Source organism: Nannobrachium achirus (genome assembly GCF_963921795.1).
Source record: "Nannobrachium achirus genome assembly, chromosome: 17".
In the NCBI taxonomy this organism is placed as follows: domain Eukaryota; kingdom Metazoa; phylum Chordata; class Actinopteri; order Myctophiformes; family Myctophidae; genus Nannobrachium; species Nannobrachium achirus.
The window spans coordinates 41,180,903-41,241,850 of NC_137824.1; the positions used below are offsets into that span (position 1 = coordinate 41,180,903).

Below are 60,948 nucleotides of genomic sequence, written 5' to 3' on the forward strand. Positions count from 1 at the left end.
CCTCGCGACGCGAGGCGTTGTGCTTTACCAAAAGACGTACACATTTGAAACTTGGAGATACAAGGTTTCTGCCCGACAGTGACAATATTTAGGTGATTATGTTGCGAGGAAAACGTCGAGATAATAGCCATTTTGGTTAGAACTGACTGAAAATAACGTTTTACTTCAAGTTTAAAATGATACTAAATATTTTTTCAAGTGTCCAAATACATTTCAAATATTATCAAATTATCTCGCGGCACCCCTGGAGTGCCGTCGCGGCACCCCAGGGTGCCCCGTCACCCACTTTGAAAACCCCTGGTTTACATCCATGTCAGAATCATATGGTATCCTATATTGAAGACCGTGCTTTGTGAAGTCGTTCCGGAGATATTGCGTTCACAATGTTGGGACGGATGGACGGACAACGTGAAAACATGCTGGCACAGCTTACTGCCGGCGGAGGCAGAAGAACTATGGGTGACCGAGCCTTTGCAGTTGTAGCCCACAGTCTATAGAATCGTCTTCCCCTGGCGATAGAAAAATGCATATTCAGTGGATTCTTTTTAAAAACTGTTAAAAAACTCACTCTTTTCCACTAGCACTTTATCTTGTAAACATGTGTTTTTTCTTCTTTGCAGTTTTTTTTTATCTGTCTATTTCGTATGGGGTTTTACTTTTTTTATTTCCTACATTACTGTTATTCTGTTACAGTTATTCTTGCAACTCTTATTTTATCTTACTTTACATTACCGACAGTATCTAGTCAGACCACAGAGGAATGCATCATGACTAGGGATGGGACAATATGAAAATGTCATATCACGATTATTGTAACCAAAGAAATCGCGATAATCAAAATCCATTATCCTGGGGTGGAACATTTGCCAAAAAATAGCCGATCTACAAGCTCACAACGCGTCGCAATGCGATGCGTTGTGAGCTTGCAGATCGGCTATTTTTTGGCAAAGATATTTGATAGAGAGTGGAAAAAAGACCATCGAGTACATATTATAAAAGTACCTTTTACCAATTATAGAGGGTTTAAGTGGTACCGGATATGCAGCTCGGCAAATAAAAGGTGAATTGATCCCAGTGCATGACGGAGGACGATATCAGGATAAATTAAATCTCCACGATACGATTATTGTGAGTGTTTTTTTTTTTCACGATAAACGATAATATCGCTTATCGTCCCATCCCTACTCATGACAAACAACAGGCTCAATAATGACTCAATCAGCATTGTACCATTTCATTGCTGTTGTCTGGTAGTGTAAGTGAGGTCAGTCAGGTGACCACACCTCAGCTGGCAGTCTGGGTAATTGACACTGCTTTAACGATTTCATCAAATATCAAACTCTTGCGCTTACGCATGCGGTTCCTCCCTCACAGCACCGCTGAGGACTTGAGCTCCCTTTGTTGCAACAACGTAATTTTCCCCGTAATGAACCTTACGGAGTGGCTGACCCAGCAGAAACAAAGGCTCTCCTGGATTTACACCGCAAGTCCAGTGTGTCTCAGGGACGTAATGTTGCTGTACAGTTACTTACTTGGCTCTCTATTAGCTGCATGAAAACACACCATCTTCATTTTGTTTAAATGTCATAGTCTAGGCATAGGCTACACAGAGCTGGATTTTTCATATATCCAGTTTTTTCAGATATCCACATAGAAAAATATCTAGGTCCACACGACAAAGATATCTAGGTCTAAAATAAGCTGAGTCCCCAGACCTCCACTAGGGGGACAAGCACACACACAGTAAAGTCTTAAGAGATATCCGGGTACCATGTCTACACAGATCCAGTGAATCGGATATTTTTCAATGTCTTCACTTATTTATCCGGTTTAAAAAATATCCAGCTTCGCGGCCGAAATATCCAGCTTCATCTGGCTGCAAGCCCCAACAGCACAAAAAATGTCTAGCATGATGTCTAGCTTCAGAAATATCCAGCTCCGTGTAGCCGGCACCTTACATGAGAAATAGATAAATGGTTCCTTTCAGGTGGCGCGGTGGTAAAGTCCCTGCCTCCCACCATGTAGGTTTTGGGTTCAAATCCGGGTTTGTCAGGTGTCTGTGCGGACACAGTTTGCCCGCGTGCGGGGGAGGGTGATATTTGTAACTGCAGGTATTCCTACAGGCTGGGGCAGCAGGGAGTGTAGAGCGGGAGCCTTGAGGAGTAGGACAAAGGCCCTATGTTCTCCCGGTGGGGGCTCCTCACTGGCAGATGAGTCAGTAGGATACAACAGCAGTGACAACACGAGTGTGGGCAGGAATTAATTGGCATAATGACTAAATTGGGAAGAAAAGTGGGTAAAAAATAATTGACTACCCTAAATTCAAATAATAATAACTATGAAGACGCCTCAGGGCGACCTCGGCCTAAAGGGCGAGGTCGCGCCAATTCTCGGCCATCTGGTGATGTATATCGGACCAGTTACCCATATATGGAGACCCCTGGTACCCATATACTGTATGGAGATCCATGTACTGTATATGGAGATATGCTGTGAGAGCCCAAACATGCTTACTCAGTTATTCGTTATGTGAAAGTCCTATGATGTCTATGACATCTGACATCATACCCTTGTATGCCCATACATGGAGATCCCTGTCTGTAGAACCAGCCACAAAGATATGGGCTGTCTTGGACAAATATGGATTCTGTTAGTGTGCTATGTGGCCGATGTGGCCTCCCAGTCCTGTTAGATATGGGCTTAATATTGATGACATCAGGGAACTCCATATATGGGCATAAAATGGATTATGTTAGTGTGACATCACAGTGAAGCCAGATAATATTGTTTTTGTCTTAGGAATGTGATTAAAAAAAACCAATAAATGTTATTGAACTCTCCACGGCATGAGTAATCAATAGGAAAAAAAGTCATTTTGGGGGTGAACTATTCCTTTAAATTAAACTGCCCTTTTGGCTGGGGATGGCTTGGAACACCTTCAGAGACCCTTTCAGGGTCCCCGGGCCCCAATCTGAAAACCACTGAGTACCCAACCGGAGAAGCTAATTTGTTCTTTCTTCTATGAAAAAACAACAACAACAACAACAACAACAACCCATTGACATTGGGAGCGCCTCGAATGCAACAACATTTATTAGTGCCATTGAGTGAATGAGTTCAAGCAGCACTTAAAAATGCCAGGAACACAGTATGCTGCAGACATACAAGCAGCTAAAACAGTGCGTTTCAAACTAATGCTCTTCCTCGGGCAGCTTTCTTCTATGCACATCTTAAACATTAATGACATAGTGTGAGCCATAGAAGCCGTTCGTCTCTAAATGGACTTTGTTGCTGTAGGAGGGACGGGTCGCGCTACAGTACATGCAGTGGCAGACAGTCGCAAGTATATTTACTTGAGTTAGTATTAGTACTTTACTTGCATTAGTACTTTTTGATACTTATGGCACCCCATGCCACATTTTAAAGTCAGCTGTTGCATTTTTGACTCCACTACATTTCGAGGAAGGGGAAAGGGTACATTATGAACTGAACTAACCACTAGTATTAAGTATTTGAGCTTAGCCAGACTGATCGAAGGTGGAGGCTGGGGTGGAGGAGGTGGCTAGCAGCGAGTGTCCGATACTTTGGAAACCAAGCATAGATAGAGAAAGCAAGCCATATTTAAAGGAGCCTTCCCTACCGAGTGAGAGCTTTGATTGGAGTATGACGTGAGATGGAATGATCAGCAGATATGTGAATGAGGAATAGGAAAAGAGCTGACTGACAACTGACTACAGCTGGGCGGGGCAAGACTCTTGCGTCCTGCATAAACTGAAGCTGAAGTTTCAATACCTGATGATTATGTTGTAGGGCATGGGTCTTCAACAGGAGGTCCGGGACCCCTAGGGGGTCCTCAGAGTTGCTACAGGGGGTCCTCCAAATCTTTGAGTGATAGAAACTTTTGTTTCTCTTCTGATAACTTTAGCCAAAAATAGCAAATCTACAAGCTCACAATGCCTTGCGCGTTCTCCACACTCAAGTAGAAAGTATAAATTTGAAAAGCAACTTTTACTTGTACTGTACAGTAGTTGAGTAATATTTTGACCAGGAGGAGTATCTATACATTTTTTCCACCGCTGGCAATAGGTTGTTTAACCACATTGGTGGTGTGGTGACTGGGGGCCCCAGGGTTCTATACTTGCACCCTCATTTTCTCCCTCTACTCCTAATCTCCTTGCCAAAAATACCAATGCACTCTATGTAGGTATAAATACTATATGGTTGGCTGTGTCATGTGTCGACATAATAATAATGTAGAATGCAGAATGACAATCCAGTCTATTTTATCGTATCGTATAGTATGTTGTATAGCATATCCTACAGCCACACACACACACACACACACACACACACACACACACACACACACACACACGCACAAGCACACGCACACACACTCCTTATACTAGGATCCAGATGGTTGAAAAACAAGGAATCATACAAGCCACACATAAATAGAGAGAGAGAGAGAGAGAGAGAGAGAGAGAGAGAGAGAGAGAGAGAGAGAGAGAGAGAGAGAGAGAGAGAGAGAGAGAGAGAGTATTTCTCACAATAACAAGCGCTGTGTTGTGAGCTTCTTTTTTTCTTCTTCGGTGGGTCTGTTTACCTTGTCTCAGTCCTCTGGGGTAATTTAGGGAGAGGAAAAGAGACAGAGAGACAGACAGAGAGAGCACTGGGAAACTAAAACTAGCAAATAACCGTCAGGAGGCAGCCTGTCTCCTTCAATGTTAGGTGTTTGTGCTGACAAACACACACAAAGACACATACGCACACCGATATACCAGCACACATACAGTATGTTTTACTGTGTCTCCATCTCTCCCTCTCTCCCTCTCTCTCTCTCTCTCTCTCTCTCTCTCTCTCTCTCTCTCTCTCTCTCAACCTCTTTTTCGACCTGTCCTCCATCTCTCACTCCTAGTATCTCGGGGAAATCGCGCTCTTTCGAACGACCATCATTTCGACCGGAGGGTTAGCGACTCACTCCACGGAGGTTAGGGTTAGGGTGAGGGTTAGAGTCGGGTGTCGAAAAGATGACATGTAGTAACAGCGACACACTCCCAGTATCTCCATATCTCTCTCTCTTTGTCTTGTGTCTTTCTGTCTTCCTCTACCTATTTCCCCCTCTCTCTCTTGCGCACCTTCTCTCTACGATTCTTTTTCTTTCCCCCCGCTCTGCCCCTCTCTCATTCTTTCTCCCTTTTCATTTCTTTCTCCCTCTGACTCCCCAGTCCTTCTCCTCTGTGTCTCCCCTCTGTCTTTCTCCATCTCCTTTTCTTGCCTCTTCCACACAGTCCCAGAGATCTGTGGCTCAAAGCTCCGAGGTCATACAGTCAGCGCCGGCCGGCGTTTCAGGCTTTCTTCCAGTTGTTTGGCACCGGGCACTTAACAATGCACCTTCAAACTATAGCATCAGTGAAAATATCTCACTGCCATCCATCACCTGTCGCTGGATCTGGGAGCAGGTTCCCACCGTCCCAACACCCTGACCTTAACCATCAAGAGGATGAGAAAATACCAGGCCAAGGTCAGCGGTTGGGTCAAGGCGTGTGTGCCAGCGGCTGGGTTCTACGGTGTGTATGTGCCCCGTGGAGGTGACATTGGAAGTCTTGGGTTTATTCCTCCTGTCCACAGCGAGACACCCGGGGTCAATGTTTACTGTCAACCAGCCGTGAGCTTGGCTGGACACTGATTCGCTCTGTCATCTGTGGTTCATTCTAGTTTATTGGGGGACAAGCAGAGGGGAATGAAATCACATGTAAACACACACAGACACAGAGAGAGACACAGAGAGAGACACATATCGTGCGAGTGCGTGCGTGCGGAGCCAGAGTGGATATACTGCAGGGGCCAGGCCAGGTCAAACAAGGCCAGGCCAAGCCAGGTCAGGTCAGGGTTGAGCGACGGTCCAAAAGACCAAGGCACTCGAGACACGCTGACTGCCCCAGCTACAACAAACATATGAGGCCTCTGTGATTCTGCTCTCTCTCTCTCTCACTGCATCGGTCACTCTGCCTCGCCACAACACCCTCCCAGGTCCTTGTAAACCCCCAAGAACCTGCGTGTCCCTTTCCCTCACACACACACACACACACACACACACACACACACACACACACACACACACACACACACACACACACACACACACACACACACACACACACACACACACACACACACACACACAGAACACTCACACCTCTGTCTCAGTCCGAGGAGACACCCTTCACATATGGACCATAATGCTCCTCTCTCTCTCGCTCTCAGACAGATCCAGCTGTGCTGGGCCAACACCAATATGCATAAAGATCCCTCAGACGCCGCAAATCAATGCCATTTGAATGGAACGGCTCTGTGGCCACAACACAGACATACGGCTCGCATATAAACATATACATCCCTGCAGCTCACTCGGGGAGCCAATGAAAATGTATAAACTGACTCCGTGTTTACGATTCTGTCCAGTCGAATACACCACAAGTCCCAATGCAATGAGAAGAATCTGTTTGTGCTCATATCTTTCATTCTCGTTTTTATTAGAACTTTAATAGAAATTCTATACTGGGACAACAGCACAGCTGCAGTGGCCTTGTGGTTAGTGTCCACCCTGAGATTGGGAGGTCAGGATTTAATCCCTGGCAGAGTTTGATACAGTAGTGATCGCAGACCATGCATCTAGATATGAAAAGCAACATGCAGAAGGAAAAAGGGCTCGGTGTGGAATTTATCTAAGCAGGGGAATTCATTCTTTGCATTTGACCCTTCTTAACCACTAAGCATGGCTGCCCTGCTGATCTAAAAAATCCCAATGCAATGCCATGCGATGGATTGTGACCTTGTAGATTGGTGAACAGCGAATGCTCACCTACTTTGGCTAAATGTTCGACACTTTGACATAAAGTCACCAGGACTTGTCACTTCCCAGACAGCCACTCTACCTCCTGAGCCATTGTCACCCATGTGCATTCACACAATGCATTGGAGTTACTAGGGCCCAAGGTGGAGGGGCCTTAATTCTTTTATACTTTAGCTATTGAAAAATAGCAGATATACAAGCTCACAGCACGGCACCGAGTGCCTTAGAAGGATTTGAAATATTCAAAGACTTTTCACGATTTTTCAGAAATAGCAGATCTACAAGCTCGCAGGCAGCGCGGCACTCAGCTTGTATATCTGCTATTTTTCAATAGTTAACGCACAAAATAATGCATGATAATGCATTCCCAGTCTAAATGGGTTAAACTGCCTCCCCCTATGAAGAACATTCATGCGGGGGCCCGCAGTGAATCCTTGTTCCCAGGGCCCAGAGTTTGGTGCGACACCCCTGAGCCTAGTCTCCGGTTTGCCCTCCTGTTGGTTCTTTTGATCCACTGTTGGGCTCCCTTGATGACTCACTAACAGTAGAAGAAATTAAACACTTCACACTGACGACCCGCTATTCCTTCTCCTCCTCCTCATCACTATCACCATCGTCTCCTTCTCCCTCCCTCCCTCCTCTCCTCTCCCTGAGGGCCCTGGCTTCTTCAGTAGATAAGGAGAAAATCTGTTCAATATCACTCGACTCTTTCTCTCTCTCCCTCTCTCTTCATTCCTTTTCTTCTCTTCTCTTCTTCTTTTTTTTCCTTTCTCGGGTGGTGTGTTTAATCCCAGCCTTGCGGTGAATGTAAGTCAGAGATGTAATTCCATTGTAAAACAATCTCTTCCGAGAGCCCCCCCACCATATCTTACTCCCCCCCCCCTCCCCCTCCCCCCAAGGCCCCCATGCATATTCATCGGATATCAAAAACAAAAGGCGCGCTGCGCTTCGTCGTGTGCCCGCAACTGAGCGTCATTCAAATCCTTTACCCCCCCTTTGCTTCAGGCGGATTAGACGCGTGTTAAACAAATCTCAGACGCACAAATCCTGCATGAGCACCAAACATACTTACAGTATAGACATTCAATCAGAGCGCTGGAGTTTATAGTTTCTTACGAGTCAGGAGAAAGTGCTTTGTCTTGCATGCAGACGTGCAGGCATCTCGCCAACTCCCAGAGTTTGGTACAGTAGTAATCGCAGACCATGCATCTAGAGGGTGCGTAGAGTTTTTCCGATGTCTCATCGCCCCGACGTTGCGCTCGTCCGACTTTCCCCAATACTAACCCGATCTCTAACCCTAACCCTACGTATAGCCACCTAGTCTGAGACGTTGGACTTTTATAATTCTCCGGCATCTAGAGCAGTGCTTCTCAACCTTTTCAGGCCACAACCCCCAAAATAATCAGATTTTAACTGGGGGCCCCCCACCTTGACGAGCACTAAGAGTTGAGGAATTACGTTTTGTACAACACGGTTCTATTGTGAAAATAGCAGATCTACATGCTCACAACACCTCGCAAAACGCGAGGCGATCTGCTATTTTCACAATTTCTGCCTCTAATGTTTGACAATTCAGCCAATGTTTAATGTGTCATTTTAGAGGTATTAAAAAGTCCTCAAATTGTCACTTCAGAAATAAAGTCTTCAATCAATCAAAAACGTGTCGCTTCCCAGACAACCACTCTATCTCCTCCTGAGCCATTGTCATATCCATGTGCATTCACACAATGCATTGCCCCTCCCTGGACAGAGTGTGAGATGATAGGAGCCAGCCGTACAGAACCTGGCCCGGTGTATGAGCTGCATGGTCCCCAGGTCCCGCCGCAGTTTTTCTGGGTTCTGTCCAGGCGGCAGTGGCACAAGGCTCCAGGTTCCAGGCCCCAGGCTCCAGGCCCAGACAGATGTAAACACGGACTGACCACATACATGGGCCCAGTGCCAGCCTGCCCTCACCTCATACAAACATCCAAGGAGGCCAGACTCTGTGCCAGCAGACAGACTGAGCCGGGTCTGCAAGGGGGAGAGGGAAGATGAGTGGAGGAGGTACACGGTAAAGTCCTGACTGGTAATTTGAGAGAGACATTATGGGTCCAATGTTACACAGAGTTCATTCGCCACTCAGGATTTTACATTAGGGGATAATAGATAAATAAGGCAATCATTTGTTTGAGAAATAACAAGGGCATTAGGGAAAGGGAAGGGAGCATTTACTGGTCACCGGGGGGAATTACTTTTCTACATTTACCCAGCAAATGGCTCAGATCTGATCTCACAGGCAGAGCCCATGGTGGGAGCTGTTATGGGCAAAGTGTCTTTCAGGGACACTTTGACCCTGGGTGAGTTGGTGGTCAAACCGACTAACCCTATGATTTATAAATGGCCTCACTACCCACCCCACCACAAAGACTTAAGGTTGCGTCGTTAGGCTGCATATTGCAATTGTAGGCCTGCTATTCTTCATGGTTGTTCATTGTGGCGCTCGTCAGTGGCGGCAGCCGCGGCACGTGCTCAGCTAACGTCTTCTCAATGCCTGTTTGAATAATGCGTCAGGACAAATATGGGTCAAAATGAAACATCCAACATGGTGGATCCTGCTTGCTTGTTCTCCTTTCATTCTTTTTAATTTCTCTTGCTCTTTCTTCTTTTCAAAGCACAGCTCAGTGGGGCTGTGAGTCTCTGTGCCACGGCGGTGCACTGCACTGCACGCACGTGTGTGTGTGTGTGTGTGTGTGTGTGTGTGTGTGTGTGTGTGTGTGTGTGTGTGTGTGTGTGCGTGTGCGTGTGCGTGTGCGTGTGTGCATGGTGAGATGAGACGTGACAAGTTCCTTCATCCCTCCCCTCAGACGACACATTCCAGAACCTTCCACCACTCGCTCCGCGTGACGCGCTTTTCATCTTTTCTTCCACCCGTTCCTCGCTTCCTTCATCTTCTGCTTTTTCCTCGTCGCTCTCTCCTCGCTCTCACAGGTGGAAGAAAGGCTCGGGGAGGAATGAAAGGGACCAGATTGTAATTAGACAGGGAGTTTGAGACAAAAGCGGAGCGATAACGAAGGGAAGCAACGATAACACATGTAGCACAAAGCCTTAATCTTAGAGAGCACATGGAGGCATCTCTCCCTTCCTCTCCTTCTGCCGAGGAGGGGTGGAGGGGTGGAGGGAAGGTGGAGGTATACGGTGATCAGACGTCCCAGTTTGGCCCAGATTGTCCCGGTTTCCTGCTGGCTGTCACGAGTCCCAACAAATATCTCCAAAACATTAAAATGGCCCGGGTTTTCAACATTCACAATACCAAGATGTACCGGTTTTCACCACAATTCATTTGTGAAAAGTTTTGAAAATGGCCAATTTACAAGCACAAAATATGCCGCACACTGTATGTGCTTATAAACCGTCTATTTGATCTATTATTTAACTAGGATTTAAGAGGGTAACAGTCTTGGTTTGGCATTTTTTTAATATGGCCAACATAAGGTGGAGGAGGTGTGGACTGATAGAGGGATTGAGGAATAGAAGGGTGGAAAGTTGGAGATTTGGAGGAGTGGAAGGGTGGGGGTGTAGATAGAAGGTTGGAGAGTTGTCCAAACAGAATCAAACTGATACTTTGTTGTACTTTAGTACAAATACTGTGAATAAACACGAAAGCAGATAAGACTCTGTTCTAACACAGAGAAGTTCTGCTCTCGTCGATGTGAACCCGACCGGAAAAACAAAATATCAAGCTCATCATTACCCTAATATTCTCCTCTACTTTTGCTTGCTGTGTCTCTCTGCTTGACCAAAAGTAATGGCTGAGCGCTTCTCAAACTCGTTCCATCCCTCCCTCCGGTGTAGGCTTGCTTTCTGCATGTGGATTCTGTCTATTTGCTTATTTTTGTCGCCTCTCAGCTCCCGTGACACGCAGCTCACCTCAGGGTCCTTGGGCGATAAGACCGGCTCTGAGACTTCAGTTTCCCTGCCACTGCTGTGAAACTCCATTCAGATGATGAAACTGCGGTGCAGCTGTGTCTGTGGCTCACGGTGGGATGCTGGTGTCTATGTGGCTCTCTGCTAGGCTGAGGCATTTTCTCGCTGATGAAAGAGCCAGTAAATGTGTGTCTTTAGCCGCGGCCCATATATCTTCACACACTGAGAAGCCGTTGTGTGAATGTCATCTGCCTGTGCGCGTGTGTGCATGTGTGCATGTGTGCGTGCGTGTGTTACTGTACTATACTTGCGAGGACAAAACATTGTTGGATGACAATTTTACGAATTTTTAATCCTAACCCTAAAGCCTGAGTTCTACTTGTTGCATGACAACCAGACCCCTAAACCTAACCTAATTCTAACTTCCCGAATCTTTTCCTAAGTGCCCATAATCTAGAAGCGCTCATGAAAAGAAAAAGAGAAATCACACCCCGTTTGAGGTGATCGGTGCCTTTTATGAGTTCATTTCATCAAACGTCCTGCAAAGCTTGCATGGCTAATGCCCAGCTTTGGGAGGGACATACATACAGACAAAGAAAAGAGAGAACATTGTCACAATGTCTATTTCTCAATTTCTACTATACTAATGAGGACGTTTGGCAATGTACTGTAAGTAGTATAGTAAAACAGTTGGGTAGTACACATGCACACGCACACGCGCACACACACACACGCACACACACACACACACACACACACACACAGAAAAAACATGGGGGAGGCGCACACTTGCACAGTGCACAAACACACAAAAGCAGAGAGAGAAAGGGAGACAGAATGTATACATGATGCACTGCCATGTATGCATGTTTGCACTCACTGGAGTGAGGAATCAGGTTAGCCAGTTTGCACAAAGATGTCAGACTATATCTAAGTGTCCCCGGTCCAAATGACAGACAGGTGTCAGAAAGAACTTTTTTTCCACACAGCCTGCCATGGAGTTTGGATCCTGTGACTCACAGATAGACTGAGAATAATTCAGTGGGATCTTGCAGGAGAAGATACAGCCTGATTTATACTTCGCGATGGGTGTTGAGCACAAAACAAAGTTCGGATCTACAAGCTCACGGTGCATTGCAAGTGCGACGCGTTCCGAGCTTGCAGATCGTCTGTTTTCGGTTTGCACGACACCCACGCGAGGTTAAGTATAACTCCGGCTTAACCTGGCAGAGCACAGTTCCACAGACTCTTCCCTGAGGTGATGCAAGACTTTAGACAAATGTCTTGTTTGTTCACCACTGAATGGCCATCTTTCAAAGGGCTGTATGCCAGCACACGCATGCACGCGCGCACACACACACACACACACACACACACACACACACACACACACACACACACACACACACACACACACACACACACACACACACACACACACACACACACACACACACACACACACACACACACACACACACACACACACAGAGCAACAGATCATTTTTCTCCCTTGCGAAAAAGGTAGTGAGAATATTACAAACCAAAATCATAACGCGTTGCCGCAGGCCAGAGGTTGCATGAGGAGAACAGAGGCAGCTGTGTAACAGAATTACCATCTGACAGACAGGAATGCAGAGAGACAGACAGACAGACAGACAGACAGACAGACAGACAGACAGACAGACAGACAGACAGACAGACAGACAAGATAGACATGTAGACAGATGGATGGAGGGAGGGACAAAGTATAGGTATAATAGGTGTATCAACAAAACAGCTGAAAAATACTAAAATACTGTGAAACTTGTGTGTGTGTGTGTGTGTGTGTGTGCGCGCGCGTGCGTGCGTGCGTGCATGCATATTTGAGAGAGAGAAAGAGAGAGAGATGTTGAGTTTGTGCTGAAGAGAGAGGGTGAGAGAGAGACAGAGAGAGAGTTGAGCACCTCATCCTCCATTACATTAATAACAGCCGCTAATCCCCTGATGTGATTACCCCTCCCTCTCTCTCTCCCTCCCTCCCTCCAGCCCCCACTGGCTTCTCTCCCCCTCTCTCTCTCCATCATTCGTCTCTCGTTCTTTCCCCCCATCGGTATACAGAACCAGCCACTTGTCTCCAGTGGCTGCATGAGCTCAGCTGGGCCAATCCCCTGAACAGATCCAAGACTTCCACCGCGTTCCACTGCCAGGATCATGGACTAGTGCCAGTCTCCATACTGGCCCAAGTTGCCTCTGGGCAGGTGCATAGAAAACACAAATCACTGGTGTTCTTTATGTTCTCGTGTGTAACCAGATTAAGACCCATGCTCCCCCCCGTTTCAAAGCGCGGACTCTTAACGCGGCTTGAATGAGAGGTGACGCGTGATACAAATCATACGAGATGCCAGCTTTGGATGTTCAAACGTTTATGAAAAAAATAAAAAATATATCTGCTTTAAGGATTAGGGTGTGTGTGAAAGGGAAGTAACAAGCGTGTCAGTTTAGCTATTTCTGTCCTCAATGACTTGCTGCCAAATGAATTTCTTCCCCCACCGTTTGACAAACTAGCTACATCAGTATAAAGGCTACAGTATAGTGTGTTTCTATGGAAACTTAGACCTGGGAGATGGTTAGAATTTACCACTGTGTAAAGATCTGCTCGAAAACAGCACATAAGACGAAAACACTTTGAAACTGGGTGAGGTTCACATGCTGCACACTTTTCTGTAGCATCTAAAGCTTCTTTTTTAATCTGCCGCATGTCTTGTTGTTAACCAACAAGGACCGATGGGAATCGCTGTTGAGATGATTTCTTCTTGAAATAATATTACAGTCATACGATAAATGTTCAGAAAGGTTTCGAGGTTCAAGTTTACTGTTTCGACTTGTGAAGAATGAAGCTCAGCTATTGTGTTAGTAAGTTGAGCAGAAGAATTGAAGAATAGTTTCATGAACTTGAACTCCATGAACAGTGTCATGTTTGGAACTGTTAATATAGACCAAACACAGAGTCATTCACACAGGCACAGATGCATTAATGCAGGGGTCTTCAACAGGGTGTACGCCTGTACGGGAACCCTAGGGGGTCCTCAGAGTTACTACAGGGGGTCCTCTAAATCGTTGTGTGATAGTAACCTTTTTTCTCCTTTTTTATATTAACCACTTGAACCCTAGCGTCCATATTCGGAGAACTTTAGATAAAAATAGCAGATCGAAAAAAGCTTGTAGATCAGCAATTTACAGCAAAGAGCTCTGGTGTAGAGGGGGAAAAGAGCAGACTAAGTAAAGAGTGAAAGGTCAAGTTTTATAATATTGACGGTTCAAGTGCTTAAATATCTGAAAACAAAAACAATTGACATGAATCCAAAATACTGATGTTTGTGCTGTCAAAAGATGGAACTATATGGAATCTATTAACATGTTGTGGGGGGTCCTTGCTCCATTCCTTAACTAAGTGGTCCTTGGACTGAAAATGTTGAAGACCCCTGCATTAATGTATATTCTTACTAGTCCATACCCACATGCAAACAACACAGTCTAGCGTGTACACATGCACGTATGCACGCGCGGTCGCGCACGCACACACACACACACACACACACACACACACACACACACACACACACACATGCATGTCCCTCTGAGTAGCGACAGCACAGGAGAATGTTCTACTCGGTTTAGTCTGACTTGGTGATGTCTCCATGGTAACTGTTATGTCTGACCTTCAATCATGTGTACTGCCTTCCATCTGGCTCAGGTTGGCTAATCACATCAACACACACACACACACACACACACACACACACACACACACACACACACACACACACACACACACACACACACACACACACACACACACACACACACACACACACACACACACACACACACACACACACACACACACACACACACACACACACACACACACACACACACACACCTAATTACTCAAGAACAAATAAGTACATTTGTTTCATGTTTTGTATATTGTTTCTGCTTTGGCAACTTCATTGCAGCTTGCTTGGACACATTTTTCGACAAAATTGGGTCTGCCTTGCACACTGTACAGGTGCCTTAACTGATAATTACTAACATATATATTTTTGTTTTACTCTTGCCCACTGAGTAACACATGCCTCTGCTGTCTCAAGATGACATTTCCCCTTTGAATTGCCCCTTTCTTTTTTCTTTTTTCAGTTTTCAAGCAGTTTGCCTCATATATATATCAAGACTTGAATCAATTAGAGTTTCTTTCATCATATAAAAAGATCTTCAACACTGCGTGCCTTTAACAACCCCCAACCCCCACCCCACCCCACCCCACCCGGGTCTTTCTTGTTCATTTTGCCTTCAATACACTCATCTGCTCCGCCGCTCTGAAGTTCATACAGACCTCCAGATCGGGGCCTACATCTGGCAACTCCTTGGGTCCAGGGACATGCATCCGTTGCAGGGCAGTGAGGCCTGGGGACCAGCCCCTCCTGCGGAGCTTAAGTCTTTGGTGTGTGTGTGTGTGTGTGTGTGTGTGTGTGTGTGTGTGTGTGTGTGTGTGTGTGTGTGTGTGTGTGTGTGTGTGTGTGTGTGCACGTTACAGTACAGAGCCCTCCACTTCCTGAGCGCTGCTGCCTTGATGTGGGTGCAGTCATACCACATGATTTATTACAGCACTAACTCCGTCCCCGCCACTAATACTGCCATTATTATGAGCGTACATCCAAACCCAACCCACCCCTCCTTCTTCCTCCTACCATCACCCACCTGCAGTCTGAAGCCTTTACCGGGGCCACAGCTGATGGAGCTCCATGCAGAGCGAACACACAGGGGAGCGCTGTGTTGTGTGGTTTGGGTGGAAGATGTTTAAAAAAAAAAGAGAGAGAGAGAGGCCCCCGGGAGCCGTTTTGTGAACGAGGAGACGGAAGTTTTTTCGGGGGGTTACGGCCAGGGCACAGAAACCCCAACTGTTTGTGTTTGACTCCTTGTCTTCCGTGCTCGTGTTGTTGACCGGTAGTTTGTTTCCCTGTCGGGTTCAGGTCCGGGGAGGTTGAGGAGGGGACTGCGGGTATTGGTTTATGACCGTGTGGTCAATCAAAGCGCCCTCATCAAAGTCACCCCCTTCCCCTAACCATCCCTCCCTCTATTCTTCTGTTTATTTAACAGCCAGGCAGAGTAATCAGCGGGGCCTGTACGGAAGGAGGGCGGGATCGGAGAGATGGAGATAGATCTGTGGAAGTGGAAAGGCTCCGGTGTGTTTGGTGCATTCGATACGATTTCTTTCATCTCTGGGACCCCAATCTACAGCAGTTTTTATTGGACTCTTGAGAGTGTACGAATAGACCCCATTCGTACAACCTCAGACTAGTTACAGACTCACACAAAAGGTCCATTTGACCCCTGGTTGTTCCCGGAACGGACGGCGAGAAACGGTGGTCTCATCGGAACCGAAGCCAGGGTGAGGGGGTGGTGGAAGGCGAGGGTGGGGACAGGAGTGGAAGTTAGGGGACCAAAGATGAGAGGAAGAGCGAGTCCGGAGAGGAGGGATGTGGTCGAGTACTGTTTAAAAGCCACTGTCACGGGACAACACACAGGCTTTGTGTGTGTCGGAAGCATCCGGGTTCGCAAACAAACAATCAAACGCTGTTTATGCCACTGTGGACGGTTAAGTCCATCGTTCCCAGGAAAGATGACACTGTCGTGTGAGAACACGCTATATGCAGTCTGTGCTCCAGGCTACTGAGACCTTCAAGAAACTACTGCTTCGGTGGCTGCACTTAAAATAAACGACACGAGCTGAATAACTGGACGAACAACATACTGTAACCCAAGCAGAAAAGAAAACTCACACTCTTTCTATCACAGATCAAACTGTAAACATCTACGGTATGTGTCCACTGATCTATGCCGTGCCATGCACGCAGTCCCAGTCTGGGGGTTACTGTGTGCTTCCCCATTAGTAGAGGGGACCCTTGCCTCCAGCTGCCTCAAAGCGCAACAGAGGTATCACATCTCCTCCTCTCCCTCGTTAATTAGGACAATTAAGAGATTTACAGGACAGATGGATGGAAATCCAGCTGGCTGTGCAGCCTTCCCCCAGAGGAATGTTTCTGATGGTGTGTGGGGCTGCCTGAGTGTGAGAGCCTTACATCAACCCACATCGTGGGACTCTGGCTCCCTCTTGTGGCTGCTGAAGGATGTTGGTCAATGGATGTGATCAGAGATAGGAAGCCAAGCTTTTGGTCCAGACAGTGACTGGACTCTTAGCTGGCAGCAACCGTTTTATAAAGCTCTATGACGGCGACATGTCTGAAAAGCTAATAATCACTCAAATATAGGTCAATATATGACACAGCAAAGAAATAAAAAACAAGGTTTCTATAATCATAAAGAAAGAAAGAAAGAAAGAAAGAAAGAAATAAAGAAAGAAAGAAAGAGGGTAATAATGGCCACAAGGAATAGGCCTACAGGAGGAGTCATGAACCTATATCAGCCACCCTGTCACAGATCACAACAGCAGCCACAACACAGCGGACATACTACAGATCCACATTTGATGGCTATTATGTCAAAGCCTGAAATCTCTAGCTTGAACGTAAAAGGAAATATAGCAAGCAAACTCACACATTACATAGGATAACTGAAGTGAGTGACCAAGAGCCACATAACACTGTTCCCTGCTACAACTCACTACCTTCAACCAGGGACGTGCTGGCCACTGGGAAAACTCCCGAACGGCTGGTTCATTCCCGGCCGGTCCAGGCCGGCCATTAGGAAAAAAATACAAATAAAATGTCGGCCTTTTTGTTCCATTTTGGGGGCTGGGTGGCCAACAAAGTAAATCGTCACTGTCGGGCAGAAACTCCAAGTTTCAAATTTGTACTTTTTTTTCGCAAAGCGAAAAAGCCCTGCTTCATCATACAAGGCTGTTGCACAAAAGTAGTGAAAACAGCAGATCTACAAGCACACAACGCCTCGCGGTGCGAGGCGTTGTGTGCTTGTAGATCGGCTGTTTTCAGTAGTTTAAATCATTTTTTAAATGATAAATAAAAAAACAAACGGTTTTGGACATACAAGGTTTCCACCCGACAATAACGAAATATAACTCATGTAATTGGCCCACTGGCTTGTCACTTGTCATGATCTGAAATGGCAAATCTTTGAGTAGCAGCAATGAGGGCCTCTCCAACTCTTTTTCCCGGGCTGAATCAAGGGCCCAACACGTCCCTGCCTTCAACCATAACCTACCATTCTACTACCATACAAACTGTAGATCAGCATCAGCATTCAATTCTAGAGCCAGAAACACCGAACATGTTGGGCCCAAAATGACAGCAACAACACATCGTACTTGCAGCAGCAGCAGCAGCAACAAACATACAAAAAGATTCCTACCTTGAGCAGTCTTCTACTTGTGTAAGTGACGGCCAGGGTCAAACTTGACCACCAAGGCTCTTGTACCTTCTTTCTTGTATCATCATCAGATGTCCAGTTCAATGTTGTGCAGCCAAGTATAGGTACAGTAGGTTGGGAGGAACACCATAAACAAGCCTTGAGTGAAAGAAAGGGAGAAAGAAGAGAAATAAAAGAAAGAAAGAAAGAAAGAAAGAAAGAAAGAAAGAAAGAAAGAAAGAAAGAAAATAAATGCTGTACATGTATAATTTACAATGTCACAACAACTCACTACCTTCAACAGTAGACAAAACATTCACAGCCTTACATAGGCTACATTATGTATGCTGTAACCTGTCACAACACAGCCTAGAAGTATAGTATGTATGTATGTTATACACTGGCACAACATACCATACATAATATTCCAGAGCCAGGTGCAGTAACTGAACATGATTCATTGCCATACAGTCAATGAGGCTAAAAAGTAAGTTGAGTTAAAAAGTAGGCCTACTCAACTATTTGTAATTAGCATTTCCAATTGCTTCTACCTAATTATATAATGACGCAACAAACTCTACATTGATTTCTCATCAAATATGTGGAATACAATTTAGAATTTTCACAATTTATGTTTTCATTAGTGTAAATTGTGTCTAATTACTGCTATAATGGTAGAACTGCACTTACAAAATAAAATTACAATGCCTACACACACGCACACGCACGCACACGCACGCGCGCACACACACACACACACACACACACACACACACACACACACACACACACACACACACACACACACACACACACACACACACACACACACACACACACACACACTAAACAATTGGAAATGTAGGCTACCAAAGCAGTTTGTCACGAGTCTTTCAACAGTCACGTACTCAGCTTCTACTCAACTTCCATGACGTGGGACTTTACCTTTTACAAGTTCTTTATTCACTCGTTTACTTCCAAACATAACACCGAGCCTAAAGGAGAGCTCTTTCCTTTAGTGTTTGTTTACAACAGGTGTGTGGGAAAGGGGGCGGGGCAACTGGAGGATTTTAAAGAACCCGCGTGAATCCTGCTTAGGGAGTGTCTACTTTCTAGGGAGTATCTGACAATATAGCACACTTTAATGAATAACAAAGAGAAAGACTTTATTTGAATTATATAGGCTAATGTTTGTTCAATTGTACCAAAGAAAGAGAATACAGTCAAAGTGAAATAAGACAAAATAAGCCATATTATCACATTTCAGGCAAGTCAACGTAACAGTAGGTCTGCTATTGCATTATGTTAGATGCTCTGTATTTTCTTTCAACAGGATATTTGTGCATTATATTTATGTGTGTAGGCTTGTAACTTGTAAGTGTAGCAGTAGCGTCTCAAAGCCTCTGTCTGCCTTTATGATGTCTGTGTTATACATATGTACATATGTATGTACAGTAGGCTATGTCTTTATTTATATAACAATTTACATGGAATGACATCACTTCAACCTAGTTGTTGGCATAGACAAATATATTATTTAATTTTCATGGTCAGATTATTAGAATCCAACATCCCCCCTAGTGGAGTAGGCCTGACACAAGTAGAGTGTTCTGTAATGCATATTGTTGTCTCCACCAGCCGAAGGCATGGGGGAGAGTATGTTTTCCCCTTCGTCCGTCCGTCCGTCCGTCCGTCCGTCCGTCCGTCCGTGCGTCCGCGTCCGTGCGTGCGTACGTCCGTGCCTCCGTGCGTCCTCGTTTTAAATGATTTTCAAATGTGCATTCTTGGAATGGAAATGTTTGAGTTTTATATACATACATATATGATATAAAATTGCAATGAGAATCTGCTGAAATCAAACATTAACATTGTGTTTGATTTGTTATCGTTAGCAAATTATTATTACCACTAGAGGTCTTCACGGGTCCAATTGTAACTACCCGAACCCAAAAGGACCCGGGGAAAATGGAGCCGGACCCATTTGGACCCGTCTATAATTTGGAATTTCAGAACCGTTACCCGTCTCGCCCCGAAACGTGACGGACCCGGTCCGACGGCCCCGTACTATTAATAGGCAAATTAGATCCGATACCCGTGCAGAACGAGAGGTCCGAGACCCGAACCTGTGGCCCCGAAATGAGGGAATACCAACGTTATTATTAAGAGTTGTATGAGACTTCTTTCTTACCTAAACGTCGCCATGGTAATGGTTGCAGCTGCTGCTGCTGCTGCTGTCAGCGCGGCGCTGCGTCTCGTCACAACATGATCTTTTCCCAGACCAGTAAGTCAATCAATGTGGACAGTTTGTAAATACAAATAAATCCATGTCTTCTTTATTCCTTCTTCTTTGGCTAGCCAATGATGCTAATGCTATCATTTTCTGTCGCATGTTGTTGATAATAGTCTGCTTTGAAGTTTCCATTATGCTTTGCAGAGCATGACAAAACGCGATGACAACTCCATTGTGATTGTGAACCACAAACCAACACGTTACGTTAATATCTTTGATAATAATAATATAACTGCCCCAGACACGGCAGACAGTGTCCTCCTCCTGAGGCTGAGTTTCTAAACAACTTTATTTCACTATCTAGGCTTAAGATTACCTGCTGTATCATTTAGGGCCATCTTGTGGCGAAATCGTTGTAGTGCACTTGTATGCATCTTTTTTCAATCTCGGCTGACTCGGTTCCCCTCGGGTATCAGGAACCGGCGATTTCACTATCAAATACCCAGGACCCGTGACATACGGCGGCGGCTCCGACCCGGCCCCGACCTCACTGCGCATAAACGGCCCCGTTACCCGGCTCGGGGCGGGGCGGACCCCGGGTAATTTCGGATCTCGGGCAGGTCCGAAGACCTCTAATTACCACAACTGACAACTGAGAAAGCTTTAATTGATAAAAAACATCTTTGCATTACAGCCTTAAGGCCCATTCTCACTGGGCCAGATAAACAGATAAAACAATAATTATCTGTCTCCATTCAAGTGGATGGTAAAATACAGATAAAAAATATTATGTGACAGATATTTTTTTGATATTTTTTATCTGTATCACTATCTTACCCATCCACTTGAATAGAGACAGATATTTTTTATCTGTTCATCTGAACCAGTGGGAATGCATGGTCTTTTTCAAACCTCTGTTGAATCAATTATTACCCTGAGGCTTGGGAGCATTGCTACTTTCCTTGCTACACTACAGTATGCTCAAATATTGCGGGTCAAATGCTAGAGTCAAATTTTTAAACGGCATGGTATAAAAGAATGTTGTCTCTTTCTCTGGACAGTAATATTAAGCCGACCCCTCTCACAATCTATTTGAAGAACATCATCTTTTGCCATCAAACAGACGTAAGGGGCTTTTCCACTGTGGGTTTGAGTGCGATACGGTTCAGGAAGAAATGTTCATTTTGATCACAGAAAGTAAAGCGGTAACGGGCCCCTTTACACCAGCAATTATAACGGCGTTACTGAATGGGAAAGTAGTTACCGAGAAAGTAGTTTCGTTAACGCCGTTACTCCCAACACTGCTCATTTCCATGTGATTACATTACCTATTTACTCTGCAGACGCCCTGATTCCAAGCCACTCAAATGGCTTTTACACATGAACCACAGATCCAGCTGGAGGCTGAACGCAGCCTGCTTTTAACAGCTTCTCTCTGGGGGACAGAACTAGAGAGGCTCCCAGAGGGAAGGGAATTCACAGAGCCCCACACAGCCATATGTACTGTAGGCCTACTGTATATGTACATCCACACACAAGAAGGGAGGAAGGGCAGACAGGCATATAGGCCTATACAGACACACACATACAGTAGATCATACATGGGCAACTGGCAGCCCAGGGGCCACATGCGGCCCCAACCTTCACTTAATTCTGTCTATATTCGTAGCTTAATGACTAGTAGTATTGAAATATATTTATTTCATGTCCAATGTAGGTATTTGTATTTAGGTTCATAAAGTTAACATGAGTATATAACTGCTTTTGAAATTAAATCAAAATTTTACATTTCAGGATTCCAATTAAAAAATAACAAAAAATAATTCAGGATTCCTATTCAAAAGAAACAAAAATAGCCGATCTACAAGCTCAAAACTTGAGCTTGTAGATCTATATGAGATATACTAGAAAGTGACAAAGTAGGACGTAGCAATATGCAATGTGGCCCTCTGGAGTGAAGGTGGAAATATAGTGGCCCTCGCAATCATCAAAGTTGCCCTCCCCTGCAGTAGATAGATTAGATTAATAAATAGATAGATATGGATTATACAAATCCATCTAAAAAAAATGCAGCAGATGCCATAGCACCCCAAATCATCCCACAGGAGTGACTGAACATGACTCCCTTGTCCCTTTGTGTGTCAAACTGTTAAATCAGAGTCTGGGTTCTAAGTAGGCCTCAGTATTCTTGTGTAGACTATATGATTAAATAGAGAACCCTCCAGCCACATTATCACATAATAATGTCTGATATAATATGTTATAGTATTTATTTTATTGTTTGGTTAAATATCGTTTTGTTATATGTGAAACAATGTACTCCCTGAGATGCAAGACACATGTCAGAAGTTTTATCCTGATAATAAAGTAAACACAGTCAAATCTAAATGTAAAGAAAACAATCAACAATGCTTGTGCTTCTTGTTTACACAACTGTAAAATAGCTTACACCAAAGGCTTTATGGCTCAGTTATTGCAAAAATGTGTTTAAACAATTACTTCCCTGCGTTTCTCAAATGGATGTAACTAATAGTACCCCTAGGATTACTTTGTGGCACTCTTTGTTGTTCTTTTATTCCACATTCATAAAATCAGTTTAATCTGGAAGCTAACACAGTGTGTATGAAGAAACTTATAATTTATATGCCATATAATTTAATATAACAAATTGCCAATATAATGTACGTCAACCGCACCCACCATTAAAAAAAAACAAGTTGCCATCTAGCTGCATCATTTCTTCAATAAAATAAAATAAAATAAAAGCCAAACAGCATGTTTTGTGCTGGTGAAGGGGTCTCTCAGTCTCAGCTGAAAACATATTGTAGCAGGGGTACACACTATACCCACTAGTACAGGGGTCTTCAGCAGGTGGTCCGGGACCCCTGGGGGGGTCCTCAAAATTACTAAAGGGGGCCCGCCAAATCTTTGTTTGATGGAGAAAATTAGCCAAAAATAGCAGATCTACAAGCTCATAATGTCTCGCAGTGAGGCGTTGTGAGCTTGTAGATATGCTATTTTCAGAGAATTGCTGTTGGAAAAAGAGTAGACGTACAAAACAGTAGTGTCTCAAAGCCTCTGCCTTATGCTGAAAACCCTAATATCTCCCCCAGCCAAAACAGGAATTCCCCTTTAGACTAGTGGTTAAGATGTTGGCTTACCACATGGGAGACCCAGGTTTAAATCCTGGGCGTTGTACATATGTACAGTATGTATTTATTTATTTATTTATATAACTGAAAACGTTACATGGAATGACATAACTTCAACCTAGTTGGCATAGACAAATGTAATATTTCATTTTCATGGTCAGATTATTAGAATCCAAGGCCTGACAGAGAGCAGACCAAGTACAAAACCCACACTCAAGTTAAAAGGTTAACTGTCTGAAATTTCACATTAACATGAATCCTATTAATAGAAAAGACAATGTGTGTCAAACAAGTCTATAAATCTATGAAAAGGATTCATCTCCAACACAGTTTTATACGATATATAATGGGGCTCCCTGCTTCCTCTCTCTCTCATCTAAGGGGTCCTTGGTCTCAAAAGTGCTGAAGACCCCCTGCACTCGTACACACCAGGCGCTGCTCTGGTAAAACTCAGCAACCTACAGCTCTGAGATTGGCTCCGAGTCTATGTAACGCTGGGAGCCGTTCTTTAGCCACGCTCTGCAAACAAAAGACAAAAATCATTATTCAATTCCAATGTGCAGTTGAGTGTTACTGATTTGCCCAATGTGACCACGACGTACTGTATAAATAGATACTCACATTGACAAGCTGCCCGTTTTCTGTTTCATACCTGCAGAAAGAGAAGGTATAGCGATGAAAAAAAAAAGAAAACTAGGAAATCAGAGGTCTTCAACAGGGGGTCTGGGACCCCTAGGGGGTCCTCAGAGTTACTACAAGGGGTCCTCCAAAACGTCCAATCCTTTTTATATTAACAACTTGAACCCTAGTATCAATATTCCTAGAATTGTAGCCAGAAATAGCAGATCTACAAGCTCACAACGCCTCGCGCTGCGAGGCGGTGTGAGCTTGTAGATCAGCTATTTTCGTCAAAGAGCTTTGGTGTAGAGGGGGAAAACAGACAGACTAAGTACAGTGTGAAAGGTCAAGTATATTTGTAAACACAAATTGACATGAATCCAAAATACACTGATGATGGTGCTGCCAAACAATGAAACTAATTGGAATCTATGATAAGGTTATGGGGGTCCCTGCTTCATCTCTCTCTCAACTAAAGGGTCCTTGGTCTGAAAATGTTGAAGACCCCTGTCTTAAAAAAAACAACAAAAAAAAACATATCGTTAGTCGTACTCACGTCTTAACTGCCATGTAATTGCCATGGCCACAATTACCACCAACACCACCACTGGAACCAGCCATGCTGCCACATTACCAGAACGGCTCGTGTCACCACTCACCTAGCAAAGAAAAAATAACAGTAACGATTAGAGCCAGATCGATATAGCACTCTGGTCGAAATATCGGCCATCATTTGACATAATTGTGTCTGCAATTATGCTGCAGCCAATGTGCCTGATCTGTATCCACTTTCAACCTTCCATCCCTATTTTGGACATCATATCGTCGTTGTCGGGTGGAAACCTTGTATGTCCAAAACAGTTTGTTTTGTATTTATCATTTTTAAAATGATTTAAACTAGTGAAAACAGCCGATCTGCAAGCTTGTGTGCTTGTAGATCAGTTGTTTTCACTACTTGTGTGCGATGGCCTTGTATGATGAAGCAGGGCTTTACTTTGCGAAAAAATATACAAATTTGAAACTTGGAGATGCAAGGTTTCTGCCCGACAGTGACGATATACAAATTACAGATCTACCGTACAAGCTCGCGCATATTGTGTTGCAAATCGTTTTGAGCTTGCAGATACAGTAGGCTATTTTAATGACAGAGCAGCAGTGAAGAGCTGACTATCAGTTTCATTTCCTTCCTTCTCACAAAAGACTAAGGAGCATTAAGAGCAGCACATCCAGCTTCCAGAATAGCACATATCCTGAAACTGTCCGCCTCCTTAACACCAACATAGCACTTCAGGCCCTCCGGCTGCTTCGATCATTGTGCAATAGGGCAGAAGATTTTAAAGCTCTTGAAACACTTTAAATATAGTGCTTCACATTTGACATTTTGCTTTCACTACAGGTGTACAAGTGTTTTATCAAGATCATTCTCTTGTTGTGTTGTATTTTCTTTATCCCCCCTCCCCTTCCCCCCTGTGGTTTCTTTCAGATAGGACAGTATCAGTAAAGATAGAGGAACAGGAAACCAAGGGCAGAGAGATCGGAGAGACTGTGGGGGACGGATTCAACCCATTTTTTCATACTTTTTTTTATGTAATGTGTTTTATGAGTGAGCTTTTCTGCCTTTTCAGTGAGCTGTTTCTTTTTTATTGTAAATGTCTGTTTTATAAATTGTAACGTTTTGTACTGCTGCTAACCTGAACAGGGCTCCCTTGTCTCAAAGGGATTCATCCTTATAAATAAAGGTCAAATAGAAATGTAATAAAAAGACCCATTTCAATCAACCATGTTGATATGACAATAAATAATTGAGTCTTGAATGTTTATTTCCCTTTTTTCTCTCTTTCTTTTTTTCCACAAAGGCACACAAGGGTTCCATTTGGCTTCATACTTACAGCAGCCTGAGCGTCAGTGGATAGGGTTGTTGAGAGCTGCCCCCCCTCATGACCTGCAGAGTGCAGACACCAACAAGTGCTTAAGAGGAAGTTTACAACATACGTGCCGCTTACACAAGCTGCATAGCTAATAGAATGGGTAAAAAAAGAAACGGTCACAGAGCACACATATATCATGCATGTGGCGGTCTTATATGGAAGTGAAACTGCATTGTTAGAGGTTGCTTTAGATCTTCTTAACCACATGAACCCTAGTATCCTAATGTCATGTCATAATAGGCGAGTATTTATTTGAGTAGGCCTATATTCTGTGATGAATATTTTGGTGCAAAATAGTATAGACCCCCGGTGAACAAAGTAGGCCTATAGACCCATACTTTGTTGACCACAATCAACAAAGTACTTTAAGTATAGCCTAGTATATACTAGGCTATGTGACCACTTTTTGTGGTCACATGTTCATTCTGGATTCTGATTGGCTTAAAACAGTGGTAAATCAGTCAACAACCTTGAGTTGGCTCATGGACCCCGCCCACTGTTGTGTTGCAGTTGTATAACTAAATAACCTTGCAAGTTACAACTGTGTTTTCTTTCATTTATATTACTAGAAGTTCGGGCGGCCCAGCGTCTAGTCGGCGACCTGGCCAACTCGGGAACGATGTAAATAGGGAATGAATGCCCCGCCCTTTAATGCAAACCCCATTATACCTGTTGTCATAGGACCCGTTTTGACCATCTGTTTGCCTGTGTCCATTTTATGTCCATATATGGAGATCACTGCAGATATAGTTCTGGGTCCATTTTATGCCCATATGCCCATATATGGAGATATCTGTCTATTTGCGTCCATTTTATGCCCATATATGGAGATCTCTGTATCTGTCTGTCTGTGTCCCTTTATGCCCGTATATGGAGATATCTGTTTATCTGCGTCCATTTTATGCCCATATATGAGATCTCTGTCGCTTTTTGTTTGTTTCTTCTTTAAGCAGAATACACAGCCTGCTTAAATCTGCATCATTCAAGTCATCCTCCCAGTCCCACGCTTTGTCGCTTGTCTTATGTTTGTCTTTGTCTCTTTTATTTTCTTTTTTGGAGCGGACCCCATGAATGCCCCACCCTTTAATGCAAACCCCAATATACCTGTTGTCATAGGACCCATTTTGACCATCTGTTAGCCTTTGTCCCCACCCTTTAATGCAAACCCCAATATACCTGTTGTCATAGGACCCGTTTTGACCATCTGTTTGCCTTTGTCCCCTTATGCCTATATATGGAGATCTCTGCACACACAGTACCGGTTGCGGAAAACTCTGATGTCAGACATCAGCTCCCCATTCGGGGATTCATTTTATGCCCATATCTGGAGAACGCGCATGCCGGTGGGAAGAACGGTTCTCGAGATTCACATACATACATACACATTCACAGAGATTTTTTGTTGACTCATGTGGCGTACGTGATGTCAGAGCCTTTTATGAAGTGATGTCACAATGAGTCAGCGATTGTGCCGATTTCCTCAGGAACAGCCTGATGTCAACAATCAGCTCCGCCATCTGTTTGCCCGGGTCAATTTATGCCCATATATGGATATATCATACCCATATGGAGATATCTGTATGTCTGCGTCCATTTTATGCCCATATTTGGAGATATCTGTATCTGTCTGTCTTTGTCCCACCCTTTAATGCAAACCCCATTATAACTGTTGTCATAGGACCCGTTTTGACCATCTGTTTGCCTGGGTCCATTTATGCCCATATATGGATTTATCATGCCCATATATGGAGATATCTGTATGTCTGCATCCATTTTATGCCCATATTTGGAGATCTCTGTATCTGTCTGTCTGTGTCCCTTTTATGCCCATATATGGAGATCTCTTCCCTTCGGGCGGCCAATCGTCTAGTCGGGGACCGGCCTACTCGGGAACGATGTAAATAGGGAATGAATGCCCCACCCTTTAACGCAAACCCCATTTATTTATTTTATTTAGTTTGTCAGCGTCCATTTTATGCCCATATATGGATATCTCTGTATCTGTCTGTCTTCATCTTGAGCAGTATACACAGCCTCTTTGCTTTGCCACCCGTGGGGAATGATGCCCCTCTACCCATGGTTCGGTTACGTCATACTGATGACATTCAATACGTAACCATGGCATTTTTTGTTGACTCATGTGGCGTACGTGATGTTTGCCCATATATGGATATCTCTGTATCTGTCTGTCTTGAGCACAATGAGTCAGCGACCATCTGTTTGCCTGTTTGTCTTTGAGTCAGCAGAAGTGATGTCAGAATGCCCATATGCCCATATATGTAGATCTCTGTCATAGGAGTGTGGGGTCATGTGGTGTACGTGATGTCAGAGCCTTTTATGAAGTGATGTCACAATGAGTCAGCGCTTGCGCCGATTTCCTCTGGAACAGCCTGATGTCAACAATCAGCTCTGCATAAGGAGATTCCGAACGTTTTGCGCCGGTTTCGGAAAACCGCACATCGGGTCGGGTCGAGGCCCGGCACTGCACTCCGCGCCACGGCGGGGAATGCGCGTGCCGAATCTGAAGCCGGTGAGACGAACGGTTCTCGAGATACGCGGATTACATACACACACGCAGAGATTTGTCGCATTTATAGATAGATATGGTAGAAGTGGTAGAAAAGCAATTTACCCCCTGACCTTGTGGGTTGTCGGCTTCGCCTCGTGCCACAACCCTGAAACAGTGGTAAATCAGCCAACAACCCACTCCCTCTCATGGTAAATGGCTTACATAATGCATACCTGTAGTTGTTGTAGTTGTAGATGTTGTTGTAGTTGTAGTTGTATTTGTAGGCGTAGTTGTAGCTGTAACGGTAGCTGGTCCTAAACATAGAGGAACATCGAAAGGTTATACACCATTGTATGTCGAAGTGTAAAGTTTTTTACACGCTCATTTGCATCCAACGGTGAATCAATCTTACTGTACAGTACATCACAAGCTGGAATGTATGTATGTTATTTACTAGAACCTCCACAAGTAGATAAACAATGTGAGCTGAAGTGTCAAATGAAACGAGACAAAACAAACAAACAAACAAACGTGTCATTTTTGGAGTCCATTAAAACCAGACCTGCTGTTTCACGGATGGTAACCGTCAGGACATCACTAGGGTCGCTCAGGCCCACGCCGTTCCTGGCAAACATGCGGATGTTGTAGGTAGCAGGATGTGTCTCTATCACGGTGATCTCTGTCATGTTGGGACTGATGTCTCCGAACAGCTTTGTGGAATCCCAGGAGGCTGCGGTAAGAAGAGTTCACACACTCAATGCTACACACCATAGTAACATCCAGGTTCAGCTGGCTATATTGACAGCATTCTTTAAAGGACGACTTTGTTTGTTTTTTTACTAAAAGGGTTCATATTTTAGATTGTAATTAGAGAAAAGAAAATATGAGTGTTCAAATGTGTTCATTTACTTCTTTCTATCGTTTTAGTGATTTTAAAGATTTTGATTTGCATGCAATGCATGCTTTATTGCGTCTAAAAATATATATTTTGCCATTTGTACGCATGCCCCCACCCGCACTGATATCGAAATCGCTAAAATGGCTGAAGCGATAGAAAGCAGTAAATGAAAATATTTTAACACTCATCTTTTCTTTCCTCTAATATCTAAAATATGAACCCTTGTTGTAAAAAAGTAGTCTTTTAAAGAAAAATGATTATTTTGAGCATTCATTCATTCTTTTCTCACACCGTTTAGGGTTTTGTACTCCAGCTCATAAGAAGTGATGGGGCTCCCTCCATCGAAACCAGCAGACCAGTGGAGAGTCACAGACTTATGTTTAACCTCTATTGACTCCACCACTGGAGGGTCAGGGCATACTGGAAGATACAAATAGAAAGTTAAGATAATGATTGACAATTCATGCATTTTTTCCCTTCTTTGTTCATATCAAGAATATTTAAAAGTGTAAAACCTAAGAAGCGTGTACCTGGGAGGAGGCTTGTAGTGGTTTCTTCCCACCAGGCTGTGGTACCGAGTGTAGTCTCAGCTGTTGAAGTTGACAGAACTTGGGAGGGATAGCATAAAATGATTACACTTTGTTTTACAATCTCTGTTAATGTCCATGCACCTCACATTAACTCAAAAATAACTTGCATTTTAAGCAGTAAAACTTACATTATAATGTTTCACTTTTTTGCTTTAGCGTGTCAGTCACTGCCAAGAACCATGGCGAATAGAACAAAATAATATAGCATATATACTAGCATTTACACATATCCAGTTATGGGTGAGGGGAATTATAAAAGGAACCTGAAAGTGAAAAATATGCACTGATTGGTCAGCTGCTGTGCTATCTACTCTCTTCCCTAATATGCCAGGCAAGAAATGTACAACTGTTACAAATGGACTGTTGGGGGAATCCCAGCAGGACCAAAAAGAAATCCCAGCCACTCATTTCAATGACAGTTGTTCACCCAGCGTGTACTGCCCTAACTCTCTCCTTCCGGGGATTGAGGCCATAGAGCAGGTGCATTAGTGTCCTTTATGCGTGCTACACCACCATGCTCGTACGCTCCAATGTAAGTAAAGCCTGCGGCAGGGTTGGCCACTTGTCAACTGTCGCTTCAACTAGCTCTCCCTGTCCTGTGGCCTTGAGCAGGACTATGCATTTTGTTCACCCGGGGAGGGAGTTCTTTGTTGAAGTTGTGAACTTATAGTGTTGATCAAACCTATTTTCTTTCCCCCCCGCGGAACGACGGGTGCCTGTGTGATCATCTTTATATGAAATAGTATATCTGGATTGAAATGTGACTTGTACTCAAAATGTATCTATGGTCATCATCGTCACAATTGCTTTCTAAATTGAAACATACGGGTGACGTCTATTATGATTGTGTCAACCTACCCTCATCCAGTGTGACGCTGACTCCAGGGGCTGCAGGCCCTATCCCTGCACTTGTTTTAGCCTGAACAAGAACATGGTACTGGGTGGATGGCTTCAGATTGTTCAAGATGACACTTTCCAGCTCCTGTGTGGCTGTGCGACTAAGGTGGTGCCACCTCCCATACTGTTTGCTCTCTGAGTCATACTCCCTGTAGCTAATGCTGTAGGATCGGAGAACCCCATTCCGCAGGTCTGTCCTTGGAGGCTAGTTGACATAAAACATACGTTTGCATTTTTAGCACAGTAAATGATTTCATGAGACAAGCTTCCAAATGCAATCAGTGACATCCTTCTACCATGACATGTCAGAAGATATGAACAACAATGTTTTAATCAATATCTGATCTTTGACCTTCGTCAGATATCGAGTTAAAAATCTAACACATGAAATTTCATAGCCTCATAATCTCATTTAAGACACATTCACAATCAGCTAGCGTCTCAACAAATTATTTACTTTACTCACTTTCCAAATTACTTTTATACTGCGAGAAGAAAGAGCATCAAGGTGCATATCCAGTGGAGGACCTTCCGGTGCTACAAGGAAAGAAAAAGGTGTACAAGAGGAATTTGTTCAAAGTTGACTTACATTCAAATCTCTTTTGAATGAGTAATCGGATACGTCTTTATCAGACTATACCTGCTTCTTTGGTGGTGACGGTAACAACATTGCTGGCCTCGCTCATGCCCACAGCGTTCACAGCAAACATACGGATGTTATAGGACTTGGCTGGACGCATATCAATCAAAGTGACTTGAGTCAGCTCAGGGTTGATGTCTCCAGTTGTCGCTGCAGTCTCCCAGGACGCTGCACCAAGACAATCAACATGATAACACACCAATAGCTTGCATGTGTTGTACAACTCAAATGATATGATGCTAAACCTGATGTCCAAAGCTCTAGCCTTTTATGAATATGCTGGTTTATGATGGAATATGGCAGATTATGACTCAATGTCAATCAGCACTTATTTTTAAGTTGAAAACATGACTTTCTTTTGCCAGTTGACACATAAGTATGAAACAGTGTTTACCCATTTTGTTCTTGAAGTCTATTTTGAAGGATGTGACAGGGCTGCCTCCATCAAAGCCAGGATTCCAGCGGACAGTGACAGTCTTCTCCTTCACCTCTCGTACCTCCAACCTCAATGGCCGAGGAGGCGCTGAGGGGAAAATAACGCCAAGAACATTAATGCAAAAAAGGTTGATCAAAAACTATGAAAAGAATGCAAGTTTTCATGCCATTAGGATGTCTTTGAAATTCTTGAATGCCAGGTTAGTATATGAATTATTAATCACATAGGCTGAAAGAGCCTCTTAGCGGCCAATAGCATTTGTTCAATGATCTGTTTTTTTTTCTTCACGTGCTGGCCAGAGCTCCTAATTGCTCCCTTTGAACTTCAAAGGGGTTGTGAACTGCGGTAATTGAATGAGCCATACTAGTGTCAATAGCTCGTTAGTGATCTCTCTTATCAATGAAAGCATCAAAGACAACGACCTGTTTGATGCCTTTAATAGAGTGGAGGGGGGAATGTGTTTGTATACACACAGACTCGCCTGATTGGCTGAACCACAGTTACTTGGGGCTTTACCCAGGTTTTTTTCTTGAAAAGCCTGGATCCCGAGGCTATTGATCACACAGCACATGCATTCTTCTTCCAATACGCTGACACAAACCGAGAAGGCAGTCACACCGATCGTCTCACCTGGCACGACAGTCAGGGTCACCTCGTGCTTGTGGTCATTGAACCAGCCAGGTATGTCCACGCGGCAGCCGTACATCCCGGAGTCGCTTTCCTGGACCTGCCGGATGGTCAAGGAGACTTGGCCCTGGTTTAAGTCACCCATGAGCAGGTAACGCTCTGACAGTCTGCTGGTCACGTCGTGCTCGTCCGCCCTGATGACCTCGTTGCCACAGCCTCTGTTAGGGATGGTCCCCCGGCCCCAGCAGACAGCCAGCCTGCCGTAGTACCCGGCGTCGTATTGGCAATTTAAGGTAACATCTGCTCCCACTGTGGCTTCAAGGCCCTCGGCACATGCACCACCTGAAACGGCAGGGAGGTTTCATGAGGTATCATGAATAGATGAATAGACCGTTGTGTATGTGGGTGCCTGCGCGCGCGCGCGCGTGTGTGTTTGCGTGTGCGTGTGCGTGTGCGCGCGTGCGTGCGCGTGCGTGCGTGTGTGTGTGTGTGTGTGTGTGTGTGTGTGTTTGTGTGTGTGTGTTAGGTTACTAACTCTGTTAACAGTCTAGGTTTGAACCATAGACTAAATATACAGTTAACCGAGACTAGCCAAGCCAACCAGAAATAATCTATTAAAGGAGTAGTTCACCCCCAAATTACTTTTTTTCTATTGGTTACACACGCCAGGCATAGAGACTTATGAGTGCAATAATATTTTTATTTATTTTGTTGCATTCCTAAACAAAAATGTGATCATAGTAAACTTAACCCAATTCCGGCTGGGGACCCGAATACTGAATGCATTTGGGTCCCCATCCGGTGTTGCTGTTGCCCAGGTGTCAGCTAATGGGGATCTATTCAATAAACAATAAACAGGAATATAACCTAATCTTGTACATACGCTAACTGATGTACAAAGTAATTGTTAGGAATAAGATATGATAATGAGGTACATACACCTTATTATAGAATGTAGTTTCAAAGACAGATGACAATTATTCACACACTTAAAATAAATAAATACAAATTAAATCCAAATCATTCAATTACAAACATGACCACATTTTGCTTTCTCTATTTAAACACTAACCCTAGCTAGCTTCCCTATATCTGAGCAAGTAATAATAGGGCAACATACGCAAATATTTGAGGAAAATAGCAAAACATTTGGTGAAAATAAGCAACCATTCAGCAGATTTACAAGCTCACACAATGTGTTGCAACACATGCGTTGAGAGCTTGCAGATCAGTTACAGTATTTTCTGCTATTAACATACAACCTTACCAAGTATGGGATTAAGTGGGTAAATTTGTTAAAGTGAGACACAAATGATTATGCCGGATGTCTTACCTAGAAGTACACAAAGGATGATCCTGAACAGCCATCTGCAGCCAGCATCTGTGTTCATTTTCCAGCTCTTCAGATCTCTCATCACAGCACACCTCAAAACGCTTTGACCTCTCCTGCCGCAAAAACACATTTAAAGGAAAACAACAGTGGGCTGCTCAAATTTGAACCCAGTCCAAATCACATGACTGTTGATCATTTGCACACACCAACAACTTATGTTGGCTGAAGAGGAAAGTGTGTGGGGGACTGTTTCCTTTTCTGTGGTTTTGGTTCCCTGTAAAATGTCCTAAGTTTGACTTTTAGAAGAAGGAGAAAGAAGAAAGGTGGCAATAAACATGTTATCTCTTTAGCAGTCAGCAAGCTTGTGCTATGATGAACACACACACACACACACACACACGCACACACGCGCACGCACGCACGCACGCACGCACGCACGCACGCACGCACACACACACACACACATACACACACACACACACACACACACACACACACTCAAAACACAGATAACAAGTAGCATACAGTTTAATGTACCATCCCATTGTCTTCTTCAAAATGAAACACAAATTGATGTTATAGTTTTTATAGTTCAGGTAAAAAGTAGAATCACAAATATACCCTGACCTCATTTTGCCTGCTTATTTTGAATCTCTATATTATTCCTTCTACAGTGTTATACTTTGACATGTCTTTTAGCGCCTGTAGTAATATGTACGAGGTTTGACCCAGTATACGTACATAATCTTATAACGATACTTAATCATACTTGCTGTATAGGCAAATATGTGTTTCTGACACCATGTGCTCTCTTTTACCTAGATACTGCAGGCCCAAGGATACAGTACATGATGTAACTGTTGAAGCACAACATCTATTTCAAATCAGCAATGACTCACATAATTGGCAGTATCTTATCTGTGTGCGTCAAATAAACTTCAAAGCATATTTTTGACATTTGGTGTCATCTTGTTCTAGGAGCTTGCGGTGCTTGCTTAGTACAGACAAGTCATTCAACCTGGTGTAATCTTGTTCTATTAGCTCGGTGCTTGCTTACAGTTGAGTAATTCAACTGAATGAAGTCAGCACCTTAATAGAGGAGAGCTATTAGATTCAGGAAAGACTCTCTTACATGAAGGCAGTATAGTATAGACCTACCTTAAAGCAGGAACTCAAAACCCCAAACCAACCGCAGGAGCGTAAGAAGGACATTTAACAAAGACTTTACTAAAAAAAACACTACAGAACAGAACAGAACATAGAACACAGTCACCAAGTTGGGATGGGAGACAACCTGGTTCCGAACTTTTGTGAGAAAAAATGGATGACAGCCGGCTGCAAATACTATTTCTGAACAATTTAGTCTTGATTGGCTCAAGAACAGGTTGTTTTCGAATCACTTGTATTTCCAATGTGGACTACGTCATTTTATTGAGGCATCTAAACAACGGCATGTAGGCCTATTGTTTTTTGCTGGGCAGTATCACAAAATGTGGTTGTCAGGATTGACAGTCTGAATGGATTGACAGTCTTGCAACGCTTTGCATGTTCAGAAGCGTACTCTGTCTGTGCTCTTTAGACACCTCAAACACATTATACAGCGTACAAATCAAAAAGCAGCACAGCAGAAAACATTGCTAGAGTAGCCAATTATTTTGTATCCCTTTTTTCCTCCCCAATTTAGTCGTTATGGCAATTGATTTCCCCCCACACACAATTCTGTGTTGTCACTCCTTACTGACTCACCTGCCAAGAGAGGAGCCTCCATGCGGAAGACGAGGAGCATACATGGGCAACTGGCGGCCCGGGGGCCACATGCGGCCCCCACCTTCACTTATTGCGGCCTGCAGGTTAATATCGGAACACTGATAGATTTCAGGTGTAACAATTCTAAACATGCAAACATGACCCGCTTTAATTACTTCAGTCTATATTTGTAGCTCAATGACTAGTAGGCTTACTTTTTTATGCCCAATGTATTTGTATTTAAGTTCATAAAGTTACGTAATAACATTTGAAAATAAATATTTTCAGGATTCCAATTAAAAAATAGCAAAACATTATTCAGGGACTTTACCACTGCACCACCATCCCAAGCAGAAACCATGCTTAAACCTAACCTCAAAACCACAGCCACCTGCGACCTGGATGAAGAACCGGGAAGAGAGAGAGATAGTCCAGTAGGAACTCAGTCAGGGCACAGGGGGCTGGGGGAGAGTGACAGTGAGGGGAATGAAGGCACAACTGCAGAGGGAAAAGGGGGGCAGGGGCTGCATAATATGCAGGGACAACCTGGAGAGGAGCAAAGGTCATGACTGTGACAAGGGGTATACAACAGATCTGACTAATCAATGTAATCCATTACAAAAAATAAGCAATTGATAAAACAATCCTAATATAAATGCGCAAAATCTCTGTCTGTCTGTCTGTCTGTCTGTCTGTCTGTCTGTCTGTAGTCCTTGAGAAATGTCTGACTGACTTCAAACTCGGCAAGTGAGTGGCAGAGGACCTGCGAGTGCGGTGCCCGGCATCGAGTTGGTACATTTTGTGACAAAGAACAGGACTATAAGACCATTATACGCTTTTTGTTTTCAAACCACTTGTTTTCTGCTAGGCAGCAGTAACTTAGAGTAACCCCCAGCCACCATCGGTCTGGTTTATCCAAGGGCTTTTATCTGTGGCAGTCTCAGACTGCTGAGCAAACATCTGGGTCTGCTGACTTGTTGATGTTTAGTAACCGTAAACAGCAGAGCTTCCTCTTGCATCACTCAAAACCACCATGCTGTATACTATACTGTATGTCCCTATTCCCTAATTCTAAGTAGTAGAATAGAAGGTGATTTCACGGCACCTGACAAATCTATCAGGGAAGGCAATCATTTGTAATAATGGCTAAGAAGACATACCGGTATTCAATTGGTAAATTAAACTTCATCAGCCTATTTAACTTGACATTGTCACATTGCAATTTGTTTATTTCTGGTCACAGTGGTCAGCCCACATATCAAATGCCACCCCCACCCACATGAGATGTTGCAGAAGCCATCTGCGTAAGCTATACAACCCATATATCTTCCGTTTATAACTCAAAGTTTTTTCCCCCAGAAACAAATCCCCTACTTCGTCACTACCGTGTCACACAAAAGTAGCAAAAATAGGCGATCTACAAGCTGTGAGCTTATAGATCTGCAATTTTAGACATTGAACTTTCTTTTTTAAATGCAAATTAAAGTGATTAAATCTGTCTGTAGGTCTCATAAATACTGAACCAATGAGTATTAACAAGAGCTTGTGACTAAATAATATACATAATGAAATATGGGTTATTTATTTTATTGTCTCCATTTCCTGAAAAGTAATAGTTTTGGACATGATAATGTTTCCACCCATCAGAAAAAGCAATAAGCATGAAAATAATTATTCACTTTCACTATTTGTTGAGCCACAACTTCAAGATGAAACTCACATAGTAGTCACTCAGAGCCACCAGCTCAATACAAAGTCAGAATAGTAGAGTCCTGTCAGCGCTCACATGTGATTTATGAAACGGTCATATCACGCCAATAAGAATAAGAAAGGTTGGGTGTTGATAAATGAGACCCCAAGCGCAGTAATATAACCTACCTTGAGGACTCTCTTAACATTCTTATGTTTAATTTATTTTCTATGTGCACAATTCTTAATGTTAATTGTATAAAGGAACAAAGATAGAGAACAATATCACTAGTAAGATGCCTCACATGCGACCTCGCCCTAAAGGGCGACGTCATGCCAATTCTTGGCCATCTGGCCAGTGATGTATATCGGACCAGTTACCCATACATGCAGACCCCTGCATCATAGTCAACAATGTTATGTCAAAACATGCCCATATATGGGCATTACCAAATATGAGCATTCCCAGATATTTCCTTAATATTGATGACATTGGGACAGGGATTTCCATATATGGGCATACAACATATCATGTTAATTAGTAAAGCCAAGCAGGGCCTTGGCGAGTTAGGGCCTAGGTTCATGCCTGGGGATCTCCATATATGGGCATAAGGGGGTACCCTAACAGGGCATCATCTGGGAATGCCCATACTGTATATGGACATTTTATTTATTTTATCCTTTATTAATATATATCCATATACATACAATATTATGTTATGCCCATACATAACGATCCCTGTCTGGACCAGCCACACAGATATGAGCCATGTCTTGGCCGTCTGGCCAGTGATATATATCGATGACATCAGGGATCTTCATATATGGGCATAAAAGGGATTCTGGGGAATACCATATGGACATAGGTGATGTCACCTGTGATATCACCTGTGATGTCACAGTGACAAGGGAACCAACCCATAGACTGTAAAAATGTGTACACACACAGACAGACGGAGTCAAGCTGTGACATTTCTCATGGTAAACTGCGACCTTCGGTCGCAATTATTCCAAGACACACTTTGTGCAGAATTGAACAGAATGAAGTGAAGATCAGACCCATGCAGTTAGTTCCCATATCATTTTATTGGTTATGGTACAATGACATATTGATTATGTTGCTGTATTAAAGTCATATTCTATTGCTCAATATTTGGATTTTTCAAATTAATTGTTAACCGAGAATAATTCGTTTTCACTGAATAAATCATTAACTAAAATAGTCTGTCAGTTGCTTCATCAAAACAAAATAAGTCTAAATTAGTTTATAGCATAATATGATCCACAATCCAAACTCAAATGGAGTTATGACAGACTTGACAGTGACAAAGGACTCCGAAGACCCAACTCCCAACCCCCCAAATACAAAATATAAAAATATACATTTATAATAAAACCCAGCAGGATACATGTTACAGTTTAGCATGTTAGCGGAAAGTTTTGACAAGGATTCTAGAAACCAAGGTCCATTGTCATCATGATATGAGGGATGAAGTGATGTTATTCTTTACAAGGTATTCTTAAAAAGGAGCATGTATGTATGTATGTATGTATGTATGTATGTATACATGTATGTATGTATGTAGCCTATGTATGTATGTATGTATGTATGTATGTATGTATATGTATGTATGTATGTATGTATGTGGGTGGGTGACGTGACGTAACGTTTTCGCTGTCCTCGGTGTCAAACATGTATAAATAAAAAATATATTTGTCAAAAACCTTCTGAATATTGTGCAGGACATTAAGCTTTATGTGAACTTACTCAAGATTAAAACATTTCATTCCTCATTTCTTCAGAATCTTCAACCAAACATGGCAAAACTCATATGGTGTGACTGTCCTGACCTTGTTTCTCAAAGTGGGAACTTGAATAAAACTAAGAAAAAGAATTGCTAAAAATCATTTGAAAATGAATTTAGGCAAAAAAAATGTCTATTTTGAGCCTATATCTTTTCAAAGTCAAAGCATAATGTTTTCAGTCATTTCTGATCAAAAACATTTTGTCCCCCAACCCAAAATCATTTGGTGTGACACTAGTTTGGAAAAATTAAACAGGCAATTATTTGGACACCTATTGGCTAGAGAGGTCCTTCTTCTGTAAGGCTATTCAGCACTCCCAGCACAACTGCAAGACAGGTGTCTGAGGTGAGTTATGATTTTAACATTTTCATGAAATGCCATCTTGTTGAAACGTTGACAAACTCACCATTCTGGATGTCTTTTGGTGTGACACCTTTTCTTTTAAAAAAGCTTAAGTTATTTGAAGTTTTGGTCATATTTCCATGTAGATCTAGGCTGCTTTGTTATAGCTAGCATGCTGTTAGCATGCTAATGTGTACATAGTAGCCTCAAGGTAAACCTAAATGGAGAAAACAGTAATATGGTGTGACACTTAATCATATGGTGTGACATGTCTGCTTGTCACACCATATGACTTGACCGTAACACCATATGATTTATACTGTATTTAACTACAGATACCAGTAAGACTCCCTAATCGGGAGATAAGCGACCGTTGGTCGCTTATCTCCATAAATAGGCCAAAAAGTAGTTTGTGCAAAATCGTCCTGATGGTGGCGCTAGATGGGACAGATGCGTTGTGATTACATGACTGTAGAGATACTGTGTACTGGTGTGCATGATTTTAGGGCAAAATCTGTAGGAGCAGGGTGACTGTAGAGATACTGTGTAGTGGTTTGTGTGATTTTAGGGCAAATTCTGTAGGAGCAGTGTCCAAAAATGTGTTTTTTAAAAATCAGCCAGATGGTGGCGCTAGATGGGACAGATGCATTTTGATGACATGACTGTGTAGTTATGAACAATAGCTAATGTATACAACTAACCTTTGTGGTATGTTCTTGCAAAAGTCTCATTTCTTCTAGAAGTCTTCAAATCTTGTGTGTTGTCTTCATTGAGTTTGGGAGAAATGCCAATACTAGCATGCAAGATGCAAGCTCTCCTGCTAAAAGTAGACACACCCACAGGCAGATCTTGATAGTGGACCCAGGTCTGTTTATTTAAGCATGGAGGCTCATCCTTCCTGGACTCCCTGGTGTGAAGGGGGTGTGTGTGTGTGTGTGTGTGTGTGTGTGTGTGTGTGTGTGTGTGTGTGTGTGTGTGTGTGTGTGAGAGAGAGAGGACAGTGGCAACATTCCTTGCCACTTGGCAGGTCACACATTATGTTTGAGAGAGAGAGAGAGAGTGTGTGTGTGTGTGTGTGTGTGTGTGTGTGTGTGTGTGTGTGTGTGTGTGTGTGTGTGTGTGTGTGTGTGTGTGTGACACAGAGAGAGCAGCCCCGTTGGGGTGGTCATTTGGTCATTTTTGCACATTTGGTAATTTTTTACACCTGGGGGTCCCCCAGGGACCTGGGGGTCCCCGAAACTCCGGGGGTCCTTGGAGGTTGTAGTTTGGCAGGCAAGGAGTGTGTGTGCAAAATCTGGCATGGATCGGGGCAACGGTTGCAGAGATATGAGCAGGGCAAAAGTGTGACGTGTGACGTGTGACAGAGGGAGTGACGGAGGGAGTGACGGAGGGACAGCCGGTGGAGGTTTGGATAGTGTGCAGATACCAGTAAGACTCCCTAATCGGGAGATAAGCGACCGTTGGTCGCTTATCTCCATAAATAGGCCAAAAAGTAGTTTGTGCAAAATCGTCCTGATGGTGGCGCTAGATGGGACAGATGCGTTGTGATTACATGACTGTAGAGATACTGTGTACTGGTGTGCATGATTTTAGGGCAAAATCTGTAGGAGCAGGGTGACTGTAGAGATACTCTTCAAATCTTGTGTGTTGTCTTCATTGAGTTTGGGAGAAATGCCAATACTAGCATGCAAGATGCAAGCTCTCCTGCTAAAAGTAGACACACCCACAGGCAGATCTTGATAGTGGACCCAGGTCTGTTTATTTAAGCATGGAGGCTCATCCTTCCTGGACTCCCTGGTGTGAAGGGGTGTGTGTGTGTGTGTGTGTGTGTGTGTGTGTGTGTGTGTGTGTGTGTGTGTGTGTGTGTGTGTGTGTGTGAGAGAGAGAGAGGACAGTGGCAACATTCCTTGCCACTTGGCAGGTCACACATTATGTTTGAGAGAGAGAGAGAGTGTGTGTGTGTGTGTGTGTGTGTGTGTGTGTGTGTGTGTGTGTGTGTGTGTGTGTGTGTGACACAGAGAGAGCAGCCCCGTTGGGGTGGTCATTTGGTCATTTTTGCACATTTGGTAATTTTTTACACCTGGGGGTCCCCCAGGGACCTGGGGGTCCCCGAAACTCCGGGGGTCCTTGGAGGTTGTAGTTTGGCAGGCAAGGAGTGTGTGTGCAAAATCTGGCATGGATCGGGGCAACGGTTGCAGAGATATGAGCAGGGCAAAAGTGTGACGTGTGACGTGTGACAGAGGGAGTGACGGAGGGAGTGACGGAGGGACAGCCGGTGGAGGTTTGGATAGTGTGCAAGTAACTGCGACCTACGGTCGCAATAACAACAAATAACAAAGTTCCATGTTTCTTTTGTACATTTAAACATTTGTTTTAAACATGTTTACATAAAATGTAATTTAGCTTCATTCAGTGATACTTCAAATTCATCAGACAGAGCAGAAACCCCTTCACAGAAACCTTAACATATTGTTTCAATCTAAACAATATTTTCTCTTTGTCTTAAACTATACATTCCATTTTCTTTTGTCAGCTGGAAAATGACAAGTGCTGAGAGAACGAGAAAGTACAGGGAGAAACTAAACAATGACCCAGCAAGGAGAGAGGAGCCAAAGGGGCGAGACTGCCTTTTCTACGAAGAGCAGGAGGTTGTCTGTGGCATAGCAGAACCGCAACAAGGCAGCCGGTTTGCTACCCTCACCAAATACGACTGGCTGATGTACAATACAGTCTAAATGTATAATCTAATCTGATCTAATACTTTTGTACTTTCACTCACTGGACTGGACAGTGGACAGTGTTAAGGTAGGACCCGAGACAAAACTAGACGTTGTGCTGCGAGAGCTTGTAGATCAGCTATTTTCAGAGTTGCGCAACCCAGCACTCTTTAGCTAGTGGAGATGTGGTGTAATGTCATGATTCCTAATTACATTTGTTCAACACAAAATGCTGTGTTCAAGTTCAGGAGACTTCGGAAAAAAGCAATTTACCTGAATGCTGAGTTCTGTTTCCACTAATTGGTGTTAATAAAATGTTGCCTTCAATGCCTTGGCTCCAAGTGTGGCTATGCGCCTTATTGTCCCTTTAGGATCCTTCTGCCGTGGGCCGGCAGAAGACTTAGGTGTGCGTAGCATTCCTGTGCACATCCTCATCATCCATCTACTACTACAATTCTTTCTTATCCCATGTTAAAGCCCTACAATAATATCCTGTTCAGAAATATTAAGGCCATGTTATCCTGGGTAATTGTTTAATCAATCAGTAAAGTTCAGTACTCACTAATAGGTAGGTTAAAACACAGTTTGCTTTGACACATGAAGATATGATCATACGGTGTGACACTAAATCATTTGGTGTGACATTCCAAATAGTGAGAAATCATACCTTTATTAATGATTAAACCAAAAAAATGTTTATGGATTACATAGAGAATATTATCAGGAAGAGTCACAAATATTTGTGTAATTTTAGAGAAAGTTTTGAGAGAATACATTTAAAATATGTTGTAAGATCATGAACATGGGCCTCACACAGAGTGTCGATTATGAAAAAAATATACAGATATAATTAATTTTCAAAAAACTATAGTGGATCACTGGTTAGTTATGATAAAGGACTTTGATAAAGTGAGTAACTTAAGAAAGATGTACTCCATTTTCATTTTATGAACAATTATTTTCATGTCACACCATATGACGATTTTAGGCACAAGTACAACAAACTGCTGAATAAAGTCTGATTCCAATAAAATATCTAAAAACAAAATGTATTTCCATAAGGTTGAGAGTGAGTAGAACAAAAGTAAATAACTTTTATGCCTGCAATTTAAAGTTTTTTTAAAAACACATTTTTTGGGGCGTCACGTCACTGTATGTATGTATGTATGTATGTATACATGTATGTATGTATGTAGCCTATGTATGTATGTATGTATGTATGTATGTATGTATACTGTGGGTCAGTGACGTGACGCCCCAAAAAACATGTTTTTTAAAAAACTTTAAATAGCAGGCATAAAAATTATTTACTTTTGTTCTACTCACTCTCAACTTTATGGAAACACATTTTGTTTTTAGATATTTTATTGTAATCAGACTTTATTGAGCAGTTTGTTGTACTTGTGCCTAAAACCGTCATCTGGTGTGACATGACAATAATTGTTCATAAAATGAAAATGGAGTACACCTTTCTTAAGTTACTCACTTTATCAAAGTCCTTTATCATAACTAACCTGTGATCCACTATAGTTTTGTGAAAATTAATTGAATCTGTATATTTTTTTCATAATCAACACTCTGTGTGAGGCCCATGTTGTCGATCTTTCAACATATTTTAATTTTATTCTGACAAAAACTTTCTTTAAAATTACACAAATATTTGTGACTCTTCCTGATACTATTTTCTATGTAAACCATACACATTTTTTCGGTTTCATCATTAATAAAGGTATGATTTCTCACTATTTGGAATGTCACACCAGATGACTTAGTGTCACACCAGATGACCATATCTTCATGTGTCAAAGCAAACTGTGTTTTAACCTACCTATTAGTGAGTACTGAACTTTACTGATTGATTAAACAATTACCCAGGAAAAACAGCAACAGTAAAATTGCTTTAACATTAAATAACATGGCCTTAATATTTCTGAACAGGATAGTATTGTTGGGCCTTAACATAGGATAACAAAGAATTGTAGTAGTAGATGGATGATGAGGATGTGCACAGGAATGCTACGCACACCTAAGTCTTCTGCCGGCCCACGGCAGAAGGATCTTAAAGAGACAATAAGGTGCATAGCCACACTGGGAGCCAAGGCAACATTTTATTAACACCAATTATTGGAAACAACTCAGCATTCAGGTGTATTACTTTTTTCCGAAGTCTCCTGAACTTGAACACAGCATTTTGAGTTGAACAAATTTATTTACGAATCATGTCGTTACACCACATCTCCACTAGCTAAAGAGTGCTGGGTTGTGCAACTCCGAAAATAGCTGATCTACAAGCTCTCGCAGCACAATGCGTTGAGAGCTTGTAGATCAGCTATTTTCGCTATGTTTGTCTCGGGTCCTACCTTACCTCATTGTCCAGTCCAGTGAGTGAAAGTACAAAAGTATTAGATTAGATTAGAATAGTGTATTTTGGAAATAATAAAATCACATTTTCTGTACAGCCCATTTTCTGTTGTCAAGTGTCTTATATTAACTGCTTATAACGGATAGTTATTATAAAGTGTTACCACAATATAAGGTTTAGGTTTCTGTGAAGGGGTTTCTGCTCTGTCTGATGAATTTGCTGTATCACCGAATGAAGCTAAATTAAATTATGTAAAAATGTTTAAAACGTTGTTTTAAACATGTTAAAATGTTTTAAATGGACAAAAGAAACATGGGACTTGTTATTTATTGTTATGTCTGTAGGAAAATACAGTATATATCATCTGGTGTGACAATCAAGTCATCTGGCGTGACAAGCAGATATGTCACACCAGATGACGAAGTGTCACACCAGATGACGTTTTCTGCATTTAGGACTACCTTGAGGCTACCAGGTACACATTAGCATGCTAACAACATGCTAGCTATAACAAAACAACCTAGATTTACATGTAATTATGACCAAAGTTTCAAATAACTTTTGCTTTATTAATGAAAAAGGTGTCACACCAGATGACATCCAGAAGTGCCACACTTGTCAAAGTTTCAACAAGATGGCATTTCATGAAAATGTTAAAATCATAACTCACCTCAGACACCTGTCTTGCAGTTGTGCTGGGAGTGCTGAATAGCCTTACAGAAGAAGGACCTCTCTAGCCCAGTAGGTGTCCAAATTATTGCCTGTTTAATTTTTCCAAACTAGTGTCACACCAGATGATTTTGGTTTGGGGGACAAAATCTTTTTGATCAGAAATGACTGAAAACATTATGCTTGGACTTTGAAAAGATATAGGCTCACAAATAGACATTTTTTTTGCCTAAATTCATTTTTAAATGAATTTTAGCAATTCTTTTTCTTAGTTTTATTCAAGTTCCCACTTTGAGAAACAAGGTCGGGACAGTCACACCAGATGACATTTACCATGTTTGGTTGAAGATTCTGAAGAAATGAGGAATGAAATGTTTTAATCTTGAGTAAGTTCACATAAAGCTTAATGTCCTGCACAATATTCAGAAGGTTTTTGACAAATATATTTTTTATTTATACATGTTTGACACCGAGGACAGCGAAAACGCTACGTCACGTCACCCACCCATGTATGTATGTATGTATGTATGTATGTATACTGTATGTACTGTATATACTGTATGGATGTATATACATTATATTATATTGGATAATGCCAGAAATACATCATTTTGTCAAACCATTGACCATCTGTCAATAATGCCTACAGTCCACTAGGTGGCACTGTGTCTATAAAATACAGCACCAGTTCATGGTGACTGTCAGGAAAAGGATCAGAGATGAAGTTATAGAAGGCTCATGATTGAGCTAAATTCCAGCTCAGTTCGCAAACTATAAATTCAGGAGGACCCTTGCCAAAGCCTACAAATCAAATGCTCCAATTACTCCTCAGAGTAAGGCCGCACAGCAGGGCTTTGTACGACAAAGTGTGACCTCCTAAGGCTCCTATATATGGAATTTAACAATTTCCTCCCATGAACCCAATAATAAACAACCCCCCCCCCCCCCCCAACACACACACACACACACACACACACACACACACACACACACACACACACACACACACACACACACACACACACACAGGAGAGTGTTTTTTGTAGATCTTTCAGCCCGAGTGTATCAGTGGAGACGACCTCCCGGGTTAACATTCACCAGGTTAGCATTCACCAGCGTTAGTTTTACTGAGGTTAGGGTTAAGGTTATGTTTAGGTGCATCTCCGTCTCCTCGACTTTCGTCACCTCCGCACAGCCAATCACGCAAGCTTCCGCTGCCTTAACCAAGTTGCTTTTTTGATACAATCGGACTGAAAGACCTGCAAAAAACATTCTCCCACGCACACACGCACATGCACGCACATGCACGCACACACACACACACACACACACACACACACACACACACACACACACACACACACACACACACAGAGAGAGAGAGCTGATGGGATTGGAGAACATTCAGTAGGACTTCCCCTTCATCTAACAACACCTCATAGACACAACACCAGTGGCGTTCAGCAAAAGCTAAGGTATGGTAACATGACTGGTGTCTTGCACGCGCACCTATTCCCACCAGTCATGTTGCCATACCTTAGCAACAGGCATGATGAATTTATTTTAAGAAGTATTTCCCCCCCCCCCTGTAGCAAGGTATGGCAGCTGCCATACAGTACCTTGCCATGCCCAATTGACACCTCTGCACAACACCTCTCTCATTCCCCACTGTCTGTCCATCATGCGTACATTTGGATGTCTTCATATATGTTCTCAGCATGCTCAGCTGTCCTCGTTTTGTTCACACGTCTTTTCCCTGTGTGGAAGAAACATAAACATTGAGGGACATTTAATTAACGATCCCCCACTGAATGCAGTCTAAAAATGGAAAGTGATCGACCCACGCACTGCAGCTGCGGCTGCTTGAAAGAGAACAGAGGCCTGTGCATGTTCAAACTGTTAAACGCACACATGTTAAATGGCACATAAACTATAATCCCCTCCACACTTACCAAAAATAAGGGCAAGGATTATGATGATGGTGATGCAGAAAATTGCTGCCAACCTGCCAAGGTTCCCCACCTCCAGAAAGTCGTTGAACCTTCCCTGAATTGAAAGACGAATAATATTATGAATGAAAGGGCCTGTAATAAATCAAACCAAGCATGTAGGATAAAGAACGTACACTGACATATATTTAAAAAAGAAAATAGTGCTCACACGCACGCACGCACGCACGCACGCACGCACGCACGCACGCACACGCGCACACACGCGCGCACACACACACACACACACACACACACACACACACACACACACACACACACACACACACACACACACACACACACACACAGTATAGAAACAGTATAGAAAAAATACTTAAGTATTCAAAAGGAGATTGTCTTTATCAATGCATTGATTTACACAGTGCATTTACATTCTCTGAAACCACGGATGCACTGACTTACTTGAAGAACCTCTATGCTGCACAAAGCCTATAGAATATAAAACTGCAGCATAGAATCCCAATCAAAACATAAAAAAGAACGAACATTGTACATTTTTTTTTACTGCTCCCCCACTACTAACACAAACAAAGACAAACACATGCATACAAACAGACAATGCATACTTTTGTTCATATTCACCAACATAATCCATACCTGAGCTTTGACAAATTCCATCTCGGGGTAGTTAGAAGTCTCTGAAGTTTCTGTTCCAAATACTGATGTTGTCAACATCTCTGTAGGGGTTTGACACAGTTGGTTATACTGAAGTTTACTTACGATACGAAATACAATGCAAACGGCTCCGTCTATCGGGAATAAAGAATGTAGTCAGAGATGGGCGAAAATACTTTGAAAAGTATTTTGATACAAAATACAAATACTGGGTCAAAAAAATGTATCAAAATATAAAATATAAATACAGGCCAGAGAAATGTATTCAAATACGTATTTTGTCAGAATTTCTAAGAATAAATTGACCATATTATAAGGAGTTTATCTTTGGAGTAGGCAGCCTAAATGTTTACCACTGTGTGTCAGAGTGTGAGAGCGCAGACCAGAGTTACCGTTATCTTCAAATGCTAGACAGGAACTATGGCATGAGACTGAATGAACAGCTGCCTCTACCCAGTACTTCATAGACTGCAAAACCATTCTGCCAGCCTTAATAATAACTAAAACTGCACTCTGTCGAGGTGCCAACTTGCGCCTTGTGCACAAGTAGGGTTACACAATGTATGGAAGTAATTAGAAATTGTAATCATAATGCATGTTACCGGTACATTTGAAGCAAAATCAAGTGCTATGGCTTTATCGCTCGTACGCACGCACACACGCACGTACACACGCAAGCGCGCGCGCACGCACACACACGCACGCACGCACACACACACACACACACACACACACACACACACACACACACACACACACACACACACACACACACACACACACACACACACAACACACACACACACACATGAACCACCAGCAAATTAGATTGAAATATAATGTGTCTTTCTCCCTACAGTTTAAACATTTGTGAATGTTTAAAAAGTGTCCATTGTGCTTCGGTCAAAGTGGTTACTTTCTAACGCAGGGGTCTTCAACAGGGGGTCTGGGACCCCTCCTCAGAGTTACTACAGGGGGGGGGGGGGGCGCAAAATATTTGTGTGATAGAATCATATTTTTTACATTAACCACTTGAACCCTATCATCTATTCTGAGTGGAACATTAGCCAAAAATAGCCGATCTACAAGCTCACAACGCCTCGCAGTGCGAGGCGTTGTGAGCTTGTAGAGAGGTTTGTAGTGGGATAAGAAGAGCAGACTAAAGTATTTGACGGTTCAAGTGGTTCAATGTCTGAAAATACACATTACTCTAACATGATGATAGTGCTGCATCTGCAACACATTTTTATACAATATACCGTATAGAGGGGGTCCCTGCTTCATCTCTCTCTCAGCCAAGGGGTCCTTGGCCTGAAAAGGTTGAAGACCCCTGTTCTAACGATTATGTATGCGCTCACCTTGTCCTGCGACACTGGGCAGCAGGTGATCCTGTGTAATGGGTTCCTCTTCCACCGGAGCTGCTAAAAACATACGGTAAACCCATTCAATCCAGGAAAGCATCAGTGTCGCAAACATTTGAACTACTTTAACCAATTTATATTTTAGTTTAGCATTTACACAAGAATCACATTATGTATCTCATATAAATATGAGAGTTTATGGGGGTCCGCGGTCAGATACATATAATTTTGGGGGTCCTTCACATGAAAAAGCTTGAGCACTACCGATATAGCAATACAGCTTTTTCAGAAAACTGTTAAGACCTAGAAGACATTTGTAGAATCGGGTCTTAATGCGTTAACCTAATGGATCGCTGTTTTGAAGTTCAGCACTTCAAAACTGTAGCACTAACCCATTAAAGTACTCTAAAACACAGATGTGAACATTACCTGCTTCCACTACCGTCAGGAGGATGTTCACTTTGATGTCGTTGAACAAGCCCGGGACCTCCACCCTGCAGCCGTACATTCCAGAGTCGCCCGTCTGGGCGTGGACAATGGTCAAAGACACGTCTCCTTCGCTCTCCCTTCCCAGGAACTGGTACCTGGGGGACTGCCGGAAATCCACGGCCCCGTACCAGGAGGAGAGGATGGTGTCTGAACATTTGGACAGGGGGACTTCCGCTCGTCCCCAGCACGCTGGCAGTACGCCATGAGCCCGTGCGTCGTAGCTACAGGGCAGAGTAATGTTGTGTCCGTGGTTGCCAAACACTACCGAGGTAGCTTTACACGCTGTGGGAGAGAACAAAAACAGTCAGGTCAGATGAGGATCAGGATAGCAGACCCAAAATCTCTACACCCACAGTTCTAACCCCCGATAAGCAAGGTCACCACACATTGCACAACACATTGCGAGCTTGTATTGTAAGATGTGCTATTTTTGCTATTCACCAGCAGAAGTTTATCAGGCACGCACGCACACACACACAAAACAAAACACGAATGTAGGATATTGACTTGCCTTTGATAAGGATGGAGATGAAAAGATAATATGAAGGATGCATCTGGGAAGTCAGAGCACAAACAATGCTACTGCCGACAACAGACAGATATTCTGCCCACAATAAGCACCACCCCAACAGCGTACATGTATCTGTGGTTCCTGTTCTTTACTGTTGCAAAGGAAGTCGATTCTAGACGTGACCAAAAATAAATTCAGCTTCTTCAACTTCACCGGCATGCAGTTCAATACTCTGATTGCTGACCAATCCTATACTGTACACTGTGGTATGTTATAAATGGGATGTATGTTCAGGCTAGAGACCAATACAAACCCTGTTCATTTCATTCAGACTGAGATTATGTTAATATTGACATTATTGTAGAAGTATGTTTTTTTCTATAGGGAAGTACCAACGTGACCAGATGGAAATGACACACACTTACTGTAAACAGGAAATGTCAAGAGTCCTCGTCACACTTGAGGTTTTGAGAGGTGTCTTGGAAAGTGGATAAAAAAGAAACCACTCTGCCTCTGCATAATGTGACTCATTATGGGAATAGAGTTTTTTATTATTTTTGTACAAATCTCATGGAAGAAATGGTATGGTTATCTATAACATTATACAAATTGGAAAGCTGCCACATTCACATTTGTTTGATCAGGTTGTTTCTCATTCTCGCAAGAGACGACAACTATTCCTCATCATGGAAAATGGCATTTGTCAATGCAAAGGCTATGAAATTACAGAATTGTAATTTACATCCATTACACGGTGCCTCTGAGAAAAGGTTGTAGAACCAGCTTTAATTAGATTTTATTAAACACAGTTCAACGAAGGAGAGGTTATGTAAACCTTCGCAGCAGACTGGCAGCAGAAGCAATTGCCCCATGAATTGAGCCTTTCTATACTGTGTGCTTAACTTTTGTGAAAGAAATTAAGCCTGTTTAGTGTTTACTTTGACCCCCTGCTTGGTCTCCGATTGGAGCCACTGTCAATCTGCCATCCTGATAAAGTTTTAAAAATGACATTCACAATCTAGAGGAATGGGGCTGCATGGTCTGAAGCCAAGATGCCAACAGTGACTAATGCATGACTGTGTGAGTCCTGCTGATGTCTGATAAAAATGGAACAAAAAAGAAGAAGTGGATTCCAGGGGTCAGAGTCCTGGGGCTTGTTTTTTTTTTTGAAAAACGAGGAGGTTACTGACGCCTGGCCTGGCCAACTCCTTTTACAGACAAACACAGAACACGGGGCAAAGATGGATGTTGAATGTTCAGGTGAAGTGTGAACCACGGTAGATTGAGCACAGGATGTCGAGAGGATCTGGTACGATTTGGTGTAATACGATACGTTGCTGTTCCTCTGTCAGTTTGGGTTTCATAAAGTGATCCATCACAGACACGGCAATGTGAAGGTATTGATGTGAGATACTGCAGATGCAAGCAGACTCGAGCTAACTCTGCTGAGTTGCTCATGGAGCTCAATGGTTCCTTGAATGACCTCGGCATTGCACTGTTTGTCCAGTCAACTCCTGCACTGTAGGAACCAGCTGTTGCTGGGAATATGAGCAATCTTGAAGATGCTGTAGTGCAGGGATTCCCAAACATTTTTAGTTAGGGCACCCCTACAAATACTTTTTTTCATCCAAGGCACCCCTACATTATCTTAAAGTTGTACCATGTAACTTTTTTTATAAAACAAATCTTAAAATTGTCCTAACTCTTAAATCGCTAAAGTTTTAGAACACCCACTCCGTTATTTTCAGCTTCTGAAGCCTTCTCTTTATATGTTTTCTATGATCCTGACCGGGGTCCGGTTTTCGCGCAAAAATTACGTCATCATACACTATCGGCCAATCACAGCGAGGGTTATACACTGCCGGCCAATCACAGCGCATCTTGAAGTGGGGTCGCTAGCTATCACAATAGGGCGGCCATATTTGTAGGCGCCCGTGTGTCTCTATCTATACTCGGGTGAAACACTCCGTTTCTCCGGAATGCCTGAACGCACAGGAACCAGGGACCCCTCTAAAGATAGATCTCGGCGAGGTGGAGGCAGACGCGGGGGTGACGCGGGGGTGTGAGGCCCGGTCCGCGGCGAAAAACGGCCGAAAGACGCGGACGCTACTGACCACTAGTTGAGCAACTTACACAGTATAGCTTTAATGAATGTAGGGGTGCCTTTTCACTCCTGGCACTTTATATTTATGGCAAACTTTAGCAAGGAAAACATTGAGATAATGGCTACTTTGGTTAGAACTGACTGAAGATTTATAATTCAAGTTTAAAATTATCCTAAATAGTTGTTTTTACAGTAATTGTCCAAATAAATTCCAAATATTATCAAATTATCTTGCGGCACCCCTGGACTGCCGTCACGGTACCCCAGGGTGCCCGCCCGGTCACCTACTTTGAAAACCCTTGCTGTAGTGTATTATACCGTACTAGTCCTTACCCGTTTGAAGATATGATCTTAAAATTATGTGCAGAGTGTAGGTGATGGGTTGTGTACAAATATATGAGGGATTGAAAGTAACTTTGTAGTTTGTAGAAGTGGTGCTTGCATGAGGAAATGTTGGAATATCAGAAGAAATGTTGGAGACCCCAGCAAAATGCAAAGAGCATTAATTTGTAATATAATAAAAAACAATATAACATGAAAATGTGTTGAAAGTAGCTTTTCTGTGTTGTCAGGCTGTGTTTGGGGAATTGGTAATGGACACACAATTGTAGATTTGTTTAACCCATGGAGGAGTGCAATGTATTGAGACATACAGTGTTGGTAAATCTGTAGACAGTGTAGAGCATACATGGGCAACAGGCAGCCCAGGGGCCACATGCGGCCCCCACCTTCACTTAATGCGGCCCGCAGGTTAATACCGGAATACTGATATATTACTGATTTCAGCTGTTACAATTCCAAACAAGACCTACTTTAATTCCGTCAGTCTATATTAGTAGCTTAATGACTAGTATAGTAGTATTAAAATGTATTTTTTTATGTCCAATGTATTCGTATTTAGGTTCATAAAGTTAACATGAGTATATAACTAAATGCATTTGAAATTAGATAAAACATTTACATTTCAGGATTTCAATTAAAAAACATCAAAAAATAATTCAGGATTCCAATTCAAAAGAAGCAAAAATAGCCTATCTACAAGCTCAAAACGCATCGCAGCGCGATGCGTTTTGAGCTTGTAGATCTGCTATTTTTGCTTATTTTGTATGAGATATGACAAAGTAGGACGTAACTATATGCAATGTGGCCCTCTGGAGTGAAGGTGGAAATATAGTGGCCCTCGCCATCATCAAAGTTGCCCACCCCTGGTGTAGAGGGATTGGTTTAATATAAATATAACATGTGAGGTGAAAGTGTTCTCCCCTGTGGGCAGTAGTCCCAGCCACGGCGACCCCCCCCCCCAAAACCACACACACACACACACACACACACACACACACACACACACACACACACACACACACACACACACACACACACACACACACACACACACACACACACACACACACACACACACACACACACACATTCCTCCCAGCAGACACAGCATTCTTGAGTCAACAAAGTAAATCCTAACAGTTTTCTGAAAAACATATGCTATATATCAGTGATTCCAACTTTGTCATGTCAAGTAACCCCAAAAAGATATGTGTTTGGCCGCGGACCCCCATCTCAATCTATTTTTTTTCTTCCGGGGACCCCCAGAAGCAAAGATTTGGTTTAAAATATTTGCCTCATGCTAGATGCAGAATAGATATGCCTCATGCTAGATGCAGAATTAGATATGCCTCATGCTAGATGCAGAATAGATACACGATAAAAATGCTAATATACAGCATACGATTTGTTGTGACAAACGGGCTTCGCAGTTATGTCAGGTCTGTTCATATGCTAACGGTCATGCGGATTCAGATCAATTGCTCCAGCCACCGTGGAGATACAGTCGGACAGACACTCAGACAGACAGACAGACGGCACACACCACACATGTATGGGAATGTGTACAGATATGTAATTGCCTTATCTCAAGTATATGCATGTAGGTAGACACTACTGATGTTAGGAGTACTATAAACACCTTGTAGACCACAGAGACGGGCCCCTGCCTCGACTCCACTTAGATGGCAGGATCGCCACAGTTGACTGATGCAACGTTGTGTATTAAAACTTTTTCCTTATTATACAAAGTCCGGTCTTTTGGTCTCATCTGTTCAACCGCCTACCTCAAACCTCAAAGACTCCTTAATCCAATTTACTACAATGCTCCTTGACTACCACATAAAGCATATTCTACCCATATTCTACATCACTGTAGGCCAGGGGTCATGTTTTCAGGCCAAGGAAGGACCCCTTAGTTGAGAGAGAGATGAAGCAGGGACAATTCCAGATTGTTTGACAGCACAGTCATCGGTGTATTTTGGATTCATGTCAATTTGTGTTTTCAGATATTTAACCACTTGAACCGTCGATACATAATAAACTTGACCTTTCACTCTGTACTTGGTGTGCTCTTTTCCCCCTCTACACCAAACCTCTTTGCCGAAAATAGCAGATCTACAAGCTCACAACGCCTCGTAGCGTGTGTGTGATAGCATCTTTGTTACATATTATAGTTCAGTTTTTAAGTGTGTTTAGTTTGAGCTCCATGCTTCAGTTTATTTTCAGCACCACTTACTTTACTGTATATTTCAGTTTATTTTGGTTTTCTTTGTTTAGTTTACTTATAGTCTTTCAACATCTTTCAGTTTGTATTTTGGTTGTCGTATTAGTTGCAATTATCGTATACTATTAAGACGCCTCAGGGCGACAAGCGGCGAGGTCACACCACAGTGATGTGGACATCAGGGTTGTGGACATCAGGGATCTCCATATATGGGCATGAAAGGGATTTGTTCCCCTGGCATCACAGGGATCTCCATATCTCCATATATGGGCATAAAATGGATATGTTCCCCCTGGCATCACAGGGATCTCTCTAACAGGGCATCATTAATATTGATGACATCAGGGAACTCCATATATGGGCATAAAATGGATTCTGTTAGTGTGACATCACAGTGAAGCCAGGGCGTGATGTCAGAACGGCAAACCCCATTCTGTTAGAGTCGTTCCCTTGACATCACAGTGACATCAGAGCATGATGTCAGAGTGGCAAACCCATAAGCCGTAAAAATGTGTGCAAGTCCACACGTCCAGACAGACGGACACGAACAAGCTGTGATGTTTCTCAAAGTAAATTTCGACCTTCGGTCGCAATAGCATGAATATGGTGTGAAGACAGTTTCTACAGTATCAGTTGCTTTCATTTATTTTAGATTGTCAAGAAAAATTAGTATTATCTACCGTATGTTTTTTTTATATATATACCGGTATATTAAGATGATTTGAGATGAATATACTCACACTTCACATTCCTCAATTTCCTCTTTATCTTAGTTTGATTTACTTTCGGCCTGTGATAATATCATCTTCGAGTGTCTGCGTGCGATGCCTTTTAGTGTATTAGCTTAAGCTTAAATGAGGTCATGGTTACATGACCTAATGGAAAGGGAGAGACAGACAGTATGCCTCCCCAAAGGTAAATATTTTAATTTGAGCTGTTTTTATCTGCGCTTTGCTTTTTCACTGCGGCTGCAGACTACAGACTATTACAGACTGAGACTAAGACAGGTTACAATGGAAAATCCAGATGCCACTTAACTTCTTAACTTCTTTACTGCGCTGAAGATCAGACATGCTCCTAGAAGTGACATCCTGACGTAGTCTGATCAGCATGACTACATGAAGGTCTTGATTGACACCTAATCGATGTGTATGTATGTGCGTGTATGTGTTTGTGTGTGTGCACGTGCGTACCCATGAGTGAGTGTGCGCGTGCGTGTGCACGTGCGTGGGTGTGTGAGTTCATGCGTGCGTGTGTGATGGGGGTTAGCGTGTGGGGGTCTGCAGCTGAATGAACAATGACTGTATATGGAGTGGGGAGCAGAAATCTCTTTCTCTCCCTCCCTCTGTTTCTCTCTCTCTCTCTCTCTCTCTCTCTCTCTCTCTCTCTCAGTGTGTGTGCGTGTGCAGTACATGTATGGTAGATTTATGGCCACTACTCTTCATGCTCGACGTACCCGCCCTCCCCTGACTCGCCCACTTCCCACCGTCATCCCTCATGGGAGTGGGTCTCCACATCCCCCCACCCCCTCCTAATAACATCTCACCAGGGAGGGCCAGGACTCAGAGAACTCATGGGGAGTTTTGAGGGCGGAAATGCGTCCGAGACAAGTACTCCTGGAAAGAGGGGCCAAAGAGCGAGAAAGAGGAACAGAGATTGAAAGACAGAAGTAACACGAGTGAGAGACGATTGGAAAACGTCTGTGGAGGAAATGAGGGCGGATGGATGGACGGATGGCAATATGGAGGGTGAACCAACAGATGCCAGGGATTATCGCCGGGCGAATGGCTCGAGAGCGGCGAATGTGGGTGCATAACTTAAGATTGTGAAAATGAGCCTTCATGTCGCAGATAATGACACTTCACACCCACAAACCAAGGTCCCCTCACGTCATGGCGGAGGTGGATTCATCGTTGAGGGCGGCTATCGATCGGCCACATCAATTTAGTTTGAGCGGCATGGATGTGATTTAGTAATACTCCCTGGTGTGAGTCAGAGGTGGAGACTGGTTATCGAATTCAATTACCCTTCAGTGAGCACGCAGCGAGCTCCGACAACAAGATAATACCGAAGGCAGTGTCACTCAACATGTTCTCAAGTTTACTAAGCACACAGAGAGTATACATTTGCACAAGACACAATGTGGCAGACGATATGTGACAAGACAGGGCCGGAACAGGAACAGAGAGACGCGGTACAAACTTAATGCTGGGTTAAAGTTATGTCATAAGTAGAAAAGCACACATGTACACATATATCTATACACAGAGTGATTAAGCGGAACTCTAACGCTGTGTACAGACACTGGGATGTGCAGGCTGTACAACAAGGATACCATGACCTTTCTCCTAATATGTCCCTATGCAAAAGGATGTCTTTTGTTTTGTTGGAGTCCTGCCACATTTGTTTTTGAATGTTTAGTGGTTCTGGAAGAAACCCACCCAAGACAACCTGTAGGGCATGGGTAGGCAACCTTAGGCACGGGTGCCAACATTGGCACTGGGGAGGGTGATGATGACTGGCACACTGGCAGAAGTGTGGGAGAGAGGATTTTAATTTTCAAATGTTCTTTTAAATGTGGTCAAATTAATTCACCTAATTTACAGCAACTCTGACTGGGGAGGGAGTCAGGGAGATAGGTGGGTTATTGCTCTGAGTCTAATGATCGTTATAACAATGTTTGTGAATTTGTGATGGGGTGTCATTAAAAATTATGTTGACTTTGCACGTAGACTATCTAGCACTAAAAAAGTTTGCTGACCCCTGCTGTAGGGTAACGTTTCTCTCTCTTGACCGAGAATAATGACTTTAGAGATGCTCTAAAAATACTACCACCATGCACACGATGCGTAATTTGTATTGTTTACAAACATGGTAGCAGCCCTTTGGTCTAAACATGGACATGAGATTGATTGATTGATTGAAGACTTTATTAGAAGTTTGCATAGAAAAAGGTACAGTTTCATGATGGTACAGTTCACTGGTACAAGGTCAACTAAAAGGAGATCCTAGAAAAGACTAAGATTATTTCCATAGGAAACCATAAACAGTGACATACCGTCACTGTCAGGCAGAAACCTTGTATCTCCGAGTTTCAAATGTGTACTTTTTTCCCCCCGTAAAGTGGTTTAGGCATTGTTTTACTAAGGTTAGGGTAAGGGTTAGGGTTAGGTTTAGGCATAGTAGCATTCACCAGGTTAACATTCACCAGGTTAACATTTACCAGCGTCGGCCAGTTAGCGTTTCACCAGGTTAGCCTTCACCAGGCAGCGTCGTACGAATGTGACGCCGAACTATCGAACGTCGAGATAATGCCACGCTCCCCATGCAAAGACTGTCGCTCAAAGCTAGCAACAGTCTCATATCTCATGAGGTAATTCCCCTTCGGCACTATCAGAGCGGAAAAAATGCACTAACATAAACATGGGTCAGGGTACTAAAGTATCGTTAGATTTTCAATAGGAATTCAATTTTAAAAAATCATTTTTCTCTCAATTTTCTAATTTTCTAGCTCCCCATAAAATCAAATATTGGTTCATTTTTCCAATTTTCTAGCTTGCAAAAAAATCAGGAAAATGCTTCAATTTTTTAAATGTGTGATTCATATTTGTCATTATTTGATTTGGAACCGACAAAGGAAAAACATCTTTAAAAAAGGTATTTTTCATTTTTTTACCACATTACGAATATCAAAAAATGGACCAATTTTTCAAATTTTCTAGCTTGCAAAAAAATCAGGAAAATGCTTCAATTTTTTAAATGTGTGATTCGTCTTTGTCATTATTTGATTTGGAACCGACAAAGGAAAAACATCTTTAAAAAGGTATTTCTTAATTTCTTACCCCATTACAACAATCAAAAAATGGGCCCATTTTCCCAATTTTCTAGCCCACAAAAAAATCAGGAAAATGCTTAAAATTTGCTCAATTTTTTGAATGTGTGATTCATATTTTGGCATTATTTGATTTGGAACCGACAAACAAAAAATAGGCCCATTATTCAATTTTCAAGTCCAGGAAAGAAATCGTCATCATGAATGTCACGTGACCACGTGTCAAGTCACATGGTACACAACTTCAAAATAAAAGCTGTAGGCTAGTCTAACATCCAAGTAATAGGATCAACATGCAGGCAGGCAGGGGGTCCATGAGGGGTTTACAAGGGGGTCCATGGCTGGTTCCCAAAGTGTGGTTTGGGGACCCCCAGGGTTTCTATGGCTGGTTCACAACAGCCTGGTACACGTACAGCCATGGCTGGTTCCCAAAGTGTGGTTCGGGGACCTCTGGAGGTCCATGACGGATTTCCAAGGGGGTCCATGGCTGGTTCTCAAAGTGTGGTTCGGGGACCTCTGGGGGTCCCTGAGGGGTTTCCAAGGGGGTCCATGGCTGGTTAGCAATAAGTGTGTTTAATTGCGACCGTAGTAGGTCGCAGTTACTTTTACACTCTCTACTATCCAAACCTCCACCAGCCGTCAGCCTGTCCTTCCCTCCGTCACGTCACTCGTCACACGTCACACTTTCCCCCTACTCATATCTCCGCCACCGTTGCCCCGATCCATGCCTAAATTTCCATACAAACTCCTTGCCTGCCAAACTACAACCTCGAAGGACCCCCGGAGCTCCAGGGACCCCCAGGTCCCTGGGGGACCCCCAGGTGTAAAAAATGACCAAATGTGCAAAAAAGACCACCCCAACGGGGCTGCTCACGGGGAATTCCCGGGGACCACCGACTCCTGGTGCTCCAGAACGGATGCAAAAGTGGTGGCGCCCCCAGTGGAGGACCCCCTCCACTGCAGCTCACATAAAATGCCTTAACTCGGGCTAGGAGCGACCGGGAGAGCCGGGGCCGGTACCTATTCGTCCGCCTCGGCGGCGCGGAGACCCCACCTCTCATTTCTCATATGGCCCTCTTCTAGCGCCACCATGAGGCCGATTCTGCAAAACACATTTTTGGACACTGCTCCTAAAATTTTTGCCCTAAAATCACACAAATCGGTACACAGTATGTCTACACTCATGTCATCAACTTGGATCTGTCCCATATAGCGCCACCTTCAGGCCGATTTTTTAAAACACATTTTTGGACACTGCTCCTACAATCTTTGCCCTAAAATCACGCAAATCGCTACACAGTATGTCTACACTCATCTCATCAACATGGATCTGTCCCATATAGCGCCACCTTCAGGCCGATTTTTTAAAACACATTTTTGGACACTGCTCCTACAGATTTTGCCCTAAAATCCCGCAAATCGCTACACAGAGACACTGCTCCTACATATTTTGCCCTAAAATCACGCAAATCGGTACACAGTATGTCTACACTCATCTCATCAACATGGATCTGTCCCATTTAGCGCCACCTTCAGGCCGATTTTTTTAAACACATTTTTGGACACTGCTCCTACAGATTTTGCCCTAAAATCACACAAATCGCACAGTATCTCTACAGTCATGTAATCAAAACGCATCTGTCCCATCCAGCGCCACCATCAGGACGATTTTGGTAAAACAAACTTTTGGCCTTTTTGTGGAGATAAGCGACCAACGGTCGCTTATCTCCCGATTAGGGAGTCTTACTGGTAGTGTAATAGGTGAAATAGTGTAATAGTGCATTCTTATCAAAACCTCCACCAGCTGTCAGTCTGTCAGTCAGTCTGTCAGTCAGACTTTCAGTCACACTTTTGCCCTTCTCATAGTGGTTTTGGCTGCCAAACCACTACCCCATTTCTCCCTCTTCTACGCCACCATGAGTTCTTGCAAAACACATAATTTTTTGGACACTGCTCCTACAAATTCTGCCCTAAAATCACGTAAAGCGGTACACATTATGTCTACACTCATGTCATCAGCATGGATCTGTCCGAGATAGCGCCACCATCAGGGCATCCTAAAATCACGCTTTGCGTGATTTTACGGCAAAATCTGTAAAAGCAGAGTCCAAAAATGTGTTTGAAAAATCGCCCTGATGGTGG

The 60,948-nt window shown here is 43.0% G+C and overlaps 2 protein-coding genes across 2 annotated transcripts; both read right to left on the reverse strand.

Annotated features, from left to right (window-relative positions):
• Positions 1-23,657: 23,657 nt before the first annotated feature.
• LOC308302010 (uncharacterized protein) lies at positions 23,658-34,093 on the reverse strand. Its single transcript, XM_080746165.1, has 14 exons — positions 33,986-34,093; positions 32,656-32,994; positions 31,984-32,112; positions 31,590-31,757; positions 31,416-31,486; positions 30,911-31,154; positions 29,993-30,070; positions 29,754-29,882; positions 29,127-29,294; positions 28,798-28,878; positions 26,017-26,069; positions 24,684-24,786; positions 24,131-24,161; positions 23,658-24,028 (listed from the first exon to the last, which is right to left on the reverse strand). Exons 1-14 carry the CDS (start codon positions 34,065-34,067, stop codon positions 23,968-23,970), a joined length of 1,737 nt encoding a protein of 578 aa, XP_080602291.1. The 5' UTR covers positions 34,068-34,093; the 3' UTR covers positions 23,658-23,967.
• A 12,868-nt stretch (positions 34,094-46,961) lies between these two features.
• Positions 46,962-56,868, reverse strand: LOC308302487 (hepatitis A virus cellular receptor 2 homolog; the record flags this gene model as incomplete). The annotated part of the gene is made up of 8 exons (XM_080746742.1): positions 46,962-47,072; positions 47,269-47,362; positions 47,926-48,005; positions 49,302-49,364; positions 49,734-50,075; positions 51,491-51,512; positions 56,521-56,590; positions 56,864-56,868. The coding sequence occupies 8 exons, from the start codon at positions 56,866-56,868 to the stop codon at positions 46,996-46,998; spliced, it is 753 nt and encodes a 250-aa protein (XP_080602868.1). The 3' UTR covers positions 46,962-46,995.
• Positions 56,869-60,948: the final 4,080 nt, after the last annotated feature.

What these genes read in the sequence shown, in the direction of transcription:
- LOC308302010 (XM_080746165.1), bottom strand. Translation starts at nt 34,067, where the DNA reads ATGAGAGATCTGAAGAGCTGGAAAATGAACACAGATGCTGGCTGCAGA. An exon ending in CATCCTTTGTGTACTTCTAG is followed by an intron (nt 32,995 to 33,985) that starts GTAAGACATCCG and finishes CTGCCGTTTCAG; the next exon opens with GTGGTGCATGTGCCGAGGGC. An exon ending in CGTCACCACCAAAGAAGCAG is followed by an intron (nt 31,487 to 31,589) that starts GTATAGTCTGAT and finishes CTTTCCTTGTAG; the next exon opens with CACCGGAAGGTCCTCCACTG.